This window comes from Triticum aestivum, chromosome 5D (assembly GCF_018294505.1).
Source record: "Triticum aestivum cultivar Chinese Spring chromosome 5D, IWGSC CS RefSeq v2.1, whole genome shotgun sequence".
Lineage (NCBI taxonomy): Eukaryota > Viridiplantae > Streptophyta > Magnoliopsida > Poales > Poaceae > Triticum > Triticum aestivum.
In genome coordinates this window covers 258,458,889-258,530,977 of record NC_057808.1, presented here as the reverse complement: position 1 = coordinate 258,530,977, position 72,089 = coordinate 258,458,889, and the positions used below count along the sequence as shown (strand labels likewise).

The 72,089-nt window shown below is 44.3% G+C and overlaps 3 protein-coding genes across 5 annotated transcripts; 2 read left to right on the top strand and 1 right to left on the bottom strand.

Annotated features, from left to right (window-relative positions):
• Positions 1–26,206: 26,206 nt before the first annotated feature.
• LOC123120612 (triacylglycerol lipase 1) lies at positions 26,207–32,232 on the top strand. Its single transcript, XM_044540618.1, has 9 exons — positions 26,207–26,502; positions 27,676–27,786; positions 27,972–28,112; positions 28,601–28,711; positions 28,794–28,937; positions 29,018–29,058; positions 29,133–29,212; positions 30,502–30,597; positions 31,786–32,232. Exons 1-9 carry the CDS (start codon positions 26,314–26,316, stop codon positions 32,115–32,117), a joined length of 1,245 nt encoding a protein of 414 aa, XP_044396553.1. The 5' UTR covers positions 26,207–26,313; the 3' UTR covers positions 32,118–32,232.
• Positions 32,233–36,657: 4,425 nt separating this feature from the next.
• On the top strand, positions 36,658–44,122 carry LOC123120610 (RNA pseudouridine synthase 4, mitochondrial). Of its 3 annotated transcripts, none has more exons than XM_044540615.1 (11): positions 36,658–36,897; positions 37,031–37,430; positions 38,893–38,964; positions 39,789–39,929; positions 40,015–40,062; positions 40,154–40,231; positions 40,815–40,928; positions 41,031–41,123; positions 42,091–42,202; positions 43,251–43,297; positions 43,385–44,122. In XM_044540615.1, exons 2-11 carry the CDS (start codon positions 37,080–37,082, stop codon positions 43,745–43,747), a joined length of 1,419 nt encoding a protein of 472 aa, XP_044396550.1. In that variant the 5' UTR covers positions 36,658–36,897; positions 37,031–37,079; the 3' UTR covers positions 43,748–44,122. The 3 variants fall into 3 exon arrangements, with proteins under 3 accessions (XP_044396550.1, XP_044396549.1, XP_044396551.1); XM_044540614.1 differs by having other exon boundaries at positions 36,689–36,897; positions 36,983–37,430; XM_044540616.1 differs by lacking the exon at positions 39,789–39,929 and having other exon boundaries at positions 36,689–36,897; positions 36,983–37,430.
• Positions 44,123–44,157: 35 nt separating this feature from the next.
• Positions 44,158–49,154, bottom strand: LOC123120611 (pre-mRNA-splicing factor 38). The gene is made up of 6 exons (XM_044540617.1): positions 48,710–49,154; positions 48,480–48,601; positions 48,258–48,348; positions 47,685–47,814; positions 47,517–47,602; positions 44,158–44,899 (listed from the first exon to the last, which is right to left on the bottom strand). Exons 1-6 carry the CDS (start codon positions 48,997–48,999, stop codon positions 44,440–44,442), a joined length of 1,179 nt encoding a protein of 392 aa, XP_044396552.1. The 5' UTR covers positions 49,000–49,154; the 3' UTR covers positions 44,158–44,439.
• Positions 49,155–72,089: the final 22,935 nt, after the last annotated feature.

The window sequence follows — 72,089 nt, the reverse complement described above, 5'->3', positions numbered from 1 at the left end:
CACGGGATCACCCTTGGGTGGAGGAGGATCCCCTAGGATTTCAACAGGCAAGTTGTGTTTCAGAATAGGTTCCTGTTTAAAGAATACTTCATCTATTTCCCTTCTTTCATTCATAAACATACCATTTTCATGGTCTAGAAAATATTGTTCTAAAGGATCATTAGGAGGCACAGCAATAGAAGCAAGACCAGTAATTTCATCTTTACTAGGCAATTCCTCATCACGGGGTTGTCTATGAAATTTAGAGAAATTAAACTCATGAGACATATCATCCAAACCAATAGTAAAGATATCCTTTTCGCAGTCTATCTTAGCATTAACAGTGTTCAAGAAGGGTCTACCAAATATAATGGGACAAAAGCTATCTTGTGGGGAACCAAGAACAAGAAAATTAGCAGGATATTTAACCTTCCCACACAAGACTTCAACATCTCTAACAATCCCAATTGGTGAAATAGTATCTCTATTGGCAAGCTTAATGGTGACATCAATTTCTTCTAACTCAGCGGGTGCAATATCATGCATAATTTCTTGATATAAAGAAATAGGTATTGCACTAGCACTAGCACCCATATCACATAAGCCATGATAACAATGGTCTCCTATTTTAACAGAAATAATAGGCATGCCCACAATAGGTCTATGTTTATCTTTAGCACTAGGTTTAGCAATTCTAGCAGTCTCATCGCAGAAGTAAATAACTTGCCCATCGATATTATCAACCAAGAGACATATCTCCTAACCCAACAGTAACAATATCCTTTTCGCAATCTATCCTGGCATTAACAGTATTCAAGAAGGGTCTGCCAAATATAATGGGACAAAAGTTATCTTGTGGGGAGGCAAGAACAAGAAAATCAGTAGGATATTTAATTTTCCCACACAAGACTTCTACATCTCTAACAATCCCAACTGGTGAAATAGTATCTCTATTGGCAAGCTTAATTGTAACATCAATTTCTTCTATCTCAGCAGGTGCAATATCATGCATAATTTCTTTATATAGAGTGTAAGGTATTGCACTAACACTAGCACCCATATCACATAAGCCATGATAACAGTGATCTCCTATTTTAACAGAAACAATAGGCATGCCAACAACAGGTCTATGTTTATCTTTAGCATCGGGTTTAGCAATTCTAGCAGCTTCATCACAGAAGTAAATAACATGCCCATCAATATTATCAACCAAGAGATCTTTAACCATAGCAATATTAGGTTCAACTTTAACTTGCTCAGGGGGTTTGTATGTCCTAATATTACTTTTGTTGACCACAGTTGAAGCTTTAGCATGATCCTTTATTCTAACAGGAAAAGGTGGTTTCTCAACATAAGCAGTAGGAACAACAGGATCATTATAAGTGATAGTCTTTTCTTCAACTTTAATAGGTGCAACTATTTTTACTTCAACGAGAGGATTATATTTAAACCACTTCTCCTTAGGGAGATCAAGATGAGTAGGAAAGGATTCACAAAAAGAAGCTACTATCTCAGAGTCAAGTCTATATTTAGTGCAAATTTACGGAAAACATCGGTATCCATAAAAGATTTAACACAATCAAACTTAGGTGTTATACCTGACTCTTTACCTTCGTCGAGATCCCAATCTTCAGAGTTGCGTTTAATTCTTTCCAATAAATCCCTTTTGAATTCAATAGTCTTCATAATAAAGGAACCAGTACAAGAAGTATCGAGCATGGAGCGATTGTTGTCAGAAAGCCGAGCATAAATTTTTTGAATAATCATTTCTCTTGAGAGCTCATGGTTGGGGCATGAATATAACATTGACTTAAGCCTCCCCCAAGCTTGAGCGATGCTTTCTCCTTCGCGAGGCCAAAAATTATATATATAATTACGATCACGATGAACAAGATGCATAGGATAAAACTTCTGATGAAATTCCAATTTCAATCGCTTATAGTCCCATGATCCCATATCATCACATAGCCTATACCATGTCAATGCATCTCCCTTCAAAGATAAAGGGAAGACCTTCTTCTTGATAACATCATTGGGAATACTTGCAAGCTTAAATAATCCACAAACTTCATCCACATAGATTAAGTGTAAATTGGGATGCAATGTTCCATCTCCTGCAAAAGGATTAGCTAGCAGTTTCTCTATCATACTCGAAGGAATTTCAAAGTAGACATTTTCATTTTCAGTAGGTTCGGTAGGTTGAGGAGCAACTATTTGCTCTACTGGTCAGGGTGAAGATACCCCGAACAAGCCCCTCAAAGGATTACTTTCCATAGTAACAAGTGACGGTAAATTTCAGCACGCTATATAAATTTTTCCTTACCAAATTCCACCTACCAAAGGCGCTTCACTCCCCGGCAACGGCGCCAGAAAAGAGTCTTGATGACCCACAAGTATAGGGGATCTATTGTAGTCCTTTCGATAGGTAAGAGTGTCGAACCCAACGAGGAGCAGAAGGAAATGATAAGCGGTTTTCAGCAAGGTATTCTCTGCAAGCACTGAAATTATAGGTAACAAATAGTTTTGTGATAAGATAAATTGTAACGAGTAACAAGTAACAAATGTAAATAAAGTGCAGCAAGGTGGCCCAATCCTTTTTTTAGCAAAGGACAAGCCTGGACAAACTCTTATATAGAGAAAAGCACTCCCGAGGACACATGGGAATTATCGTCAAGCTAGTTTTCATCACGTTCATATGATTCGCGTTCGGTACTTTGATAATTTGATATGTGGGTGGACCGGTGCTTGGGTGCTGTCCTTACTTGGACAAGCATCCCACTTATGATTAACTCCTATTGCAAGCATCCACAACTACAAAAGAAGTATTAAGGTAAACCTAACCATAGCATGAAACATATGGATCCAAATCATCCCCTTACGAAGCAACGCATAAAGTAGGGTTTAAGCTTCTGTCGCTCTAGCAACCCATCATCTACTTATTACTTCCCAATGCCTTCCTCTAGGCCCAAACAATGGTGAAGTGTCATGTAGTCGACGTTCACATAACACCACTAGAGGAGAGACAACATACATCCCATCAAAATATCGAACGAATACCAAATTCACATGACTACTAATAGCAAGACTTCTCCCATGTCCTCAGGAACAAACTTAACTACTCACAAAGCATATTCATGTTCATAATCAGAGGAGTATTAATATGCATAATGGATCTGAACAAATGATCTTGCACCAAATAAACCAACTAGCATCAACTACAAGGAGTAATCAACACAACTAGCAACCTACAGGTACCAATCTCAGACTCAGAGACAAAGATTGGATACAAGAGATGAACTAGGGTTTGAGAGGAGATGGTGCTGGTGAAGATGTTGATGGAGATTGACCCCCTCCCAATGAGAGGAGCGTTGGTGATGACGATGGCAATGATTTCCCCCTCCCAGAGGGAAGTGTCCCCGGCAGAACAGCTCCGCCCAAGGTTCCGCCTCGTGGCGGCGGAGTCTCATCCCGAAAGCTTGCTTCTAATTTTTCCTCGGACGAAAGACTTCATATAGCATAAGATGGGCACCAGAGGGCCACCAGGGGTCCCACGAGGCAGGGGGCGCGCCCAGGGGGGTAGGGCGCGCCCCCCACCCTCATGGCCAGGGTGTGGGCCCCCTCTGGTATTTTCTTCGCTCAGTATTTTTTATTTTTTATGAAAAAAACTTTTGTGGAGTTTCAGGAATTTTGGAGCTGTGCAGAATAGATCTCCAATATTAGCTCCTTTTCCAGCCCAGAATTCCAGCTGCCGGCATTCTCCCTCTTCATGTAAACCTTGTAAAATAAGAGAGAATAGGCATAAGTATTGTGACATAAAGTGTAATAACAGCCCATAATGCAATAAATATCAATATAAAAGCATGATGCAAAATGGACATTTTTTCTTGTGTCAACATAGAACAACAGGAGTCTTGTGTTAATTTTTGTGATTTTTCGGGGTTCGTTTGTACATTTTTATGCATTAACTGAGTTTTCAATGCATTTATGTGCATAATTCAAATTTGAACTACATGCACATGCTCCAGTGCATATAAACTGGTCCAAAAATCAAATATGTGTCCTTGGGTGCATGCTTAGGTCCCATGCAAGAAATGGGAATGAATTTCAAACACCAGGGCACCGTTGATTGCCGGCAAAACATTGAGATGCCTGGTTTTTAAATTCTAGTAAATCCAAAACTCGTCTAAAATTCACGAAACTTGGCACGCTATAATGGAGCGGCATCAACATGTCGTGGTACAAATTTTTTCCCATTTGGGGCAGGTTTGGGTATATGCTTCTCACAAATCGGAGCTTCTCACAACAAGCATGATGCTTTTCGGTAGGGAACGTCCCACCTTTGGGGACGAAACGATATCCATTGCCTCTTATTGCTTTCAAAATTTTTTCTCGTGTCAACATAGAACAACAGGAGCGTTGTGTGAATTTTTATGATTTTTTGGGGTTCGTTTGGATATTTTTATGCATTAACTGAGTTTTCAATGCATTTATGTGCATAATTCAAATTTGAACTACACACACATGCTCCAGTGCATATAAATTGGTCGAAAAATCAAATATGTGTTCTTGGGTGCATGCTTAGGTCCCATGCAAGAAATGGGAATGAATTTCAAACACTAGGGCACCGTTGATTGCCGGCAAAACATCGAGATGCCTGGTTTTTAAATTCTAGTAAATCCAAAACTCATCTAAAATTCATGAAACTTGGCATGCTATCATGCAGCGGCATCAACATGCCGTGGTACAAATTTTGTCCCATTAGGGGCGGGTTTGGGTATATGCTTCTCACAAATTGGAGCTTCTCACAACAAGCATGATAGTTTTCAGCAGGGAACGTCCCACCTTTGGGGACGAAACGATATCCATTGCCTCTTATTGCTTTCAATTTTTTTTCTCATGTCAACATAGAATGACAGGAGCATTGTGTGAATCAAAGTCTAGCTTTAGTATGACCCCCTCTTGTTTAGTCCTCCTAAGCTCATGAAACACCTCATGGATAGTGACCACCCCATTTAAAATATTTCCGTTTTTCATAAATGTCGTCTGACTCTTACTCACCACCTTATCTGCAACTCTCTCAAGCCTATTTGTCAGTACTTTAGTCACAATTATCTAACAAACATAATATAAACATATTGATTTTTATGATTTTTTGGGGTTCGTTTGGACATTTTTATGCATTTACTGAGTTTTCAATGCATTTATGTGCATAATTCAAATTTTAACTACATGCACATGCTCCAGTGCATATAAATTGGTTGCAAAAGAAAATATGTGTCCTTGGGTGCATGGTTAGGTCCCATGCAAGAAATAGGAATGAATTTCAAACACCAGGGCACCGTTGATTGTTGGCAAAACATTGAGATGCCTGGTTTTTAAATTCTAGTAAATCCAAAACTCGTCTAAAATTCATGAAACTTGGCATGCTATCATGGAGCAGCATCAACATGCCGTGGTACAAATTTTGTCCCATTTGGGGCTGGTTTGGGTATATGCTTCTCACAAACCGGAGCTTCTCACAACAAGCATGATGGTTTTCGGTAGGGAACGTCCCAGCTTTGGGGACGAAATGATATCCATTGCCTCTTATTGCTTTCATATTTTTTTGTTATGTCAACATAGAACAACAGGAGTGTTGTGTGAATTTTTGTGATTTTTCGGGGTTCGTTCAGACATTTTTATGCATTAACTGAGTTTTCAATGCATTTATGTGCATAATTCAAATTTTAACTACATGCACATGCTCGAGTGCATATAAATTGGTCGAAAAATCAAATCTGTGTCCTTGGGTGCATGCTTAGGTCCCATGCAAGAAATGGGAATGAATTTCAAACACCAGGGCACCGTTGATTGCCGGCAAAACATTGAGATGCCTGGTTTTTAAATTCTAGTAAATCCAAAACTCGTCAAAAATTCATGAAACATGGCATGCTATCATGGAGCGGCATCAACATGCCGTGGTACAAATTTTGTCCCATTTGGGGCAGGTTTGGGTATATGCTTCTCACAAACCGGAGCTTCTCACAACAAGCATGATGGTTTTCGGTTGGGAACGTCCCACCTTTGGGGACGAAACGATATCCATTGCCTCTTATTGCTTTCATTTTTTTTCTCGTGTCAACATAGAACAACAGGAGGGTTGTGTGAATTTTTGTGATTTTTCGGGGTTTGTTTGGACATTTTTATGCAGTAACTGAGTTTTCAATGCATTTATGTGCATAATTCAAATTTGAACTACATGCACATGCTCCAGTGCATATAAATTGGTCGAAAAATCAAATCTGTGTCCTGGGGTGCATGGTTAGGTCCCATGCAAGAAATGGGAATGAATTTCAAACACCAAGGCACCGTTCATTGCTGGCAAAACATTGAGATGCGTGGTTTTTAAATTGTAGTAAATCCAAAACTCGTCTAAAATTCATGAAACTTGGCATTCTATCATGGAGCGGCATCAACATGTCGTGGTACAAATTTTGTCCCATTTGGGGCAGGTTTGGGTATATGTTTCTCACAAATCAGAGCTTCTCACAACAAGCATGATAGTTTTCGGTAGGGAACGTCCCACCTTTGGGGACGAAACGATATCCATTGCCTCTTATTGCTTTCAATTTTTTTTTCTCGTGTCAACATAGAACAACAGGAGTGTTGTGTGAATTTTTGTGATTTTTTGGGGTTCGTTTGGACATTTTTTTATGCATTAACTGAGTTTTCAATGCATTTGTGTGCATAATTCGAATTTCAACTACATCCACATGCTCAGTGCATATAAATTGGTCAAAAATCAAATCTATGTCCTTGGGTGCATGCTTAGGTCCCATGCAAGAAATGGGAATGAATTTCAAACACCAGGGCACCGTTGATTGCCAGCAAAACATTGAGATGCCTGGTTTTTAAATTCTAGTAAATCCAAAACTCGTCTAAAATTCATGAAACTTGGCATGCTATCATGGAGCGGCATCAACATGTCGTGGTACAAATTTTGTCCCATTTGGGGCTGGTTTGGGTATATGCTTCTCACAAACCAGAGCTTCTCACAACAAGCATGATGGTTTTCGGTAGGGAACGTCGCACCTTTGGGGACGAAACGATATCCATTGCCTCTTATTGCTTTCAATTTTTTTTCTCGTGTCAACATAGAACAACAGGAGTGTTGTGTGAATTTTTCTGATTTTTCAAGGTTTGTTTGGACATTTTTATGCATTAACTGAGTTTTCAATGCATTTATGTGCATAATTCAAATTTGAACTACATGCACATGCTCCAGTGCATACAAATTGGTCGAAAAATCAAATATGTGTCCTTGGGTGCATGCTTAGGTCCCATGCAAGAAATGGGAATGAATTTCAAACACCAGGGCACCGTTGATTGCCGACAAAACATAGAGATGTCTGGTTTTTAAATTCTAGTAAATCCAAAACTCGTCTAAAATTCATGAAACTTGGCATGCTATCATGGAGCGGCATCAACATGCCGTGGTACAAATTTTGTCCAAGTTGGGGCAGGTTTGGGTATATGTTTCTCACAAACCGAAGCTTCTCACAACAAGCATGATGGTTTTCGGTAGGGAACGTCCCACCTTTGGGGACGAAACAATATCCATTGCCTCTTATTGCTTTCAAATTTTTTTCTCGAGTCAACATAGAACAACAGGAGGGTTGTGTGAATTTTTGTGATTTTTCGGGGTTTGTTTCAACATTTTTATGCATTAACTGGGTTTTCAATGCATTTATGTGCATAATTTAAATTTGAACTACATGCACAGGCTCCAGTGCATATAAATTGGTCGAAAAATCAAATCTGTGTCCTGGGGTGCATTCTTAGGTCCCATGCAAGAAATGGGAATGAATTTCAAACACCAAGGCACCGTTGATTGCCGGCAAAACATTGAGATGCGTAGTTTTTAAATTCTAGTAAATCCAAAACTCGTCTAAAATTCATGAAACTTGGCATGCTATCATGGAGCGGCATCAACATGTCGTGGTACAAATTTTGTCCCATTTGGGGCAGGTTTGGGTATATGCTTCGCACAAACCAGAGCTTCTCACAACAAGCATGATGATTTTCGGTAGGGAACGTCGCACCTTTGGGGACGAAACGATATCCATTGCCTCTTATTGCTTTCAAATTTTTTTCTCGTGTCAACATAGAACAACTGGAGTGTTGTGTGAATTTTTGTGATTTTCCAAGGTTCGTTTGGACATTTTTATGCATTAACTGAGTTTTCAATGCATTTATGTGCATAATTCAAATTTGAACTATATGCACATGCTCCAGTGCATATAAATTGGTTGAAAAATCAAATCTGTGTCCTTGGGTCCATGCTTAGGTCCCATGCAAGAAATGAGAATGAATTTCAAACACCAGGGCACCGTTGATTGCCGGTTAAACATTGAGATGCCTGGTTTTTAAATTCTAGTAAATCCAAAATTCTGTTAACCATTCATGTGATGCCACATGTCTTGGTTTTCATGGCTGTAGGAGGTGTCGTGCGGACAACTGCTTGTCCTTGACTGAACTGGAGGCGTGTGAGCACCGTCCGGTGCGTAGGTTGACCGAGAGGCGTGCAAGCTATCCTCGAGTGCGCAGGCTCACCGGGAAGCGTGTGAGCTGTACGCTGTGCAGGCTCACTGGGAAGCGAGCTCTTTGACTTCCATTGTCGCCCGTCTTGCTCGCATCCTCTCCATCAATGGTGAGCCGCAGTTTATTTTGCTTTTTAAATATAAAACACTCATCGCAAACGTTTTAGTTAGAACACCCGTATGCAAACCGACAGCTTCCCAAGGAAGCCAAGAGAAAATGTGCCGAGCAGGATTTCTATAGCTGTTGATCGCAAACATTTTAGATAGAACACCCGTATGCAAAGTGAGAGCAGCGCAGGATTTGTGCATCCCTTCAATGCAAACGATTGTTTTGGATGACCTGTGTGCAACCACGTACAAAATTTTTGGTAAGATTTGTCAATCCTTGTAACACTGCGATTTGTCAAAATATGAAGATAAAAATCACTAGCAATATCTAATTTTTGCAACTAAAATTCAGTAATTAAGCATAGATTTCATTCATAGATTAAGCAGTCGTTCTTAATTTATACAAACAGTTCAACTCGACAGCTGAACCGACCAAACTTTTCCCCAATTGTTGCCAACCACGTACTGAAATAGCTAGTTCAACTATATATACTAGCTAATTTTAAGTACGTTGTATAGTTCCACCACATCTATAGTCACATGAACTGAACAAAATAGCCCCTAAATACTACTACTACTGCGGAGGGGCCTTGTACTACTTCCGGCTGCCGAGCGCGCTCAATAATAGGCGGAGGAGGAGGAGCCTACCGACGATCTGGGCAACCGCAATGTGGTGTCTGCCGCTAATGCAGCTTCAGCGACGCTCACCTCAAACGCCCTCTGCCGCTCTAGATGACCCCTCTCGAAGCGGTGGTTCTCCTCGTAGATCTCCTGATTCCTCGCCTCTGAGGCGGCATGTGCCGTGGCCACGGCGGCAGTAAGGCTCTTTGCATGATTTAACTAATAAAATACGATTCATTGGCGCCACCATTTGGCAAAAAGAACGCCCCCGCGCGCTGCGCAAGCTTGCGATGTAAGCCGTCTGCGGCAGCGGGGTGACAAGACGTGCGAGAGGAGGACGAAAGGCCACGTACACATACGATTAATAAAAAAAGTTTGTGATTTAATTACCTACTGTACCACCATCCTGGTTTATAAGTATGATTTAACTAATAAAATACGAATGCATGTCGCCAAAGATTATATAGTTGGATTTGTATTTGAACATAGTTTCCAATTATATAATTTTTAAAACATGCATTAACATTTTGTTGGTTAAATTTGAGGGAAAAGTATGGCACGGAATATAAAGGAGACTATAGACTAGACGGAGGTGGTACCACACGGCCGCTCTCTACGCAGCGACGCAACTGTCGGCCGACTTGTAGGCGACCATTTCCGGTGTGTTCAACTGCTGTATGCGTGTGGTTGCTTGCGGTTCAAGCGGCCGCGGCGCGCTCTGCTCACGTCCCGTCGCGCGCGCTCTGCTCTCACGTCCCTCCGGGTGCTCTGCCCTCGTCCCTCCACGCGCGCTGTCAGTGTTTGGGGCCAGCGCACGATCACGCACGTTCGTGTGCAAGCGGTTGCACCGGGCATGGCGCAACGATGCAATTACCCGCTGCAAAAACTGCCATGCGGACGCGCCGAGAAGCCACGCCGCCCGGCCCCCTTTTATTCCTGCGGCCATTTACCTTCATCTCTCGTCTCACACGACACAATAAGCACACCCACGAGGACACATACAGAGAGGACATCCAGCATTTCCAATGGCGCTCCCCGTGGCTCCAATGGCGCTCCCAGCGGCCGACGACAACAACGGCGGGTAGTTCACCACACATCACGTAGTGGACACCCACGTGAGGGGGAAGGCCCTCTCGGTGGTGTACACGAATGATCCGATCTCGGTGGAGAGCTCCATCCAAACTATGGAGCAGTTCCTTGCCGAGGACAAGTACCGAGTGGTCGGCTTCGACCTTGAGTACACCATCGGTCGTGCTGGGCACGATCAGAAGGTTGTCGTCGCCCAGTTGTGCGTGCGACATGACGTCCTCGTCTACCACTTCCACCTTGCCACAAGGCCTTGCGAGCGTTTCTCTAGGTTTATCAACAGCTCCGACTACAGTTTCGCTACGGTAGACACCACCAACGATCTAAAAGCGCTCAAGGTTTCGGACTTGAAATGCCCGAATCTTGTCAACATCCAGCACCACTACAAGGTCTGGGGCAGCGACAAAACAAACTGAACTCCCTGGTTGACCTCGCCTCGGCCATCATCGACCCCTACTACGCGAGGATGAAAGAAGAGAGCAATAAGGACAAGAACGTCTGGCACAGTGTGTGGCATAAGAGACTGGATGAATAACATGTCAAGTACGCGGCCATGGACGCGTACACAAGCTACGAGATGTACAGGTGGATCGTTGACAAGAGGAACTGTCTTCTTCCTGACAAAGACAAGGGATCGAGCCACATAGCAGTGGCAGGAGCGTCACAAGAAGTAGATGACTAGACCATCGTTTCTCCTACTTTAGAATGCATGCAATTGTTTATTGAGGTGTGTGCGAATGATCTGTATAGTCACTTATGTAATTGGATGTTTATTGTAGTTATATATACACATGTTATTCTATTGTAGACAGAGCAATTCACACGGCTTATTAGCAGCAATCGTCTGTGTTATTATTGGTCTTCGCACATATTTCAGATTATGGGCATGTGTGCCGCGTATCACACACATCTTGTTCAGTTGAACCGTTTCCATTGTGTTGCCTAATCACACACAGTTCATCCTAGTGAACCGTATGCTGTATATCGCACACGCCTTCATCTGGCTGCCCGTTTCTTTTGTGCCTCCTCATCCCAAAAAGTTAATTGAACTGAACCGTATGCCCTATCGCACACGCAACTAAATTCTGAACCGTGTTTGATGCATCTGTCATCGCAAACGTTTTGCACCTTTTTTGACGGTTTTTTACACCACCGTTTGCGATTATGGCATCGCACACAGTTTCTTCGAAGGGTCTCTGATCGTAGTGTCGCGTTTGGACCATCCTGCAGTAGTGCTTGCTTATCTGATTCAAGCAACCTTGAGGATTGAGAAGGGCTTGGCCACCCTAACTCAGAACCAAGAGAGCCTGGAGAGGATCATTGAGACAAAGTTCTATGATCTTGATCTGAAAGTGATTGAGATGCAGACAGCTGTTGAGCAGCTCCAGGAAGAAGCTGAGGAGAGGAAAGTGAAGGAAATATGCCCTAGAGGCAATAATAAAGTTATTATTTATTTCCTTATTTCATGATAAATGTTTATTATTCATGCAAGAATTGTATTAACCAGAAACATAATACATGTGTGAATACATAGACAAACAGAGTGTCACTAGTATGCCTCTACTTGACTAGCTCGTTGATCAAAGATGGTTAAGTTTCCTAACCATAGACATGAGTTGTCATTTGATAAACGGGATCACATCATTAGGAGAATGATGTGATTGACTTGACCCATTCCGTTAGCTTAGCACACGATCGTTTAGTATGTTGCTAATGATTTCTTCATGACTTATACATGTTCCTATGACTATGAGATTATGCAACTCCCGTTTACCGGAGGAACACTTTGTGTGCTACCAAACGTCACAACGTAACTGGGTGATTATAAAGGTGCTCTACAGGTGTCTCCGATGGTGTTTGTTGGGTTGGCATAGATCGAGATTAGGATTTGTCACTCCGATTGTCGGAGAGGTATCTCTGGGCCCTCTCGGTAATGCGCATCACTATAAGCCTTGCAAGCAATGTGACTAATGAGTTAATTGCGGGATGATGCATTACGGAACGAGTAAAGAGACTTGCCGGTAATGAGATTGAACTAGGTATGGTGATACCGACGATCGAATCTCGGGCAAGTAACATACCGATGGCAAAGGGAACAACGTATGTTGTTATGCGGTTTGACCGATAAAGATCTTCGTAGAATATGTAGGAGCCAATATTAGCATCCAGGTTCCGCTATTGGTTATTGACCGGAGACATGTCTCGGTCATGTCTACATAGTTCTCGAACCCGTAGGGTCCACACGCTTAACATTCGGTGACGACCGGTAATATGAGTTTATGTGTTTTGATGTACCGAAGGTAGTTCGGAGTCCCGGATGAGATCCGGGACATGACGAGGAGTCTCTAAATGGTCGAGACATAAAGATTGATATATTGGACAACTATATTCGGACATCGGAAAGGTTCCGAGTGATTCGGGTATTTTTCGGAGTACCGGAGAGTTACAGGAATTCGCCGGGGAGTATATGGGCCTTATTGGGCTTTAAGGGAAAGAGAGAGAGGAGGCTGCGCGCCCCCCAAGGCTTAGTCCGAATTGGACTAGGGGGAGGGGCGGCGCCCCCTCCTTCCTTCTCTTCTCTTTTCCCTTTCCTTCTCTCCTACTCCTACTACTTGGAAGGGCTCCTAGTTCTACTAGGAAAAAGGGAATCCTACTCCCGGTGGGAGTAGGACTCCCCTAGGGCGCGCCATAGAGAGGGCCGGCCCTCCCCCTCCTCCACTCCTTTATATACGGGGGAGGGGGGCACCCCATAGACACACACGTTGATCATTGATCTCTCTTAGCAGTGTGCGGTGCCCCCTCCACCATAATCCACCTCGGTCATATCGTAGCGGTACTTAGGCAAAGCCCTACGTCGGTAGCATTATCATCACCGTCATCACACCGTCGTGCTGACGGAACTCTCCCTCGAAGCTCTGCTGGATCGGAGTTCGTGGGATGTCATCGAGCTGAACGTGTGCTGAACTCGGAGGTGTCGTGCGTTCGGTACTTGGATCGGCCGGATTGTGAAGATGTACGACTACATCAACCACGTTGTCATAACGCTTCTGCTTTCGGTCTACAAGGGTACGTGGACACACTCTCCCCTCTCGTTGCTATGCATCACCATGATCTTGCGTGTGCGTAGCAATTTTTTTGAAATTACTACGTTCCCAAACAGTGGCATCCGAGCCAGGTTTATGTGTAGATGTTATATGCACGAGTAGAACACAAGTGAGTTGTGGGCGATACAAGTCATATTGCTTACCAGCATGTCACACTTTGATTCGGCGGTATTGTTGGATGAAGCGGCCCGGACCGACATTACGCGTACGCTTATGCGAGACTGGTTTTACCGCCGTGCTTTGCACACAGGTGACTAGCGGGTGTCAATTTCTCCAACTTTAGTTGAATCGAGTGTGGCTACGCCCAGTCCTTGTGAAGGTTAAAACAGCACTAACTTGACGAACTATCGTTGTGGTTTTGATGCGTAGGTAAGAACGGTTCTTTCTCAGCCCGTAGCAGCCACGTAAAACTTGCAACACCAAAGTAGAGGATGTCTAACTTGTTTTTGCAGGGCATGTTGTGATGTGATATGGTCAAGACATGATGCTAAATTTTAATTGTATGAGATGATCATGTTTTGTAACCGAGTTATCGGTAACTGGCAGGAGCCATATGGTTGTCGCTTTATTGTATGCAATGCAATCGCCCTGTAATTGCTTTACTTTATCACTAAGCGGTAGCGATAGTCGTAGAAGTAATAGTTGGCGAGACGACAACGATGCAACGATGGAGATCAAGGTGTCGCACCGGTGACGATGGTGATCATGACGGTGCTTTCGAGATGGAGATCACAGGCACAAGATGATGATGGCCATATCATATCACTTATATTGATTGCATGTGATGTTTATCCTTTATGCATCTTATTTTGCTTAGATCGACGGTAGCATTATAAGATGATCTCTCACTAAATTTCAAGGTACAAGTGTTCTCCCTGAGTATGCACCGTTGCGAAAGTTCGTCGTGCCGAGACACCACGTGATGATCAGGTGTGATAAGCTCTACGTTCACATACAACGGGTGCAAGCCAGTTTTGCACATGCAGAATACTCGGGTTAAACTTGATGAGCCTAGCATATGCAGATATGGCCTCGGAACACTGAGACCGAAAGGTCGAGCATGAATCATATAGTAGATATGATCAACATAGTGATGTTCACCATTGAAAACTACTCCATCTCACGTGATCACTTAGATGATTAGAGGGATGTCTATCTAAGTGGGAGTTCTTAAGTAATATGATTAATTGAACTTTAATTTATCATGAACTTAGTCCTGGTAGTATTAGCATATCTATGTTGTAGATCAATAGCTCGCCTTTAGCTCCCCTATTTTATTTTTGATATGTTCCTAGAGAAAACTAAGTTGAAAGATGTTAGTAGCAATGATGCGGATTGGATCCGTGATCTGAGGATTATCCTCATTGCTGCACAGAAGAATTATGTCCTTGATGCATCGCTAGGTGACAGACCGATTGCAGGAGCAGATGCAGACGTTATGAACGTTTGGCAAGCTCGATATGATGACTACTTGACAGTTTAAGTGCACCATGCTTTACGGCTTAGAATCGGGACTTCAAAAATTATTTTGAACGCCACGGAGCATATAAAATGTTCCAAGAGTTGAAATTGGTATTTCATACTCATGCCCATGTCGAGAGGTATGAGACCTCTAACAGTACTTTGCCTATAAGATGGAGGAGAATAGCTCAACCAGTGAGCATGTGCTCAGATTGTCTGAGTACTACAATTACTTGAATCAAGTGGGAGTTAATCTTCCAGATAAGATAGTAATTGACAAAGTTCTCTAGTCACTATCACCAAGTTAATAGAACTTCGTGATGAACTATAATATGCAAGGGATGACGAAAGTAATTCCCGAGCTCTTCGCGATGCTGAAATCGGCGAAGGTAGAAATCAAGAAAGAGCATCAAGTGTTGATGGTTAACAAGACCACTAGTTTCAAGGAAAAGGGCAAAGGAAAGAAGGGGAACTTCAAGAACAACGGCAAGCAAGTTGCTGCTCAAGTGAAGAAGCCCAAGTTTGGACCTAAGCCTGAGACTAAGTGCTTATACTTCAAAAGGACTAGTCACTGGAAGCGGAACTACCCTAGATACTTGACGGATAAGAAGGATGGCAAAGTGAACAAAGGTATATTGGCTATACATGTTATTGATGTGTACTTTACTAGTGTTTATAGAAACCCCTCGGTATTTGATACTAGTTCAGTTGCTAAGATAACTAACTCGAAACGTGAGTTGCAGAATGAACATAGACTAGTTAAGGGTGAAGTGACGATGTGAGTTGGAAGTGGTTCCAAGATTGATATGATCATCATCGCTTACTCCCTATACTTTCGGGATTAGTGTGGAACCTAAATAAGTGTTATTTGGTGTTTGCGTTGAGCATGAATATGATTTGATCATGTTTATAGCAATACGGTTGTTCATTTAAGTTAGAGAATAATTGTTGTTCTGTTTACATGAATAAAACCTTATATGGTTACACACCCAATGAAAATGGTTTGTTGGATCTCGATCGTAGTGATACACATATTCATAATATTAAAGCCAAAAGATGCAAAGTTAATAATGATAGTGCAACTTATTTGTGGCACTGCCGTTTAGGTCATATTGGTGTAAAGCGCATGAAGAAACTCCATGCTGATGGACTTTTGGAATCACTTGATGCTTGCGAACCATGCCTCTTGGGCAAGATGACTAAAACGCCGTTCTCCGGAACAATGGAGCGAGCAACAGATTTGTTGGAAATCATACATACTTATGTATGTGGTCCGATGAATATTGATGCTCGCGGCGGGTATCGTTATTTTATGACCTTCACAGATGAGTTGAGCAGATATGGGTATATCTACTTGATGAAACATAAGTCTGAAACATTTGAAAAGTTCATATAATTTCAGAGTGAAGTGGAAAATCATCATAACAAGAAAATAAAGTTTCTACGATCTGATCATGGAGGAGAATATTTGAGTTACGAGTTTGGTCTTCATTTGAAACAATGCGAAATAGTTTCGCAACTCACGCCACCTGGAACACCACGGTGTAATGGTGTGTCCGAACATCGTAACCGTACTTTATTAGATATGGTGCAATCTATGATGTCTCTTACCGATTTACCACTATCGTTTTGGGGTTATGCATTAGAGACAGCTGCATTCACATTAAATAGGGCGCCATCTAAATCCGTTGAAACGACACCATCTGAACTGTGGTTTGGCAAGAAACCAAAGTTGTCATTTCTTAAAGTTTGGGGTTGTGATGCTTATATGAAAAGGTTTCATCCTGATAAGCTCAAACCCAAATCAGAGAACTGTGTCTTCATAGGATACCTAGAGGAGACTGTTGGGTACACCTTCTATCACATATCCGAAGGCAAGATCTTTGTTGCTAAGAATGGATCCTTTCTGGAGAAGGAGTTTCTCTCGAAAGAAGTGATTGGGAGGAAAGTAGAACTTGATGAGGTAACTATACCTGCTCCCTTATTGGAAAGTAGTTCATCACAGAAATCAGTTTTTGTGACTCCTACACCAATTAGTGAGGAAGCTAATGATGATGATCATGTAACTTCAGATCAAGTTACTACCGAACCTCGTAGGTCAGCCAGAGTAAGGTCCGCACCAGAGTGGGTCGGTAATCCTGTTCTGGAGGTCATGTTACTTGACCATGATGAACCTACGAACTATGAGGAAGCGATGATGAGCCCAGATTCCGCAAAATGGCTTGAGGCCATGAAATCTGAGATGCGATCCATGTATGGGAACAAAGTATGGACTTTGATTGACTTGCCTGATGATCGGCGAGCCATTGAGATTAAATAGATCTTCAAGAGGAAGACGGACGCTGATAGTAGTGTTACTATCTAGAAAGCTAGAATTATCGTAAAAGGTTTTCGACAAATTCAAGGTGTTGACTACGATGAGAGTTTCTCACTCGTATCTATGCTTAAGTCTGTCCGAATCATGTTAGCAATTGCCGCATTTTATGAAATCTGGAAAATGGATAAACAAAACTGCATTCCTTAATGGATTTATTAAAGAAGAGTTGTATATGATGCAACCAGAAGGTTTTGTCAATCCTAAAGGTGCTAACAAAATATGCAAGCTCCAGCGATCCATCTATGGACTGGTGCAAGCATCTCGGAGTTGGAATATACGCTTTGATAAGTTGATCAAAGCATATAGTTTTTTACAGACTTGCGGTGAAGCCTGTATTTACAAGAAAGTGAGTGGGAGCACTACAACATTTCTGATAAGTATATGTGAATGACATATTGTTGATCGGAAATAATGTAGAATTATTCTGCAAAGCATAAAGGAGTGTTTGAAAGGAGTTTTTCAAAGAAAGACCTCGGTGAAGCTGCTTTCATATTGAGCATCAAGATCTATAGAGATAGATCAAGACGCTTGATAAGTTTTTTTTTTCAATGAGTACATACCTTGACAAGATTTTGAAGTATTTCAAAATGGAACAGTCAAAGAAAGAGTTCTTGCTTGTGTTACAAGGTGTGAAATTGAGTAAGACTCAAAGCCCGACCACAACAGAAGATAGAAAGAGAATGAAAGTCATTCCCTATGCCTCAGCCATAGGTTCTATGAAGTATGCCATGCTGTGTACCAGATCTATTGTATACCCTACACTGAGTTTGGCAAGGGAGTATAATAGTGATCTAGGAGTAGATCACTGGACAGCAGTCAAACTTATCCTTAGCGGAATAAGGATATGTTTCTTGATTATGGAGGTGACAAAAGGTTCATCATAAAGAGTTACGTCGATGCAAGCTTTGACACCGATCTGGATGACTCTAAGTCTCGATCTAGATACATATTGAAAGTGGGAGCAATTAGCTAGAGTAGCTCCGTGCAGAGCATTGTTGACATAGAAATTTGCAAAATACATACGGATCTGAATATGGCAGACCCGTTGACTAAACTTCTCTCACAAGCAAAACATGGTCACACCTTAGTACTCTTTGGGTTTTAATCACATAGCAATGTGAACTAGATTATTGACTCTAGTAAACCCTTTGGGTGTTGGTCACATGACGATGTGAACTATGGGTGTTAATCACATGGTGATGTGAACTATTGGTGTTCAATCACATGGCGATGTGATCTAGATTATTGACTCTAGTGCAAGTGGGAGACTGAAGGAAATATGCCCTAGAGGCAATAATAAAGTTATTATTTATTTCCTTATTTCATGATAAATGTTTATTATTCATGCTAGAATTGTATTAACCGGAAACATAATACATGTGTGAATACATAGGCAAACAGAGTGTCACTAGTATGCCTCTACTTGACTAGCTCGTTCATCAAAGATGGTTAAGTTTCCTAACCATAGACATGAGTTGTCATTTGATAAATGGGATCACATCATTAGGGGAATGATGTGATTGACTTGACCCATACCGTTAGCTTAGCACTTGATCGTTTAGTATGTTGCTATTGCTTTCTTCATGACTTATACATGTTCCTATGACTATGAGATTATGCAACTCCCGAATACCGGAGGAACACTTTGTGTGCTACCAAACGTCACAACGTAACTGGGTGATTATAAAGGTGCTCTATAGGTGTCTCCGATGGTGTTTGTTGGGTTGGCATAGATCGAGATTAGGATTTGTCACTCCGATTGTCGGAGAGGTATCTCTGGGCCCTCTCGATAATGCGCATCACTATAAGCCTTGCAAGCAATGTGACTAATGAGTTAGTTGCGGGATGATGCATTACGGAACGAGTAAAGAGACTTGCCGGTAACGAGATTGAACTAGGTATGGTGATATCGACAATCGAATCTCGGGCAAGTAACATACCGATGACAAAGGGAACAACGTATGTTGTTATGCGGTTTGACCGATAAAGATCTTCGTAGAATATGTAGGAGCCAATATGAGCATCCAGGTTCCGCTATTGGTTATTGACCGAAGACGTGTCTCGGTCATGTCTACATAGTTCTCGAACCCGTAGGGTCCACACGCTTAACGTTCGGTGACGATCGGTAATATGAGTTTATGTGTTTTGATGTACCGAAGGTAGTTTGGAGTCCCGGATGAGGACGAGCAGGAATTAAGCTTGGGGATGCTTGATACATCTCCAACGTATCTATAATTTTTTATTGTTCCATGCTATATTATATTCGGTTTTGGATGTTTATTGGGCTTTATTATACACTTTTATATTATTTTTGGGACTAACCTATTAACCGGAGGCCCAGCCCAAATTGTTGTTTTTTGCCCATTTCAGTGTTTCGAATGAAAAGGATATCAAACGGAGTCCAAACGGAATGAAACCTTCGGGAACGTGATTTTCGGAACAAACGTGATCCAGAGGACTTGGAGTCCACGTAAAGCAATCAACGAGGAAGGCACGAGGTAGGGGGCGCGCCTACCCCCCTAGGCGCGCCCTCCACCCTTTGGGCCCCTCGTTGCTCCACCGACGTACTTCTTCCTCCTATATATACCCATATACCCTGGAAACATCATATACGGAACCAAAACCCTATTTCCACCGCCGCAACTCTCTGTACCCGTGAGATCCCATCTTGGGGCCTTTTCCGGCGCTCCGCCGGAGGGGGCATTGATCACGGAGGGCTTCTACATCAACACCATAGCCTCTCCGATGATGTGTGAGTGGTTTACCTCAGACCTTCGGGTCCATAGTTATTAGCTAGATGTCTTCTTCTCTCTCTTTGGATCTCAATACAAAGTTCTCCTCGATCTTCTTGGAGATCTATTCGATGTAATCTTCTTTTGCGGTGTGTTTGTCGAGATCCGATGAATTGTGGGTTTATGATCAAGTTTATCTATTAACAATATTTGAATCTCCTCTGGATTCTTTTATGTATGATTGGTTATCTTTGCAAGTCTCTTCGAATTATCAGTTTGGTTTGGCCTACTAGATTGATCTTTCTTGCAATGGGAGAAGTGCTTAGCTTTGGGTTCAATCTTGCGGTGCTCGATCCCAGTGACAGTAGGGGAAACGACACGTATTGTATTGTTGCCATCGAGGATAAAAAGATGGGGTTTATATCATATTGCATGAGTTTATCCCTCTACATCATGTCATCTTGCTTAAAGCGTTACTCTGTTCTTATGAACTTAATACTCTAGATGCATGCTGGATAGCGGTCGATGTGTGGAGTAATAGTAGTAGATGCAGAATCGTTTCGGTCTACTTGTCGCGGACGTGATGCCTATATACATGATCATACCTAGATATTCTCATAACTATGCTCAATTCTATCAATTGCTCGACAGTAATTTGTTTACCCACTGTAATACTTATGCTTCTGAGAGAAGCCACTAGTGAAACCTATGGCCCCCGGGTCTATTTTCCATCATATTAATCTTCCAACACTTAGCTATTTCTATTGCCGTTTATTTTACTTTGCATCTTTATTTCTCTTTATCATAAAAATACCAAAAATATTATCTTATCATATCTATCAGATCTCACTCTCGTAAGTGACCGTGCAGGGATTGACAACCCCTTTATCGCGTTGGTTGTGAGGTTCTTATTTGTTTGTGTAGGTGCGTGGGACTCGAGCGTGGTCTCCTACGTGATTGATACCTTGGTTCTCAAAAACTGAGGGAAATACTTACGCTACTTTACTGCATCACCCTTTCCTCTTCAAGGGAAAACCAACGCAGTGCTCAAGAGGTAGCAAATGCTTGCCTAGATGATATTATCTTTTATATCTCTTGTATGATCATTCACTTTACTTGGTGATGAGTGCAGGTTTTTACTGTCTATCATTTTGAGCGCTCCACCAAGATGTATGTGACATGGGAGAGTAACCCATGATCCTAATTGATTGTGCATTTGCATTCAAAAGCAAATTTTAAATAATGCACAAATTTAGGGGGAGCTCTTACTTATCACATACTTCTCAACATGACGATGTGTTTAATTCTTATTATCATTTGTCGAAGCTTTGATCTATATGTTGTCATCAATTACCAAAAAGGGGGAGATTGAAAGTGCAACTATCCCTGGGTGGTTTTGGTAATTCCTAACAACATATAGCTCATTGAACAAATGCTCTTTCAAGGTAATCATTTCAGAAAGTTCAATGATTGGCAAGGCATGGATTAGGAATGTGGACCCCTCAAATGCTAAGGACACAAATTGGCTCAAGCTCAAGACTCTACATTTTCATTTTAGTGATCCAAGATCATATTGAGTCCATAGGAAAAGCCAATACTATTAAAAGGGGATGAGGTGTTGCTTAATGGCTTGCTTTCTCAAAATGCTTAATGATATGCTCCAAAAGCCCTCAACCACTTTCTCATACCCACATATGTCCCAAACCAAAAGTTAAACTCGGCCCCACCGATTTGATCTATCCGGCGCCACCGAGTTCATTTGAGATAGCCACTGCCAGAAACCCTAGTCAGTTCGGTCTCACCAATAGGGATCTCGGTCTCACCGAGATGGGATTGCAAACTCTCTGTTTCCCTTTGTAATGTTTTGGTCTAACCGAGATGAGCGACCGGTCCCACCGAGTTCGCAATGCAAACTCTCTGTTTCCCTTTCGTAACGTTTCGGTCTCACCGAAATGAGCGATTCGGTCCCACCGAGTTTGCCTGACCAACTCTCTGTTTGCCTATTACAGAAATCGGTCCTGCCGAGTTTATGTGATCGGTCTCACCGAGATTACATTATGCCTTAACCCTAATGAAATCGGTCCCACCGAGTTGACATGTCGGTCCCACCGAAAAGCCTAACGTTCACATTTTGAACTAAATTGGTCTGACCGAGTTTCATGATTCGGTCTCACCGAGTTTGGTAAATTGTGTGTAATGGTTAGATTTTGTGTGGAGGCTATATATACCCCTCCACCCACTCTTCATTCGTGAGGAGAGCCATCAGAACGTGCCTATACTTTCAACATACATTTTTTGAGAGAGAACCACCTACTCATGTGTTGAGACCAAGATATTCCATTCCAACCACAAGAATCTTGATCTCTAGCCTTCCCCAAGTTGCTTTCCACTCAAATCATCTTTTCCACCAAATCCAAATCCATGAGAGAGAGTTGAGTGCTGGGGAGACTATCATTTGAAACACAAGAGCAAGGAGTTCATCATCAACACACCATCTATTACCTTTTGGAGAGTGGTGTCTCCTAGATTGGTTAGGTGTCACTTGGGAGCCTCCATCAAGATTGTGGAGTTGAACCAAGGAGTTTGTACGGGCAAGGAGATCGCCTACTTTGTGAAGATCTACCCTAGTGAGGCAAGTCCTTCGTGGGCGATGGCCATGGTGGGATAGACAAGGTTGCTTCTCCGTGGACCCTTCGTGGGTGGAGCCCTCCGTGGACTCGCGCAGCCATTCCCCTTCATGGGTTGAAGTCTCCATCAACGTGGATGTACGATAGCACCACCTATCGGAACCACGCCAAAAATCTCCGTGTCTACATTGCGTTTGCTCCCTCCAAACTCCTCCCTGTACCTTCATATGCAAATGTTTTACATTCTGCTGCTATACTCTTAGACTTGCATGTGTAGGTTGTTTGCTTGACTTGTGCTAAGTTACTAAAATCTACCAAGACTTAAAATTGGGAAAATGATAGATTTTTATTTGGTCAAGTAGTCTAATCCCCCCCTCTAGACATACCTTCGATCCTACACTCCGCCGGAGGGAAAAAGTGCTCCTGCCCAAGTTCCGCCTCGAGATGGCGGCGCTCCGTCCCAAAAGTCCTCTCCTTATTTTTCTAGGTCAAAATGACCTATATACCAGAAGATGGGCATCGGAGGTGGGCATGGGTGAGCACAACCCACCAGGGCGCGCCTGGGCTCCCTGGCACGCCCAGGTGGGTTGTGCCCACCTGGTGGCCCCCCTCTGGTAGTTATTTGCTCCAATATTCTTCATATATTCCATAAAAATTCTTCGTGAAGTTTCAGCTTGTTTGGAGTTGTGCAGAATAGGTAGCCTGACGTAGCTTTTTCAGGTCCAGATTTCCAGCTGCTGGAATTCTCCCTCTTTGTGTGTACCTTGCATATTATGAGAAAAAAGGCATTAGAATTACTCCAAAAAGCATTATTATGGATAAAAACATCTTAAATAACAGTAGGAAAACATGATGCAAAATGGACGTATCAGGCGACATCCCGTGCTATCCTGTCACCGTTGGCAAGATTAGGGATGCAACAGCGGCTCTTGATGTTTGCTGACGACGTGATGCTCTTTATCAAACCAAATGACACTGATCTACGGGCCAGTGCCTGGATCCTCCAAAGCTTCGGCGAGGCATCGGGTCTTGTGGTAAACCTCTCTAAGAGCATGGCAATGCCAGTTCGCTGCACTACAGTTGAAATGGAAAGGGTGGAGGAAATACTGGGATGTCCGATGGGATCATATCCTTGCAAATACCTCGGCCTCCCGCTAACGATAAGAAAGCAAACGTCGGCTCAGCTCATGGGTCTTGTGGATTGCCTTGCGCGAAAGCTGCCAACTTGGAGGGCATCCTCCATGCCAAAGAGTGGCCACTTGCTGCTGATCAAATCGGTCCTTTGTGCCACCCCGATACATGCTATGAAGGCGCTTGACATTCCTCAGAAAGTACTCACGGCCATGGTGAAAATCTGTAGAGGCTTTCTTTGGTGTGCGCGTGACAGCGCGAATGGTGGACAATGCAGAGTGGCCTGGGAGGCCGTGTGCACGCCCAAGTGGGCGGGAGGCCTAGGTCTTCCCAATCTCCGGTGGCTGAACATCGCCATTCAAGCCCGATGGCTATGGCTCCAACGTACTGATCAATCCCGACCTTGGGCTGAATTCCAAATTCAAGTCCCAGAGGAATCAAGGCAGCTCTTCAGGGCTGCGGCAAAAACTGTGCTGGGCAATGGCATTACCACTAGCTTCTGGAAAGACCGGTTGCTTGTAGGCTTTACGATCCAGGATGTGGCCCCGTCAATATACGCCATTGTTGCACCCAGCGCGCGGGCATCTCGGACGGTCTACCAGGGAGTCTCAACGGGTGAATGGGCCTTGGACATTGGGCCCGACCTCACTGGCCAGCAGTTAAATGAGTACATGCTCCTATGGGACCAGGTCACCAGTACGATGCTCATGCTGGAGGAGACGGATCGCATCACGTGGAGCTGGGAGGCCAATGGGGACTACTCCACGAAATCAGCATACGAGGCCAAATTCGTAGGACGGGAGGTCGAGCCGACAGCAGAATTTACATGGAAATCCAAGGCCCCACTATGTTGCAGGTTCTTTCTTTGGGTTGCGATGCATAATAGGTGTTGGACCTCGGACAGACTTGCTAGGCGCCGATTAGATCACCAAGACGCATGCCCCTTCTACGATCAACACGAGGAGACCATCGATCATCTTCTTCTGGGCTGCGTCTTCGCAAGAGAAGTTTGGTCTGTCATATGCAGAGCACTTGATAGGCCACAGTGGACGCCGAGCCAGGACTCGAGGTTGCGAGACTGGTGCGCTGTCACAGCTACTCATGGCCAAGGGGCGAAGGACACGCGTGCAATCTTACTACTCGTGCTATGGGAGATTTGGAAGCACCGAAACGCGATTGTCTTCGATGGCGCTAGCAAACAAAATTGACACCGAGGGACGCGCATGGAAGCAAGCTGGCATCTTAAAAGGGAATGTAGAGCCTCTCCTCAGAGGGCTAGTCAGGCGGGCTGAGGGGAGAAGTTAGGCTAGAGTAGTTTCCGGCTATGCCGGCGGAGTTGGTCCACATGTATCATTGTAACATGTAACCGCCAACATTTTTTTGCATGATAATACGTGTCTCATTCATATCATAAAGAACAAAGTACAAATCACGTAAAAACCGACATGACAAATCTGAAAAGATAGCAGAACATCTCTGAGCTTGACACCAACGCTCGTCAACTGCCTCCGGCACCACCACAGCAGCCACCGAAGAAAAGAATGACGAATCACCACCTCACCCGAGCTCGACGCGGCTCCATCGCTGATATGCAGCTTGCGGACCTCCAAGGTGGCTCACCAAAAGTGAAGCCCTTACCGTTGAACGAATCAGACCGGGGCAACACCCCGGACACGCCATCGAACTCCAGATCTATCACCCCACCACGACTAAGACGCCGAAGGAGGAAACCATGCCTGCCATGCACGAACCACGAGCCCAGCAGATATTCCGTCTTCCAGATGTCGTCGATGCAGACCACAATCTGCATCCGCTCCTGGACTACCTCCCAAGCACCACGTCGACGCTAGAGCAAACATCGTCGCAACGGCGGAGCCCGAGGACATAGGTCCACCACGAGGATGCCGCCGCCGCCACACCATCCTTGCTTGAACAGGCTGGTTTCCAAATCCATCCCCAACCATAGAACCGATGGCCTCGTCAGGGAAGGATCCGAAGATTCTTTATTCAGCGCCGCCATCGTCCCACCGAAGCAAAGACGATGAACAACCTAAAAACCTAAACTATGAGGGAGTAAAATTGATCCACACGCGTGGATCCGGCGGCCCCTCTCACCACCGACGACCGAGGTCGCCGGCAGAGGGGAGCCGCCGAAGAACGGCGTTGGAAGATCGGTCCTGGCGGCGGCTAGGGTTACAACCGCTAGGGAGGAGAGGAAAACTGGCCACATGTAACCGCCAACGTGGAGGGATTTTTGTCCCCATTCTTTTTCTTTAATATATAATACGCACACTTATGCGTGTTCGAGATCATTATGGAACGGAGGGAGTATGTACTTAATGATGAAACAAAAACCTTGCGGCTGCCGATCCTTTACGTATCCGTCGTCGGTCGCGCGCCCAAATAAAACATTTTGCAGCACTAGTATAACCTCGCTCGTGTGGCGTGTGTAACTGCCAACTGCCCTCGACCCGCCGCTTCCGCCCTCCCAACTCCCGACCGGCGAAGATGGCGGTCCCAGGAGGAGGTGCCGCCGCCGCGCTCGCCCTGACCCTCCTCCTCCTCCTCCGCTCCTGCGTTTCCGGCGCGACCCACGCCTCCTCCGCCCTCCGCCACGCCGTGCCGCGCGGCGACGCCGGCGGCGGACTCTGCGGGCAGCTGCTCCTGCCGCTGGGCTACCCGTGCACCGAGCACACCGTACGTACGTTCCCTGCTGCTAGTATATGTAGTACACATCTTCCTCTTCCCCCCATCCCTCGCCTCTCGGTCCTCCACTGGTGATTAGTCTTGTGCTTCTAGTGCCGATTTCGACCATTCCCCCCCCCCCCCCCCCCCCCCCCCCCCCAGCGAATGGAAGGGGGAGGTTTGTTTACTCGTTGACTTATCCGTATGGAGTTGAGCCACGATTGAGTCTCTCCGGATGGTAATCGAACAGCTAGCCTAGCAACCAGGGTAGATCGGTGAGAGCCGGATTGTTCTGTGTCCGTACGTAGGCTTGCGTGCATTCACACGGCAGTGTCCTTCTGTTTTTCTTGCCGGGTGAAAGTGAAATGGCTGAGATACTATTTTGGTCCCAGTTGGGCTTGTGTAGAGCCTCCAAATTGTGTTTCTCACGTCCCGCTCCAAGAGAAGAAAATGCAATCGTCGTAGGAAAAAAACGCAACAAATGTAAGAGTGTGTCTCAAGTGAACTGGAGCAGCAATTACTTGTGTCATGGAGCTCCTTTACTCTCAGGCAAAGTAGTAGCCCATATCCTTTGTTTCAACTCCAAGCAAAAGACAAACGTACTGGTTGACCGTGCTTACACTCCTCTTCTTCGATTCCTAGTTTCAGGGCACAACTCTACAATAGGCATTGTCACATCCATCTTGAATAAACATTCTTCCATTAGAGCTGGCTTGTGATAAATGAGTCCGACTTGTTGACGCCATTCTATGGTGCAAATACCAGCTTGCAGGTTCATTTCTTTAGCACAGATGTCTTGCGATAATGTAACCAACTATTGACAAGTCATTGACTGCAGAATCATCCTGGTATCACATGGTACATGGTGGTGGCGCTTCTGCCCACGGTGATGCCAGAGTGAAGGAAGAGGGATCTTGATTTTTGATTTAAAACACTATTAATATCCTACAGTGAGACCAAAACTAATGTGTCCTTACGTGTATTTGTATCAATTAATCTTGAAGGTATTTTACCAAACGCCATGAAACTTTTCTAAAAACTTAGTGTCCTTCTTTTCGTTTCATTCCTGCTTTTAAAGTTCACCAAGTATGAACTGTAACAGAAAGCCCCCCCTGTTACTGACATGTAGAGTGACTGCCACTCTTTTTTCTATAGATCTTATTTATTATTTTTTTGGCCTTGCAGGTTGAAACAGATGATGGCTTTCTTTTGTCTCTTCAGCATATTCCACATGGCAAAAATGGAGTTCCAGATAATACTGGACCTCCAGTTTTTCTTCAACATGGTCTTTTTCAGGTTTTTTCTCATTACAGCCATCCTTATATAGCTTTTTGATCTTATCATGTTACAATTGCAGTTTATTCCATATCTGGATGTTCCATTAGATAATGCAGTTCTTATCTTCAGTTGCCACAATCACTGTCCAATCGCATCAGCCTCTATTTTTAAAATGTTTTTTGCTTTATCTAAATCCTTGACAGGGAGGAGATACATGGTTCATAAATTCTGCTGAACAGTCGCTTGGATATATCCTTGCTGATAATGGGTTCGATGTTTGGATTGGAAATGTTCGTGGAACACGTTGGAGTAAAGGCCATTCAACTTTCACTGTGCATGATAAGGTGAGTGTACTCTATAGAAAGTTACATTATGAAACACCACTTTCTGCAAACAAGGAATGAATTGGGTATGTACAGTAAGTCTTCTGATTTGACCATTCACCCAATTGCATAGTAGTAAAAATAAAGTGGAGTTGACCTTTATAGAACCTGAAAGTCACTCGAAATGAAGATTTTCATTATTAAAATTGTGGATGAAATTGAATAACATGCCTGCTTTTGATGCTTTAAGTCACAAATACAGATCATAATGTGCTCCCTGACCTGTCCATGGTCCCTATGGTTTAGGCTCGCTTGACAGTGGTGAGCTTTTCCGAAGCTTTTTCTAGTTTTGGATATACAGTTGTAAGCACATTCTAGCCATAATAAATGCAATTAGTAAAATTCCTGTATGTAACTAGATTCCATTGTGCGGACAACACAGCACAGCACAGTAACTACAAACTGGTTCTAGTCTTTGATTCTGACCAAATCCTGTGGGAGCTTTGCAGCTTTTCTGGGATTGGAGCTGGCAAGAGCTTGCTGAATATGATCTTCTGGCAATGTTAAGCTACGTGTATACAGTTAGGCAGTCCAAAATTTTGTATGTGGGGCATTCACAGGTAAGCTGTTTGGGGTTCGATTGAGAAATGTTTGTTGTGAATCCAAAAATTTGTGGTAATAAATATTTTCCTTTTCTTGTAGGGAACTATTATGGGTTTGGCTGCTTTTACATTGCCTGAAATCACAAAGATGATTAGCGCTGCTGCACTTCTTTGTCCAATTTCTTACCTTGATCATGTTAGTGCTAGTTTTGTTCTCAGAGCAGTTGGCATGCATCTTGACCAGGTGCTTTACTATCCTTTGAATAAATCCACCAAATAAATGCCAGTAACTTCCAAACTGACTTATGGTGAGCTTTGACATAGATGCTTCTTACCATGGGCTTCCATCAGCTGAACTTCCGGAGGTATGGCACTTCTTTCCCTAGCCTTCCTTTTTTTCTCTTTGGGTGTGATTGTAATTGTCCAACTCGATGAATAGCGATATGGGAGTTCAAATAGTAGATTCTATATGCGATGATGGACATGTGGACTGCAACGATTTGCTGTCTTCAATAACAGGTATTGTATTGTTTCTGTCGGATTTGTTATAGATTTTTACTTGCTATAAAGAAAAGATGAGATTGTTCTAAATTTGATATTGCTTGAGTTCTGCTGTTCTGTTGTCCAAACACACATTTTATATGCACTAGAACATAACCATTCCCAAATAATCCAGATACTGAAACTGTGTATATAATAAGCTACTGAGCTTGTAAGGCAGTTGTGCTCACAATTTTTATCTTGAGAAAACGTAATAGTCTTGTGTCTGATAACTCGATAGATAGAAAAAGTAATATGTTCAACGGGCCTTTGAATAGACCGAAACACCGACAACACGAACCACGCCTTAAGCGGTAAGCTCCGCCGGTGATGACACCTGTAGGCCAGTCACACCTGCCTTACCCTACAAACTTGCCTTTGTCTAGCAGCATAACGATGCCGGGTTTGTCACTGTTGAAGGCAGCAGCGTTCGCTGCTTCCAGATGATGATGGTGGATTATCACAGACAGATTTGGTGTCGTAATAATGCACGATACATTATCACACAGACAGATTTGATGGCAATGGTGATGGATTGCAAGATTAGGTGTTTAAAAGGCATGTCAACAATGTTATGTTAATTTGTGGAGCCTAGACCAGTTCCTGTGCATGCCAGGTTATGCTTGAACTTTTATCGGGGGTCTGCTCTCATCCAATTAGAGCACTAGCATTCTCAGTTTCGAGTTTAATTTCAAGATTGCAGTTAACTTTCTGTTTTGAGTTTCAGTAATTGTAGAATTCACATTCCATGATACTTCTGAAGTTCTGATGGTGGCACACAAGTTTTACATCTCAAAGCAAAGTCAAACTGTTTGTTCTAAGCTAGTATATCTTTCTTTATTAGAACTGAGATATAATTACCTATTTAATTATCTAGCTGGATCACATCATCATGGATGTAGATGAATGAACTAACACAATTTAGCTGTGCTGGCTGCTTATGCTGTGGCATATTTGAGCCACCGCCAAGTTAACTTTCTGTATCGAGTTTCAGTAATTGTAGAATTCACATGCCATGGTACTTCTGATAGTGGCACACAAGTTTACATCCTGAAACAAAGTTGAACTGTCTGTTCTAAGTTAGTGTCTCTCCTTATTGGAAATGCACACGAATAAATTACCTATTTAAGATCTAAATCGATCACATCATAAGGGATGTTGATGAATGAACTAACACATTTTAGCTGTGCTGACTGCTTATGCTGTGGTATATTTGAACTGCATTCTTAATTTCTTGTTGTTTTGATTTAATTCATTTACTTTTTCAGGGGAAAATTGTTGCTTCAATGGATCACGGATTGACCATTACTTGGAGTACGAACCTCATCCATCTTCAACTAAAAACTTGCATCATCTTTTTCAGAGTATGTTTTCTCATGTCTAATTCTTAAGTTGTTAGACAATATGTCTTGGAACATTATTTTCCCTTACTTTGTATAGTTTATAACTGAGAGTTGCAAACAGTACCTACATTGGCCTCCATTTCTTCAATCCTTTTGAATGTGTTATGCACTTGCGCTTGCATGCAAGCACTTCTGATCTTTCTGATGGGCATTCATCTCCATAATCTTAAAAGTGTAGAATGCAGGCAAGTTAATTGATTTATAGCTGTAGGAATTTGAAAGAGTGGTTTCTAGAGTGGCATCACATAGGATTCCCTCCACGGACCATTATTGTCCCAGCAGGTATCAGTAACTCAGGACTCGTCCCATCTGCCATCTCATAGCTGTGATGGTGGATGTATAACCTCCAAGACCATTGGATGATGTAGATTTGCACAACCAATGGTGAGGATTTCAATCGCTTCCCCAACTGTTCTGACATGGTCGAGTAGTTAGTAAACTTAACACTTGATTAGGATATGAGTTCGTACCAGTTTGAGGAACGACGTTGATTGGGTACTGTTAGGAGAATAGTTTATAGAGATCAGCTCAACTCAGCTGAGAAGTTGATGGATTTAAAACTTTGATAACAAAAATATGGCATACTTCTACCATTCACTTCAGTCCATGGTAGAGAAAGGTTTTTATTTATTTATCTGAAAAAAAAACCCACAAGAGTACCTTTTGCTATGACCTCAAGCACAATTCCAAATTGAGAAATTGGTTATGCACCAGTAAAAGGTTCCCAGTTATGGTACATAGCATCAAATAGCAACAAGCAAAATTCCAGATTGAGAAATTGGTTATGCACTACTAAAAGATTCCCAGTTATGGTACGTAGTAGCATCAAAAGCTTTCAGTTCACTTGAATACCATCCAAGTTCGTTAGTATCAACCCAACTGCTATTTACTTTGTGCTTGGACCACCATCAAAGTATCAAATAGTATGAACTAACTAAGGCAACTCTACAGAGTTTTATTCGTTGCAGTTGCTTTGCTGCTAAAATTAGGACTGTTTCGTGAGTTGAGCATACAACTTCCTCTGTTGTTATTGATATTGCATTTAGCTCATTTCTCAAAGCATGAGTATTGCTTGCAGAAATAATTACTGGCTAATTGAAACAATCTTTCTAGTCATCTTAAAGCAGGGATTTTATTTCGTCTATGCAGTGATCAGGAAAGGCACTTTCGCAAGGTACGACTACGGATTGTGGGGAAACCTAAGGCGCTACGGTAAGCTGTCGCCCCCTCCGTTTGACCTAAGCAGCATACCGGAATCACTGCCGATGTGGATGGGGTACGGTGGTCTTGATGCATTGGCTGATGTTACTGATGTCGCGCGTACCGTCAAAGAGCTGAGATCTACGCCAGAACTGCTATACATTAGTGGCTATGGCCACATTGATTTCGTCATGAGCGTGAAGGCCAAAGATGATGTTTATGTCGACTTGATGCAGTTCCTTCGCCTTAGGGCAAATGGATCATTGCACAGTAGCTACTAGGACATGTCCTGCACGCTGGTGTGTGTAATACATATGTACAGTTCTTCTCTTTTCTGGATTTACGATTGACGGTACCACTATTTATGTATATTATGAGATTGTATGAAACTGTATATAAGCTTGGGAGAATTTCATACAGAAACCAAAATTTAATGAAAACTTAGTGGAAACCATATTTTAAAGTTCCAAAAAAATCTGAAAAAAATACGGGAGGTTAAGAGGGTGATGTTTTATCGCCGCGCAAATTTTTAAGTTGAAACACATTATGAGATATGAGCTATAAAAAGACAAATTTAGCCTTTAAATCTTGCGTGGCAATAAAACATCGTCCTCTTAATGTCATCTTGTAATGTGCTCGGTTGTGCAATCACATTGTGTGGCCATTAGTTCCTCCTGTATATACTAGAGCTAATATAGTACTCTCTCTATTTCAAAATAAGTGTCTCAACTTTGTACTAACTTTACTCCCTCTGTTTCAAAATAAATGTCTCAACTTTGTATTAACTTTACTCCCTCCGTCATAAAATAAGTGTCTTAACTTTGTACTAACTTTGTAAAAAATAAATATCTCAACTTTATACTAACTTGTCATTTATTTTGAGATGGAGGGAGTACGAAGAGCGTTACGGAGGGAGTACTCCAGAGAAGAAAAGAACTGTACATGTTTTTTTAAGGTAGGTAATTGCACTAGAAGTACTCCAGGGAAGAAAAGAATTGTACATTATTTTAGAGGTAGGTAATTGCACTAGTCCATTAACTTGTCTGATCGCGTTCGAGAAGGTTGATAGTGCTCGCATGTTCACGTGACATTTTGTGCGCCTCGGCTAAGACAGGAAATTCTGCAAAAAATCCTCCCTGAAGTTAGTAGAATCGCATAATTCCATCATAAAATCGTTGAAATAGTGTTATGATGTGTCCTTATAGAGTTATAGTGTGGTTGTCAACTACTCCCTCCGTTTTTAAATATAAATCTGTTTAGAGATTTTAATATGAACTATATACAGAGCAAAATGAGTGAATATACACTCTAAAATATGTCTATATACATCAGTATGTAGTCCTATTAAAATCTCTATAAAGACATATATTTAAAAACAGAGGGAGTACAATATATTTGTGGTGACTTCGTTAATCTCAAGATCGGTTGGCTCAGTTTTTCACGTTCATATGGATGAATATGCACACATGTATATGAGTGTCTACATTGTATTGTGTTTGTAGTAAAAAAATAAGTTAGTACACTAGTCATTTAGCAATTCTACTCCCTCCATAAATTAATATAAGAGCGTTTAGAATACTAAAGTAATGATCTAAACGCTCTTATATTAGTTTACAGAGGGAGTACAACTTAAGTAGCCTAAATCGTTACTGAAAGGCACGTGTGAACCAGTGCAATTGCTTTTTTCATAGAGAGGATACAGCTCGAGAGTAAAAATGCATCATAAGTCCTAAAATTATTAGATGTGTGTCAATTCAGTCTTATAACTTCAAAACTGTAGTTTTAGCCTCTAAAACTATTGGAGATGTGTCAGTTCAGCTCTATAACTTTGAAACTGCAGTTTTGAGTCCCACATGTGGTCATGCTCGTGCCCAAACAACAACCTGCACGACCAGCTCTACAGCAAGGGTGTCGAGGCAACAACGATGTTATGAGAGAGAGGGGGGGGGGGGGGGGGTCCTCCATCTGGCTCGGGGTCACCCGACGGGCAGGCCGAGGGAGAGGGATGTCGTCCTCCATTCCGACTAGCTCAGGGTCTCCCCTGCGGCCGTGCCAAACCTCTCAATGAGGCTGCCCTACAGCTCATGGCCACACAGGTGGTGGGCGTGCAGGTTGCAGCACACACTGCAACGTATGGATAACTTTCGAGGAAGTAAACACATATAAATGGCTCATTTGAAAAAAAAATGCATCATCGATGTTGAACATGCAAGTTTAGGACCTGAGTGAACAAACTTACATAGTTTGAGGACCCAAAACTGCAGATTTGAAGATATATGACTAAACTGACACCTTCGATATATTTTTTCGATAAAGGGCGCTTTTATTATTTCAAAATGTAGCATCAAGCGGATACAAAACATTATGAGTAACACCCGGCCTCTGCATAACTAGGATGCACACAGCCAAATAACAAAAGTCTGGCAAAAGGAAAAGTAACAAAAATGACAAGTCGGCAACAGTAGAGTCCTATAGACCGACACTATGCCTATGTAAAAAATAGAGATAGATCGATTCGGAGGTTATGATCCCGCCCATATTGAGAAAAAACCTCCATAGCCGCCTGCTCCAACCGCGTACACACCGCCCTGAACAGCGGTTGGTGCTCCAGTCGTTGTAGCGTAGACCACATACGAAGCAAGTCCGGTTGACCACATATGAAGAGTAAAATGCATCATAAGTCCTAAACTGAGGAGAAGCATTTTTGACCAAAAACTGCAGTTTCGAAGTTATAAGACTAGACTGGCACACCTCAGTTTAGGACTTATGATGCATTTTACTCTTCATTGTCTAAAAAATTAGGGAGCAAATTTTTTTTTCAAGAGTATGCCAAAGGTGTACTATATCTTTATAGAAGGCAGAAGACAATTATAAGAAACTACTTCTCGCTGCGAACAGCAAGTGTAGCACGAACTCCACACCCGAGCTTATCCGAAGACAAGCAACCGCAAACGCTACAACCACAACACAAAGGAACTTGCCCTAAACAGAACAACTAAGCCGCGTCTCGACCAACACCGGTCACCTCAAAGAGCAACAGCTTCAACCGGACTTCCCTTGCCAACGCACCAACCACCCTTGAATGCCTAAAAGAAGATGGCGAGTGGGTGGCAGGACTCAGTCGATCCTGAAAAAAGCCACCGTCTTGGACTCACCGGCACTGGCGTACATTGCGCCGAAGTAGCTCCACTCGGACCAGCAGTAGGCACCGAAGAACCACAACACAGAACCTCAAGGCCAAGTCTCCACACAAGATGGTCCCATCAGAGGAATGACGCTAAGACGCCGCCATCGTCGGTCCGAGAACGAACTAGGCTTTCACCCGAAGACAGCAACCCAAGCTAGGAGGAAGAGATGCCGGCACACCTTAGCGACGCCTCCAAGGAGGGGACCGACACCCGCAGGCGCCGTCGCCGCCAACACCGTCCAAAGACGGGCAAGATTTTCATCCGCGTCGCACATCTCCAACTAGGGCTGGGCGTTCGGTTAATATGATTTATACGGTTCGGTTTATTCGGTTTTTTATAATTTCGGTTTTGAAGAAATGGCAACCGAAATAATCACACATAAATTAGCCACCGAACCTTATTAACCAAAATATATCGGTTCGGTTTATTCGGTTAACCGAAAAACCAAAGTACATGTACCCAACTGTCTAAGAGACCTGACTCATGAGCAGCGATTTACATTCTACAGAATGTATAAAATAATCAGAAGAGCTAGCTTTATGGATACACTAGCTCATGATGGTCGTTTCATACAAAACAATAGTAAAATATTCCTAGTAGATCAAACCAATTACTTGCATGGGGTACGTTACGTGCTATTGTACTTACCTGTACTAAGATTTGACAGATTAGAACTTGGAGAAGGCAGCGAATTAGTACTTGTGAGCGGATGGCATGAAGTACTTGTTGCTGACTATGGAGCGCCGACTCACCAAGCTGGCTCCATGAGCAGTTGATCGCGCGCCTAGGGTTGGAGAGAGGGCGCCGCCTGACGAAGTGATTGAGAGATGGGCAGGGCGCCACCTGACCAAGTGATTGAGAGATGGGCGATGTCTAGTCTAGGTTTTACATACGTACGCATGAACGTGGATGTTTGGGAATTAGTAGTAATCGGGGGATGTTGGGCCCGTGGACAAATGGGCTGTCCTCGCAATCACGCACGGCCTCACGGAAAACAGGAATCGTAAATAAGATCGGCTTCTTCGGTGATTACGGTTTTTGATGTCCGGAAACTGAACGTACACCGAACACCGAATAGCGATGGAAGTTCCCACCGAACCAAACAACCGTACACCGAATAAACAGACAAATCGGTTAATCCGGTTCGGTTCGGTTCGGTTTTTCGGTTTTCGGTGTGACAGTGCCCACCCCGACCCTGCACGACCGAGGGCAAGCAACCCGACCTCCATCTCCCGCCCGGCCAAGAAAAGACCGCAGCTTTGGTCCATCTCCATGGCAGCACGCCAAGGGCAGCCTGCACAACACGCAGCCACCAGCCACACCAATCCAGGCAGGCGGGCACGCAGCAGATGGCCCAAGGACCCGGAACGGCCAGATCCGGATCGCACGCCGTCGCCGCCATCTCCCAACTCCGGAGCCAATCGAGGGCGCTCGACGCCGCTGCTACACCCGACCGCTGCCGAAGCAGCATCTCCTGGCCGGGCTCGCAGCGCCGTGACCACCTCGAGTACCCTCGCCGGCGTCACCTTGACCCAGCCGCGCACCCGCCTCCAGGACCCTTCCCGGCTCCACTCGGAGCCCGAACCCGTGCGCCAAGGCCTCCGCTGCTACTCCCTTGCCAAGCTCCGCCACTCCGCTGCGCTCCCCGCCATGCGCCGCCACACCAGAAGAAACCTCCCGCGCTGCCCGCTTGGCGTCCCACCCCCGCGGGAGGGGAGCCCACCGGGGCACGCCGACCCCGCCCGTCGCCTTCGACGGCTGGGGTAGCACAAGGAGGAGGCTTGCGGGGCTAGGGATTTGGCCTCCAGAGCCGCCCGCGCGAGCGGCCCGGGAGGAAGGGGAAAGTGTTCGGGCTCCTGATTGCGTGTGGAAGGTATCAGGGAGCAATTCAATCACTATGTCTTGCGTGCTGTAAAATATAAACATTTCACGCAAATATTGTTTTTTTGGGCGGGAAGTAACATTTGGAGGCTGGTTTGATGCGTACAAATGGATCCGACGGCCAGGGATACCCGCAGACAAGGAGAAAAGGCACCAAGTCTTCCTCGGCTCTGAATGACAACGAGAATGGCGGCGCTCCTCTTACTCCGAAGGCTGGCGGCCGGCGGCGCGGTTACAAGGCTGCAGCAACCGTACGCCGGCCTAGCCACCGCAGCAGCGAGGCAGGACGCTCTAGACGCTACCGGCGAGGAGAGCGGACGGCCGGACAAGGGGAACAAGAACCGCTGGATGGAGCTCCCGCCGTTCGCGCCGGTCGATGCCGCCGCCGCTGCGAGAGCCATTTTTCGAGGGCAGGGAGGAGATGAGATAGAAGGGAACTCCAACTCCACCGCCATCAGATGGGTCCGGCGATGCTGCCCCCACCTGCCGGCCTCGCTGGTGCAGAAGCTCTTCCGCCTACGCAAGGTGCGCACCACATGCTCGACCAAATGCGCCAGTGAACTGCTTCCTCTTATGAAAAAAGGATTTGGTTGACGCCTAATATTTGCACGATTATCTAATTGCTCGCTCCTATTGTGTGGTCGCTGAGTTGAATTTCTGCACTTGCATGCACAAAAGACCTTATTTATCCAGAACCTCAGGCTACTGAAGGAAACACAATCATTGGAGTTATTGTCAATAGAATACCCTACTTACTGTACCTCAAAATTCAGTTCTCTAATCGGAGCTGAGATGGCTCGTTTTAGGCAACAGTGCAGGCTTAGTTTCTCTAGCCTGTTGGCTGGAAGGATGGCTCCTGCTGTCCAGCAATTATGTGGTGTGCTATGTCTTCTTTGCATATTTTTTTAATTGTTCTATATATTGTTGCACTTCCAAACAAAGCAAGCGGTGGAGGTTTCACTTGGTAGTTCATGAAAAGATTGGTATCTGATCAACAGATATTTTTAGTTTTTCCTACTGAGTGTAGGTTTGGCCCTTGTGTGCATGCACTTGCACTCATAAACTACCAGATGATAATAAATGATATAGTTATCATCTTGGCATTCTTGAAATAATACACTGCACACTGTATGATTCACATATTTGCTTGGAAGTATGTTTCCTCTTTTAATTTAAAATGGCATGCTTCTTTTTATTAAACTGAGAGATTTGTTAAGCTCCATACACTAGCCAACAGAACCAAAAAGTCCGAGCTGGGAAAGGGCTAGGCAATCCACACCATCAAGGTATAGCTCAAGAGGCCTATACATGGACACAGAGGGGGCAACAGCAATTTTTTTGATAAATTGCGAAAGCCAGGACTTGAATTCAAGACCTTTGGCCCTGACACCATGTTAAGCGTCATGCACTAGCCAACACAACCAAAAGTCCGAACTTATGGAAAGGGCTAGGGCATCCACATATACACTTCAACAAGATTCATATACCAACATTTAGAAAAACGTCATCAGGCCATCAACATTTGAAGGCTGGTTAGAATTGTTACTAGAATTATTTGAATATAATTGCAGCAAGAATTACTTAAAAATATAAACAATTGCTCATGCACAAATTTGCCAAAGGGCAAAGCGTTCCCGTTTTGTTACCATCAATATATACTTGAGGTGGTGGAAAACTGTGCAGACAGAGTTTTTTTGTGAACTGAATATTCATGCAAGAACATGAGGCGTTCTTGCTGGATACTGTTTGTAGGTCTGAGGTACTCAAGTTTTTTTTTTAATCTTGGTTAAGAACAATCTAGAGCAGGCTTCTGTTTGAAAATGCATGTTAAAACTGCAGTAGATTAGCAATCTACTATGTTTTTAATTTTAAATACCGTAAACTGTATGCTTTTTTAACCACTACTGTGATATTAGTTATTTTTCTCCATGAGCGATAAAATAAAAAGAATATTAAGAAGATCTTAATTGTGTTTGGTGACTGACAGGTTAAGAAGAATGCTGTGACTGCGGAGACATCTTCCACAGATGCTAGTGCTGAGCAATTCCGGTTGAGAAGGGTAACGAATACAATGCGTGAATTAGATATACCTAGCAGTCTAAATTAGAAATATTTGTGTTGTATCATTTGTAGCTCATTATACTTGGTACTTTTCTGGTTTGCAGACACATACACACTCATCAGCCAAATACATGAATAATGGTATTAACTGAATTTGTCGAGTGAGATAATAAATTTGAACATCACCTACTTTTTATGTAATACTTAACTGAGAAACCTGGTAACTTGTTACCATTGTTTCTAAAATGCAATATAACCACTCCAGTCGACATGACCAGATAATGACACATATAACAGCAATACCAGCCCAAGGGATAGTGTAAAACACTAAAACCCAATGTATCAGTCATTCGCATTCATACTTCTGTCATTACTGGAACCAGACATATAATGGTTCATACTCTTTGCTGTATGGTCGCTCGGGTAAATATGAAAGAATTCGTTGAGCCTCGGTTTTCTCTTTTTCGCCTGCCTTCTCCATATGATGGTGTATTTCCAGTATTTCTTCATCCATCATATCACATTGTCCCATACTACATGGCCTGATTCTTCCTTGACATATGCTCTGTGTTTGGTTTTGTTACTGCATAAAAAACACTCCGTCTGTACTATAATGCTTGTCGCTGGGGGAAACCAGTACAAGTTCCCCCAGTGACAAGTATTGTGGTACAGAGGGAGTATGTGGTACCACTGTAGAATGTGGGATGAGATTATATAGCACTGTAAATCTTAGTTGGTACCATGCCTGATGAGATAAGAGAGCACGTATTTTTACTGGTCCTGAGTGCTCTGGCAGTATGTGACTTTGTTTCATTGTTGAAGGTTTCGGCAAAAGATCACCTAGTACCTGGTGATACCCTCTTTCTACCTGTTAATATTCAAGAATCTCCTGTTGCTGAGAAGGCCAGGAAATTTGATAACAGGAATGAGATTGATTTTTTACGTAGCCTTGAGATTTACAAGGTCTTGATTTATTCTTGTATTTAAAAGATTATTTTAATTGATTTGGGTGGTAGATAATATTCGTTGGTGTTTGGAATTCTTTCAGGATAAAGCCATCATTGTGGTCAACAAACCCCCTGGAATGCCGGTTCAAGTAGGTGAATTTATGCAGGCTTAGTTTTTGCCTGATTTCTCATAAGATTTTACAGTGCATAATAAAGGTTTTCTTGCTTCTCTATTTGGAGGGTGGTGTTGGCATAAAAAACAGTATAGATGTGCTTGCCCCGATGTTCGAAGAAAATTCTTCTGACGCACCTCGCCTGGTGAGTTCGGTACAGTTCAGTTGTTTCTCACTTGTAGCGAAGGCTGTAAGCATGGAAGTTTTGCCTGTTGTATCTCCTTCGTTTGGGAAAAAAAGTACTTTCTGAGGGAGTATAGAATCACCTGTCATTGCTGTGAGTGTAATAATTAGGATAAAGGCATACCCTAAGCATTCTGAGAAGATAATGATTAGGGTAGTGTTGTGCTACTAAACTTTTTTTTTTTTGAGACGAGCACAAGATTGAATTTGTATTTGTCAAGGTAGACCTATCTCAATTCAGTGAACATTGTATTCTGATTCAAACTAATAAACTTGTAGGTCTCTGTTGGTAATTCATGTTTACGTTCATGTAAATTAAGACTGTACTATATACTTTCGATAAGTAATATATTCTGTATAATTATTCAAGATCTTTACGTTCATGTAAATTAAGACTGTACTATATACTTTCGATAAGTAATATATTCTGTATAATTATTCAAGATCTCTTTCCATTTGTAGTATTGCTACATTTGGATAAACAACTTGTTTGTGTTGATATACGTAGAGTTGCATGTTTGCTGATGCCCTCATTTGCTTTTCAGGTCCACAGACTTGATAGGGATTGTAGCGGCGTCCTTGTTCTGGGTAGAACTCAACTTAGTGCTTCCATTTTGCATGCTATCTTTCGTGAGAAAACTGCTGATGCTTTAGCTGATGTAAGTAGTTCAGTGTAACTTCTACTGTGCTTGTCAATGCTCGTATTGAATTCCGCACCATATTATATACTTATCTTGATACTCATATATTTTATGTTGAAGGGTACTCAACAAGTATTGCAACGAAAATATGTTGCACTTGTTATGGGAACACCTAGACATCCCAAGGGTTTACTCTCGGCTCCACTTGCGAAGGTTTGTAGAATATGCGTTGTTGTTCCCTTGCTGTTTCTATTTAGCAAAAATCTTCTTTATAGTTTTGACAAGCAACTTCACTGACAAGAGATGTAGCCAGAAATAAACAATGAGTTCAAGTCAGATACAATAGATATTTACTTAACAAGAAGACACATTCTCTTTTTCCTCCATAAGTTAAGATATAAATTTGTTTTACTTTAAAATAATAGAAAACTAATTGAGTGTAGACAGGTGATTCAATTATAGAACTTCACATTGGGTATTTACTGAATTGCGTACTGTAGGTGGGAGATTGCGACCTTAGTAAAGGACAGGAGTATAGGGCAATTTCCTCTATCCGCAAGTTGGATATTCCTGTCACATGTCATTTTATCCATCTCATGCTCAGAACTCTTTGTTCTTTCTCATGTCGATTGTTCATCCAATACCTTGATCATTATTGTGATTTGTATCCCTTCGTTTATTTGTATGTAGTGTGGTTTAGCTTCGCATGGCTGTAATGACCATTAGTTTCGTGTATGATATATTTTTGGATTGTTTAATAACTGCAAAATCGTGACTACATGAGAAGTACTTCGAGAGAACGTGCGTCTAACATGGTGGTAAGACCTCCAGGTGTGGGGCTGCCAACCAGGCCGGTTCTCACAAAAAAGGCCCCTCGCTTAGTTTGTTCCCCATGCGTGGCAGATCACCAATGGCGCCACCATAGCGGGTGGAGCCAGTGTTCAGGACCTTTCCTCAACCTAAAAAGCAATGCCTTCAGGTTTCATTCCCAGAGCGTCGAGTGTTTTTTTAGAAGTATTTTGAAATACAAATCTGATGGTACAAGTTTTGTACCATGAAATCTATACATTGCTGGGGACATTGTTGGTCAAAATTAAAAGGTTATAATCTTAAAAGGCATGGGTGCCACGATAGAAATCAGCGGATGGAGTACTATTTTATGGAGGTCTGCTTTTTGCAGGTTTTATTACAAGATGGCAAGTCTGAGCGTCTGACTGTTAGAGCTGGTCCAAATACTACATCTGTTCAGGATGCTTTGACAGAATACAGAGTGATTGAATCTTGCCCCCGAGGTAGGTGAACAATAATCTTGTCTGTTGAAAAACAAACATTACTTTCTTTACAAAGTAATTACTGGTAGCAGTTTTATGTCAAGATCTCAAGTTCTTCTGAACATATGATATGATAATTCAGTACCATAACGCAATCAGTATGACCAGTAGTGTAAGAATGCCAAACAGTACAAGTCACATGCAGACTTATGATACTGATGAGAAACAGACTTTCCCAGATTGAGTTTCAACATGACACATTTTTATATGAGGACGTTACCTTCTACCAGTAGATAATGATAAAATTACATTAGAACTTATGCAGTTATGCATGACATCAATTTGCAGTTCCCCTGCGTCACAATATACTGTATAGAATGGTAACAGCGTTATGTTACTCCAGTTAAAAGGCACTCCCCCTTCCCAAAATGTAAGGTGCGGTTAGCTTTTGATGGTCTTAAGTCTATGATTTTGACTCGATTTTTTTACAGTATTATTGTTTATGAAATTAGTATGAAGACATGGGGCATAAAATTATTTGCAGGATAAATACAACAACACCATTCATATATGTCCAATCTGTATACTTTGTTATATAGTCGTTCACAAGTATATGTTGTTTTGGATATTTCAATATGCACTACATACGGACTGAAATGAGTGAACAAGCACACTAAAACGTGTCTATATACATCCGATTCACAAAAAGAGTTAGAACATCTTATATTTGTGAAGGGGGGGGGGGGGGGGTATTGGTCAAACTTGAGACCATGAAAAGTAAGTGCGCCTTACATTTTGGGAAGGAGGTGCATCAAACAAGTGTGAAACGTTATGTGGAGAAAGAATTCAGTTAGTGAAAACCAGAGCATAGACAGCAAGGTAAAATGGGTTAAAAGTAAAATATTCATATGGCAACATCGCTCTCTATGTTTTCTAGCATTACAGTGTGATCTTTAGGTTGCCCTGAGTGATGAGTATGCAAACCAAGAAAAAGAATGCCAATATGACATGGAGTGTTAAGTATTAACCATCACCATTCTATATCATTGGGGTTTGCTAATGATTGCAGGGTTCACTTGGTTGGAACTATTTCCTCTCACCGGAAGAAAGCATCAGGTAATTTCAATCCCTGAACAAAGATCTTACAAAGTATCAGAATCACTCACCACTAGAAAACCTGATTTCTCCTGAAAACCCACCCAGCTCCGAGTCCACTGTGCAGAGGTTCTCGGAACGCCGATCGTAGGGGACTACAAGTACGGGCGTCAAGCGCACCAGGACTGGACGCCTCTCCCCGTGCCGCAAACCGTCGACGAGGAACTGCTCAGGAAGCAAAGGCTTCCCTTTGGTCTTGTCCTGGGCGGCGGGAGCGTCGCGGAGGAGCAGCCTCAGCTGCATCTGCACTGCAAGCAGATGATGCTCCCTGATATCTCAGCTGCCGTCCAAGGGTTGCAGTCTGAAGACGCCGAGCGTGACTTCTCGGGTCTCGAGAAGCTCAGCTTCGTTGCTCCATTGCCGCTGCACATGCGGCTGAGCTGGGAGGTTTTGAAGTCCGTTGACAAGTAATCGAAGAGTGGCGTCCTTAGTGTCTGTTCTCTACGCCGACCGACTGTGATACGGATGATGTGTTGCTCAAGTCTACAGCCACAGAAGCTTCACCAAAAGATCTCATTTTAGTACTATAGCACAGTGACAGCGGTTCCTTTTTTCCTTTTGTTAGGGAATTCACTATCCACCACATTTTCATTTTTTGCTTGGAGCCTTAACGCTCAAGGGATGTACTTCTAATGGTTACATTGTTTTCAATCGGCATCATAGAATACACTAGCTCAGCTAAGTATGAAGCAATCATTGAATATCTCCACATCTCATCAGCCAAGTATGAAATTGTATGACACAGTTGACCAATAACATGGTCAAAATGCAGCTTATTATTCCACATCTCATCTTGGCACGATTATTGCACATGATGCAGCTTATTCACTAAAATATAACAAATTATTGAACAGAAATATCTAGTCAATTTTGTCAACACAATACAGTTGAAATCAAATGCTTTCTCCTTCATCAGCCTTCACCATGTCTCTCAAGAAAAATGCAAAAAAGACCCAGCAAGGTAGAGCCAGAAAAGCAGACCAAACCGCCAAAGTTACATTACAGTGTATTTTGAAAAGCTTGCAGTGTTAAAAGAAAAATGCTAACTACTCCTTTGTTGGTTTTAAGCTTGGAGCTTCAAAATACATTACAGCAATGTACCATTACTTCAGTGGTCCCAACCCTATCGATGCGCGCAGCTTGTTCATCTCTATAATCTCTGGATCATTAGGATCTGGACCCTTCCCGCTGCCCTTCTTCTCTTTCTTTTCCTTTCTCTTCTTAGGCTCCTCCCTCGGACCATCATCGGCACGCCCTCGAGGAGGACTGGCACTACCACGGCCACGTCTCTTACGGAGCTCTCCCACTTCACGGTCTCTTTCACGCCGATCCCGGCTTCTGCTCCTTGAGCGGCTCCTGTGCCTGCCACGGTCTCTGTCCCGGCGTTCCCTTTCCCTGCCATCCCGGTCACGATCTCGGTTGTAGTCATCATCTCTGATGCGGTGACGGTCTCGTTCCCTATCCCTCTCTCTATCTCTTTCACGGCCTCTATCTCTGTCTCGATCTCTTTCCCGGCCTCTTCCATAGTCCCCGTGATCCCGATCTCTGTCATGATCTCGGTCCCTGGAAAAACAAAGATCAAAAGGGTATCTAGAGACCAAATCAACACACTGATAGCTAGTGCATGTATCACAGAGAAACACCACACCAAGTTTTTATAAGTATGTCAGTAACCTCAAACCACAGAATGAACATGCTGAGAAACTACAGATCATTTAGTCACACGTCAGCACCTCAAAACCATAGACAGAACATGCCGAGAAACAAGGGATCAATAGTTATTCAGCAATTGCCCCCATTCCCCATACCTATGAAAAACCTCTAGCCAAATAATCAAATCCATTTACATGACAATCAAATGGACCTGGTGCCTTCAGAAAGATATGTCTACAAAGCAGGTACTTTTTTAAGATCTTATCACGTTTGAACATCTATCAGGCTTCCATTCCTAAAACAAATCTGTCCAACCCTGATAAAATATTTGGACCCACATAATTACTTTTACGCAAGCAGCTACAGTAGTCTCCACCATATGAGTTTATTTTTTCAAACAATAAGTCTACAAAATTACAGGCTATAAAATGGGCAAAAGTTCACACAGATGCTTAAGGGGAAACCATAACAATAACTGTAGTTCACTGAACTTAGAAAGTAGCTCAATGTTAAGAACATCGTACACTGGTGCACAGCTAATGAACATGACCAGCTGTCAAAAAAATTATTACACTTCTTTATGACATAATCCGAAGTTAAACCCTTAGGCAGTATCTCAATACATCCTTAAAAAATGAGTTTCCAAAAATAACCGATTCCTTTTATTCATTTGGTTATGAACAAACAAATCTCTAGAACAGAGAAACTGATCTTATCTAGGCAGAGCATGAAGCTTAGCTATGCAATTATATCCGGTTCTATACATTTATACATGAAAGGAAGGCTTCTTAACATGGACTAAACAAGAGCAACAAAACCGATAAGCAAAATGTCAAATTTGAACCACTGTGGATAAGAACTATCTGTTTGGTCCATCATACTTCTCACTGCACACTATCAGTGCAGAGAAACCTGGCAGGGTCATGATTATTCACTATAGGAAGCAGCTTGCCTACCAAAGGCTCTTGACATTAACATGCCATGGCAGTAACTCTAGTATGCAAAATTGCAAATATGCAATGCAACTGCAATGCTACAGCATCAGCTTCCAGTATGATCTCCAGGATTAAACAACTATAATAAAAGCTCCTGCGCTGCTCTTTGGCCTTCTTAGCATTTTTACATTGCATACTTTCCAATGATTTGCAATTTCTGCTCTCAGATTATTTGCATTTTGGATATAATCTAGTTGCCAAAACCAAGATAGCAAAATGCTTATGGCTTCTAATTTAGTATATATTTTCCAAATTGATGTGGCTTAGCATGACATCACTAATATGTATGATGTATCAACATGAAATAAAAATGAGATTACTTCTATGCCCTTAACCAGTAAGAAGAAGAAATAGAACATCGGTGACTTGAACTCTCAAAGAGCATGTAAATCAACATCATACTCAAAACTTGCCGGAAATGAATATAAGCTCCTTCGGCTCTTATCTGATTTCTACTTTCATGCAAGAGCAATATGCATGCAGGCACATTAAGCTTTGGGGGAAATACTTACAATAACTCGTTGGCAAACCCATCTGGCACCGCTACAAAATTCTATCGGGCTCTATACATTTTAGACACGATTAAAACAGGCTTCTTACATGTTTTTATAAAAGCAGACACAAAAACAAGCAAGAGCTCTTCATTTCAAAAACTCAAAAGGTTGCAAGCGGCAGAAAAATGGAGGATGTGATGAAACTGATATGATAAAGTTTAACATAAATCCGAATAAGATAGCAAATTTCAATAAGCGAAAAGTTCAAATTTGGACCAGTTTGTGATTTTAAATCTGTTTGGCACATCATACTTCTCAACTGCACACTATCAGTGCAGAGAAACCTGGCAGGGCCACAAAACACTGTAGGAAGCAGCTCATCAACCAATGGCTCTTGACATGAACATGCCATGGCAGTAAGTACTAAGTGCGCAAATATGCAATGCAACGCTGCAATGATACAGCAACAGCTTCCAGTACAATCTCTATAACTAAAAGTCATACAATATCAAAAGAAGCTAAAGAGAAAGTCACTGTTTCAGTCTTGTGCTGTGATACAAGACAAGTGAACCTGCTCGTGCATGGGTGCCCCAGAAGCTCTTGCTCTGCTTGTTGGTCTTGTGTTATTGAGTCACGTCCATGTATGAAAAGGATAGCTTACACAGATGTGGTAATTTTCCTATATATATTCTACAGTTACCAAAACCAAGATAGCAAAATGCTTAGGGCTTCTAAGTATATATTTTCTAAGTTAATATGTCTTAAGCATGACGTCACTAACATTTATCAATGTAAAATCAGTGAAACATAGGTTACTTCTGGGCCCTTAACCAATAAGAAAACAGAAGATCCTTGGCCTGAACTCCCAAAACACACAGTAAACAGAGTACTAAAAACTTGGCATCCGATGAATATTAACCAATCAGCTCACACCTGATTCTTCCTTAAGCACGAGAGCAGTACAGATGCATTTCAAGAAACAATAGATAAGTCGTTGACAACCATCTACGTAACAAGCAATTCATATATAGCAGATACCTGTGATGCCTTTCGTGTTTCCTGTCTCTGTCCCTCTCCCTTTCCCTGTCGCGTTCTTTGGTGGGGCTTCTTCCACGAAGATGGTCCTGTTAACACGTTAAAACAAGTCAACACCTCTGGTCAACAAATTAGGTGAATTGATTTAGATCATTTAGCAAGTATGCTCACCTTTTCATGAGTGTTAGGCTCATCTACGTCCATAGGCTGTCCATCCTCCTTATCTTCCTCCTCTTCCTCAAAATCGTCTTCAAGTGCACTTCTTCTAGGTTCTAGAGTTCCAGAAGCTTCAAGGATCCATCTGTTGAAAATATTCATAAAAATGAATTTGTGAAGCATCTGGAGCACATCAAGAGGCAAACCCGTATTTAAGATTACTGACTAGTGGTCAAAAGAAAATATCTCTAAACCAAAAACTATTACTGAAACATACTCCCTCCGTCCCAAAATAAGTGACTCAACTTTGTACTAAAGCTAGTATAAAGTTGAGCCACTTATTTTGGGACAGAGGGAGTACATGACAACTATGTGTTTAACAGAGAGGGAACAATCAACAACTCCAATCTTTAACACAGAGAGAACAGTGAACACAATCTCAAAAGGGGTAACTATCTTTTTAAGATGTCGCTAGTCTCGGAACATCAGCGAGAAATTGAGCAGTAGCAGATGGCAGGGTAGATGCAGATGTCGCAAACAAGATAAATTTCAACTGCATGGCAGAGTTTGGGACAGATAAAATCAAACCTTTTCTGAATGCGGGGGAGGGCAGTGTCGCAGCTATAGTCCTTGGTCAGGAGCTCGTCAATGAATTCGTCAACGTGTGTCAGCGTGAATTCTGAAACGAATACAGATGAGAAAATGAGTAAAATAACCGCATACCCCCAAATCTGAAATCTCATACACCTAGCTAGCTACCAGCATAAGTAACAATATGAGATCAAAAGAAACAAAATTTGGAGTGCATACTTCCATCGCTGAGCTTTTGCCTAATCTTGCGGTAGTCGTTGTAGAGCGGCTCGAGGTACTGGTAAACGTCGGCGACGGTGCCAGTGAGGCGCAGGTAGAAGGCCCCAAGAACCCGGACATACCTAGAGCAGAAACAACAAGATAAGGGCATCGATTTTTCAATTCAATGCCTACCAGAAGCAGCTAGAGGTAGAGGACGGAATCGACGAATACGTTAAAGAGGAAATTACTTGTAGTCCTCGTTCTTGATGAACTCGACGACGATTTCCTTGTCGGGCTGGATCTGGAGCATCTTGAGGGCGAGGCAGAGGAAGGGGGTCGGCCTGCGGTTGCCGCCGTGGGTGCCGCCGGTGTGGTCGAGCTCCATGGCCTTGTCGACGAGGGTCTCCGCCGTGAGGCCGAAGCACTGCTCCTTCCAGTAGTTGCTCTGGTAGATCTTAGCCCGCACGATCTTCTCCACCAGGTTCTGTGGGTTGGTGCCGTGGATGCTCCGGGCCAGGGGGTCCGTGCGGTTCGCCATCGTCGCCGGCTCTCCGGCGCGGGCGCCGAGGGCGGCCGAGGCGGCGGCTACGCCGCTCCGCTGGTGGGGGCGGGATTAGGATTGGGACTGGGACGGGGACTGGAATTGGGGTTTGCGGGCAAAACCCTAGACTATAGTAGACGAGGCAGCCCCGCGGGAGCTTTTGAACCGACCTTGGCACCGGCACCAAATAAAATTTCCGGTCATAAGGCCAACTCCACCGCGCGACCCCAAACGGACGTTTTTGTCCGGATTCTGTCCATTTGATAGGGATTTGGGATCGTGTCCGGGCGTGTCTTTGGATGCGGTGGCCGTGCGCCTAGCATGCGGGCGCATCTGTTTGCCCCATCCTGTCCGCGTCTATTTAAAAAAAAAGCAACGTTTCAAATGCCGAGCCCTAGTTCACGGCCCCAGTTCATCACGCCGGCAACAAAGCCAGCGGCCTACACGTCCATCGCCGGCATCGGCCAGCGGCCGGCAACACAGCCAGCCTCCAAAATGAATAGTTGTCCTCGCCGGCAACACAGCCGGCCTCCAAAATGAATGTTTTCTCGCCGGCACACTGCCAGCGGCCCAGCGGGCGGGCGGCACCCATGCCAGCCTCCAAAAAGAACGGCCACGCCGATCGGACGACCTAGTTCAAGCCTTCGGCGTCGAGCATCTCCTTCTGCCTGGCCTCGAACCAGGCCCTCGTCTTGTCGCTCATCTTCGACAAGTCCACGCTCATGATCGCAAGGACCACCTCCTTCGCTTTGGTGGCGGCATTGGTGGCCTCGATGTCGAGCTGCCTCTGCCTGGCCTTGACGTTGTCGGCCTCTATGTCGAGCTGCCTTTGCCGGGCCGCCTCCTCCATGTCGATCTTCCTCTTCTTGGCCGCCTCCTCCATCTCAAGCTTCTTTCTTTGAAGGTCTAGGTATTGCTTCATTTGCTCGTCCTTACTTTGCCGCTTCTTCTCGTCCCTCACATCCTTTTGAGACATCATGCCATGCAAAGTGTCATGCAATGCCATGGATGAGGCATCACGTATGTCATCAACCTTGGAGTTGGTCTTGCCCCTCGGCCTCTTCAACGCCTCGCCATCTTCACCTCCGGCGAACTTGGCCGTCTTCAGTCCTCTCTTCCTTTGTAGTTCACGGTATTGGTCCTTGAACTTAGGGCAATTGTTGATGAGCGTCCAACAATGCGTAAGAGTGAATGGCTTGTCATTGTGCCGGCCTTGAATGCCTCCAAAGATTGAAATGCCTACAACACATGATCAACAAGAAGTGAACATGCAAACATATACAAGGCCGAAGTCTCATGGCCGTAGCAAGGAAAGGGCTAGGAAGAGGAGAGCATACCGTGTCCCCAACACCGAGACCACTCACGGGCCGTGCTTCAACGCTCTCAAATGCGGCTTGATACTTTTTGCACTCTTGTTGGATGAACAACCATCTCTTTTGAATCGAGCCAATGCCATAGTTGCTTGTAATTTGGTAGGGCTCGAACATCTTCCTTTCATGGAATGTTTTGTGGACTCTCGTCCAAAAAACAATGCCCTTTTGTAGCGCGCCGGTCCTCGGATCTTGGCTAATCTCCATCCAAGCTTGGCAAATCAACTTGTCCTCATCTTGTGTGTATGAACCCGTGCGAATGCTCTTCCTCTTCTTTTGTGCTTCCGCTCTTTGGGTCAGCTCGTCGATGAACAATGGCGCGTCACTAATATCAACGTCATTGCCTTCTTCTTCTTCTTCACCATCACCTTCGACATAGATGTCATCGTCTTCATGCCACGAGTCACCATGGTCGTAGTCTGCACGGTCGTCAGCCTCTTCATCGGGGACGTACTGGGCGCGGCCATCCTGACTTTGGGTCTCCTCGGGGTCATAGGCACGTCCGTGCCCAGCCTCAAAGATCACGTTCTCCATGTACTGGTTGTAGAGGGGGTCGTCGACCGATGCCGTTGCTGTTGGCATTCCGTCAAACAACACGCACGGGGCGGCATGGTGCCCGTGAACGGTACCCGTGCTTGCTTGCTTTGCATCTCGACGGACGGCCGGCCGCCGCTGCTGGACCCAGGCGTGACATTGAGGTCGATGACGGCCGCGGGGCGTGGTGTGGACGGTGCGAACAAGCCAACGTCCGGCGACCCCGAGAAACGAGTGTGACCGTCGTGCCTTGGCGGAAGAAAGCCGGGCGACATGGGCGTGGTCCGCGACGTTGGCGACTGGCAGTGCGCAGGCCGGGCGACCGACGAGCCTGTGCTCACCGGGCCGACGGCCGCTGTAGTGAAACCGGCCGGACGGCCCATGCTAAGCATGAGGAGGGCGTGCGCTTTGTTGACGATGTCCTCCTTCTCGTCGGCCGCGGCCTTGCGCCGCGCGGCCTCAATCGCATCGCGCTCGGCGGCGAACTTGGCCGCGGCGGCATTGCCCTTGACGGCCGCTCTCCGGCTCCTCTTCGTCGCCACTTCTGCGTCCAACCTGGCGATCTCCTCTGGCGTGCACTCCGACCGTGGTTTCCTTGGTGCCTTGGCCGCCTTCTTCTTCACCTTTCCGGGCGGGTCGACGGCCAGGCCGCCGGAATTCGGCTGGGCGTCGGCCATGGATGGGGGAGGAAGGGGGGTGGCGGGAGGGACGTGGGAGGGTTTGCTGGAAATGGCGCCAAATGGGCGGGCGGGGGTTTTTGCTTTGTGCCACTGTTGGAAATATGCCCTAGAGGCAATAATAAAATGGTTATTATTATATTTCCTTGTTCATGATAATTGTCTATTGTTCATACTATAATTGTGTTATCCGGAAATCGTAATACATGTCTGAACACATAGACCATAACATGTCCCTAATGAGCCTCTAGTTGACTGGCTCGTTGATCAATAGATGGTTACGGTTTCCTGACCATGGACATTGGATGTCATTGATAACGGGATCACATCATTAGGAGAATGATGTGATGGACAAGACCCAATCCTAAGCATAGCACTAGATCGTGTAGTTCGTTTGTTAAAGCTTTTCTAATGTCAAGTATCGTTTCCTTAGACCATGAGATCATGCAACTCCCGGATACCGTAGGAATGCTTTGGGTGTACCAAACGTCACAACGTAACTGGGTGGCTATAAAGGTGCACTACAGGTATCTCCGAAAGTGTCTGTTGGGTTGGCACGGATCGAGACTGGGATTTATCACTCCGTATGACGGAGAGGTATCTCTGGGCCCACTCGGTAATGCATCATCATAATGAACTCAATGTGACTAAGTAGTTAGTCACGGGATCATGCATTAAGGAACGAGTAAAGTGACTTGCCGGTAACGAGATTGAACGAGGTATTGGGATACCGACGATCGAATCTCGGGCAAGTAACGTACCGATTGACAAAGGGAATTGTATACGAGATTGCTTGAATCCTCGACATCGTGGTCCATCCGATGAGATCATCATGGAACATGTGGGAGCCAACATGGGTATCCAGATCCCGCTGTTGTTTATTGGCTAGAGAGCTGTCTCGGTCATGTCTGCATGATTCCCGAACCCGTAGGGTCTACACACTTAAGGTTTGATGACGCTAGGGTTATAAGGAAGATTTGTATGTGGTTACCGAATGTTGTTCGGAGTCCCGGATGAGATCCCGGACGTCACGAGGAGTTCCGGAATGGTCCGGAGGTGAAGATTTATATATGGGAAGTCATCATACGGTCACCGGAAGTGTTCGGGGGTATGCCGGTATTGTACCGGGGCCACCGAAGGGGTTCCGGGGGTCCACCGGGAGGGTCCACCTGCCCCGGAGGGACCTATGGGCTGTATGTGGAAGGAAACCAGCCCCTAAGTGGGCTGGGCGCCATCCCCCCTAGGGCCCATGCGCCTAGGGTTGGGGGGGAACCCTAAAGGGGGAGCCCCCCTTGCTTGGGGGGCAAGCCCCCTCCCCTTGGCCGGCCCCCTTCCCACTTCTCCCTATAAATAGAGGGGTGGAGGGAGGGCTGCAGCACCACATCCAAGGCGCAGCCCCTCCCCTCCCCAACACCTCTCCTCCTCCGCGTGAGCTTGGCGAAGCCCTGCCGGAGAACTGCCACTCCATCACCACCACGCCGTCGTGCTGCTGTTGGAGCCCTCTTCCTCAACCTCTCCCTCCTCCTTGCTGGATCAAGGTGCGGGAGGCGTCACCGGGCTGCACGTGTGTTGAACGCGGAGGTGCCGTTGTTCGGCGCTAGGATCGGAATCCACCGCGATCTGAATCGCTACGAGTATGACTCCCTCATCCTCGTTCTTGCAACGCTTCCGACTCACGATCTTCAAAGGTATGAAGATGCACTCCCCTCTCGTTGCTAGTAAACTCCATAGATTGATCTTGGTGATGCATAAAAAAAATTTAATTTCTGCAACGATCCCCAACAGTGGTATCAGAGCTAGGTCTATGCGTAGTTTCTATGCACGAGTAGAACACAAGTTGTTGTGGGCGCCGATTTTGTCAATTTACTTGCCGTTACTAGTCTTATCTTGATTCGGCGGCATCGTGGGATGAAGCGGCCCGAACCGACCTTACACGTACGCTTACGCGAGATAGGTTCCACCGACTGACATGCACTAGTTGCATAAGATGGCTAGCGGGTGTCTGTCTCTCCCACTTTAGTCGAACCGGATTCGATGAAAAGGGTCCTTATGAAGGTAAATAGAAATTGGCATATCACGTTGTGGTTTTGGCGTAGGTAAGAAACGTTCTTGCTAGAAACCTATAGCAGCCACGTAAAAAATTTGCAACAACAATTAGAGGACGTCTAACTTGTTTTTGCAGCATGTGTCATGTGATGTGATATGGTCAGAAGAATGTGATGAATGATATATGTGATGTATGAGATTGATCATGTTCTTGTAATAGGAATCACGACTTGCATGTCGATGAGTATGACAACCGGCAGGAGCCATAGGAGTTGTCTTAATTTATTTATGACCTGCGTGTCAACTGAAACGTCATGTAATTACTTTGCTTTATTGCTAACCGTTAGCCATAGTAGTAGAAGTAATAGTTGGCGAGGCAACTTCATGAAGATACGATGATGGAGATCATGATGATGGAGATCATGGTGTCATGCCGGTGACGATGATGATCATGGCGCCCCGAAGATGGAGATCAAAAGGAGCAAAATGATATTGGCCATGTCATGTCACTATTTGATTGCATGTGATGTTTATCATGTTTTACATCTTATTTGCTTAGAACGACGGTAGCATAAATAAGATGATCTCTCACTAAAATTTCAAGAATTGTGTTCCCCCTAACTGTGCACCGTTGCTAAAGTCCATTGTTCCGAAGCACCACGTGATGATCGGGTGTGATAGGTCCTAACGTTCGCATACAACGGGTGTAAGTCAGATTTACACACGCAACACACTTAAGTTGACTTGACGAGCCTAGCATGTACAGACATGGCCTCGGAACACGGAAGACCGAAAGGTTGAACATGAGTCATATAGAAGATACGATCAACATGAAGATGTGCACCGATGATGACTAGTCCGTCTCACGTGATGATCGGACACAACCTAGTTGACTCGGATCATGTATCACTTAGATGACTAGAGGGATGTCTGTCTGAGTGGGAGTTCATTAATAATTTGATTAGATGAACTTAATTATCATGAACTTAGTCTAAAATCTTTACAATATGTCTTGTAGATCAAATGGCCCATGCTAATGTCAACCTCAACTTCAACGCGTTCCTAGAGAAAACCAAGCTGAAAGATGATGGTAGCAACTATACGGACTGGGTCCCGAACTTGAGGATCATCCTCATAGCTGCCAAGAAAGCATATGTCATTGAAGCACCGCTAGGTGAAGCACCCGTCCCAGCAAACCAAGACGTTATGAACGCCTGGCAAACACGTGTTGATGATTACTCCCTGGTTCAGTGCGGCATGCTTTACAGCTTAGAACCGGGGCTCCAAAAATGTTTCGAGCAGCACGGAGCATATGAGATGTTCCAAGAGCTGAAAATGGTTTTCCAAGCTCATGCCCGGGTCGAGAGATATGAAGTCTCCGACAAGTTCTACAGTTGTAAGATGGAGGAGAATAGTTCTGTCAGCGAGCATATACTCAAAATGTCTGGGTTGCACAACCGCTTATCTCAGCTGGGAGTTAATCTCCCGGATGATGCGGTCGTTGACAGAATCCTTCAGTCGCTCCCACCTAGCTACAAGAGCTTTGTGATGAACTTCAATATGCAGGGGATGGAAAAGACCATTCCTGAGGTATATTCAATGTTGAAATCAGCGGAAGTGGAGATTAAAAAGGAACATCAAGTGTTGATGGTGAATAAAACCACTAAGTTCAAGAAAGGCAAGGGTAAGAAGAACTTCAAGAAAGACGGCAAGGGAGTTGCCGCGCCCGGTAAGCAAGCTGCCGGGAAGAAGACAAAGAATGGACCCAAGCCTGAAACTGAGTGCTTTTATTGCAAGGGAAACAGTCACTGAAAGCGGAACTGCCCCAAGTACTTAGCGGATAAGAAGGCCGGCAATACCGAAGGTATATGTGATATACATGTTATTGATGTGTACCTAACCAGCGCTCGTAGTAGCTCCTGGGTATTTGATACCGGTGCGGTTGCTCATATTTGTAACTCAAAGCAGGAGCTGCGGAATAAGCGGAGACTGGCGAAGGACGAGGTGACGATGCGCGTCGGGAATGGTTCCAAGGTCGATGTGATCGCCGTCGGCACGCTACCTCTACATTTACCTACGGGATTAGTTTTAAACCTCAATAATTGTTATTTGGTGCCAGCTTTGAGCATGAACATTGTATCTGGATCTCGTTTGATGCGAGATGGCTACTCATTTAAATCCGAGAATAATGGTTGTTCTATTTATATGAGAGATATGTTTTATGGTCATGCCCCGCTGGTCAATGGTTTATTCTTAATGAATCTTGAACATGATGTTACACATATTGATAGTGTGAATGCCAAGAAATGTAAGGTTGATAATGATAGTCCCACATACTTGTGGCACTGCCGCCTTGGTCACATTGGTGTCAAACGCATGAAGAAACTCCACGCGGATGGACTTTTGGAGTCTCTTGATTATGAATCATTTGATACGTGCGAACCATGCCTCATGGGAAAAATGACCAAGACTCCATTCTCCGGAACAATGGAGCGAGCAACCAACCTATTGGAAATCGTACATACTAATGTGTGCGGTCCAATGAGCGTTGAGGCTCACGGTGGCTATCGTTATGTTCTCACCCTCACTGACGACTTGAGTAGATATGGGTATGTCTACTTAATGAAACACAAGTTTGAGACCTTTGAAAAGTTCAAGGAATTTTAGAGTGAGGTTGAGAATCAACGTGACAGGAAAATAAAGTTCTTACGATCAGATCGTGGAGGGGAATATTTGAGTCACGAATTTGGCACACACTTAAGGAAATGTGGAATTGTTTCACAACTCACGCCGCCCGGAACACCTTAGCGTAATGGTGTGTCCGAACGTTGTAATCGCACTCTATTGGATATGGTGCGATCTATGATGTCTCTTACCGATCTACCGCTATCATTTTTGGGTTATGCTTTAGAGACTGCCGCATTCACTTTAAATAGGGCTCCGTCGAAATCCATTGAGACGACACCGTATGAATTATGGTTTGGAAAGAAACCTAAGCTGTCGTTTCTTAAAGTTTGGGGATGCGATGCTTATGTCAAGAAACTTCAACCTGAAAAGCTCGAACCCAAGTCGGAAAAATGCGTCTTCATAGGGTACCCTAAGGAAACCATTGGGTATACCTTCTACCTCACATACGAAGGCAAGATCTTCGTTGCCAAGAACGGGTCCTTTCTGGAGAAAGAGTTTCTCTCGAAAGAAGTAAGTGGGAGGAAAGTGGAACTTGATGAGATGACCCCTCTTGAACCAGAAAGTAGCGCAGCACAAGAAAATGTTTCTGTGGTGCCTGCACCGACTAGAGAGGAAGTTAATGATGACGATCATGATCAAGTTACCACTGAACTTCGTAGGTCCACAAGGACACGTTCCGTACCAGAGTGGTACGGCAACCCTGTCATGGAAATCATGTTGTTGGACAACGGTGAACCTTCGAACTATGAAGAAGCAATGGCGGGCCCAGATTCCAACAAATGGCTTGAAGCCATGCAATCCGAGATAGGATCCATGTATGAAAACAAAGTATGGACTTTGACAGACTTGCCCGATGATCGGCGAGCGATAGAAAATAAATGGATCTTTAAGAAGAAGACGGACGCTGATGGAAATGTTACCATCTACAAAGCTCGACTTGTCGCTACGGGTTATCGACAAGTTCAAGGAGTTGACTACGATGAGACTTTCTCACCCGTAGCGAAGCTGAAGTCCGTCCGAATCATGTTAGCAATTACCGCATTCTACGATTATGAAATATGGCAAATGGACGTCAAAACGGCATTCCTTAACGGCTTCCTTAAGGAAGAATTGTATATGATGCAGCCGGAAGGTTTTGTCGATCCTAAGAATGCTGACAAGGTATGCAAGCTCCAGCGCTCAATCTATTGGCTGGTGCAGGCATCTCGGAGTTGGAACATTCGCTTTGATGAGATGATCAAAGCGTTTGGGTTTACACAGACTTATGGAGAAGCCTGTGTTTGCAAGAAAGTGAGTGGGAGCTCCGTAGCATTTCTCATATTATATGTTGATGACATACTATTGATGGGAAAAGATATAGAATTCTTGGAAATCATAAAGGCCTACTTGAATAAGTGTTTTTAAATGAAGGACCTTGGAGAAGCTGCTTACATATTAGGCATCAAGATCTATAGAGATAGATTGAGACGCCTCATAGGTCTTTCACAAAGCACATACCTTGACAAGATATTGAAGAAGTTCAATATGGATCAGTCCAAGAAGGGGTTCTTGCCTGTATTGCAAGGTGTGAGATTGAGCACGGCTCAATGCCTGACCACGGAAGAAGATAGAGAAAAGATGAGTGTCATCCCCTATGCCTCGGCCATAGGGTCTATTATGTATGCCATGCTGTGTACCAGACCTGATGTAAACCTTGCCGTAAGTTTGGTAGGAAGGTACCAAAGTAATCCCGGCATGGAACACTGGACAACGGTCAAGAACATCCTGAAGTACCTGAACAGGACTAAGGATATGTTTCTCGTTTATGGAGGTGACGAAGAGCTCGTTGTAAAGGGTTACGTTGATGCTAGCTTCGACACAGATCTAGATGACTCTAAGTCACAAACCGGATACGTGTATATTTTGAATGGTGGGGCAGTCAGCTGGTGCAGTTGCAAGCAAAGCGTCGTGGTGGGATCTATATGTGAAGCGGAGTACATGGCAGCCTTGGAGGCAGCACATGAAGCAATCTGGATGAAGGAGTTCATTGCCGACCTAGGAGTTATTCCCAATGCATCGGGGCCGATGACTCTCTTCTGTGACAACACTGGAGCTATTGCCCTTGCCAAGGAGCCCAGGTTTCACAAGAAGACCAGGCATATCAAGCGTCGCTTCAACTCCATTCGTGAAAATGTTCAAAATGGAGACATAGATATTTGTAAAGTGCATACGGATTTGAATGTCGCAGATCCGTTGACTAAACCTCTTCCACGGGCGAAACATGATCAACACCAGAACTCTATGGGTGTACGATTCATCACAATGTAACTAGATTATTGACTCTAGTGCAAGTGGGAGACTGTTGGAAATATGCCCTAGAGGCAATAATAAAATGGTTATTATTATATTTCCTTGTTCATGATAATTGTCTATTGTTCATGCTATAATTGTTGGGGAACGTAGTAATTTCAAAAAAATTCCTACGCACACGCAAGATCATGGTGATGCATAGCAACGAGAGGGGAGAGTGTTGTCCACGTACCCTCGTAGACCGAAAGCGGAAGCGTTAACGCAACGCGGTTGATGTAGTCGTACGTCTTCACGATCCGACCGATCAAGTACCGAACGCACGGCACCTCCGAGTTCAGCACACGTTCAGCTCGATGACGTCCCTCGAACTCCGATCCAGCCAAGTGTTGAGGGAGAGTTTCGTCAGCACGACGGCGTGGTGACGATGATGATGTTCTACCGACGCAGGGCTTCGCCTAAGCACCGCTACGATATTATCGAGGTGTAATATGGTGGAAGGGGGCACCGCACACGGCTAAAAGATCGTTGATCAATTGTGTGTCTAGAGGTGCCCCCTGCCCCCGTATATAAAGGAGCAAGGGGGGGGGGGGTTCGGCCGGCCTAGAGGAGAGGCGCGCCAGGAGGAGTCCTACTCCTACCGGGAGTAGGACTCCCCCCCTTTTCCATGTTGGACTAGGAGAGAAAGGGGGAAGAGGTGGAGGGGAGGAAGGAAGGGGGGACGCCGCCCCCCTCTCCTTGTCCTATTCGGACTAGGGGGAAGGGGCGCGCGGCCCTGCCCTGGCCTCCTCTCCTCTCTTCCACCTAGGCCCACTAAGGCCCATTAAGTTACCGGGGGGTTCCGGTAACCTCCCGGTACTCCGGAAAAATCCCGATTTCACCCGGTCCAAACATAGTCTTCCAATATATCAATCTTTATGTCTCGACCATTTCGAGACTCCTCGTCATGTCCGTGATCACATCCGGGACTCCGACAACCTTCGTTACATCAAAACATATAAACTCATAATATAACTGTCATCGTAACGTTAAGCGTGCGGACCCTACGGGTTCGAGAACTATGTAGACATGACCGAGACACCTCTCCAGTCAATAACCAATAGCGGAACCTGGATGCTCATATTGGTTCCCACATATTCTACGAAGATCTTTATTGGTCAGACCGCATAACAACATACGTTGTTCCCTTTGTCATCGGTATGTTACTTGCCCGAGATTCGATCGTCGGTATCTCGATACCTAGTTCAATCTCGTTACCGGCAAGACTCTTTACTCGTTCCGTAATACATCATCCCGCAACTAACTCATTAGTCACAATGCTTGCAAGGCTTATAGTGATGTGTATTACTGAGTGGGACCAGAGATACCTCTCCGACAATTGGAGTGATAAATCCTAATCTCGAAATACGCCAACCCAACAAGTACCTTTGGAGACACCTGTAGAGCACCTTTATAATCACCCAGTTACGTTGTGACGTTTGGTATCACACAAAGTGTTCCTCCGGTAAACGGGAGTTGCATAATCTCATAGTCATAGGAACATGTATAAGTCATGAAGAAAGCAATAGCAACATACTAAACGATCGAGTGCTAAGCTAACGGAATGGGTCAAGTCAATCACATCATTCTCCTAATGATGTGATCCCATTAATCAAATGACAACTCATGTCTATGGCCAGGAAACACAACCATCTTTGATCAACGAGCTAGTCAAGTAGAGGCATACTAGTGACACTCTGTTTGTCTATGTATTCACACATGTATTATGTTTCCGGTTAATACAATTCTAGCATGAATAATAAACATTTATCATGATATAAGGAAATAAATAATAACTTTATTATTGCCTCTAGGGCATATTTCCTTCAGTCTCCCACTTGCACTAGAGTCAATAATCTAGATTACACAGTAATGATTCTTACACCCATGGAGTCTTGGTGCTGATCATGTTTTGCTCGTGGAAGAGGCTTAGTCAACGGGTCTGCAACATTCAGATCCCTATGTATCTTGCAAATTTCTATGTCTCCCACCTGGACTAAATCCCGGATGGAATTGAAGCGTCTTTTGATGTGCTTGGTTCTCTTGTGAAATCTGGATTCCTTTGCTAAGGCAATTGCACCAGTATTGTCACAAAAGATTTTCATTGGTCCCGATGCACTAGGTATGACACCTAGATCGGATATGAACTCCTTCATCCAGACTCCTTCATTTGTTGCTTCCGAAGCAGCTATGTACTCCGCTTCACACGTAGATCCCGCCACGACACTTTGCTTAGAACTGCACCAACTGACAGCTCCACCGTTCAATGTAAACACGTATCCGGTTTGCGATTTAGAATCGTCCGGATCAGTGTCAAAGCTTGCATCAACGTAACCATTTACGATGAGCTCTTTGTCACCTCCATAAACGAGAAACATATCCTTAGTCCTTTTCAGGTATTTCAGGATGTTCTTGACCGTTGTCCAGTGATCCACTCCTGGATTACTTTGGTACCTCCCTGCTAAACTTATAGCAAGGCACACATCAGGTCAGGTACACAGCATTGCATACATGATAGAGCCTATGGCTGAAGCATAGGGAACATCTTTCCTCTTCTCTCTATCTTCTGCAGTGGTCGGGCATTGAGTCTTACTCAATCTCACACCTTGTAATACAGGCAAGAACCCTTTCTTTGCTTGATCCATTTTGAACTTCTTCAAAACTTTGTCAAGGTATGTGCTGAAGGAAATATGCCCTACAGGCAATAATAAAGTATTATTTATTTCCTTGTATCATGATAAATGTTTATTATTCATGCTAGAATTGTATTAACCGGAAACATAATACATGTGTGAATATATAGACAAACAGAGTGTCACTAGTATGCCTCTACTTGACTAGCTCGTTAATCAAAGATGGTTATGTTTCCTAGCCATAGACATAAGTTGTCATTTGATTAATGAGATCACCTCATTACGAGAATGACGTGATTGACTTGACCCATTTCGTTAGCTTAGCACTCGATCGTTTAGTATGTTGCTATTGCTTTCTTCATGACTTATACATGTTCCTATGACTATGAGATTATGCAACTCCCGTTTACCGGAGGAACACTTTGTGTGCTACCAAACGTCACAACGTAAATGGGTGATTATAAATGTGCTCTACAGGTGTCTCCAAAGGTACTTGTTGGGTTGGCGTATTTCGAGATTAGGATTTGTCACTCCAATTGTCGGAGAGGTATCTCTGGGCCCACTCGGTAATGCACATCACTATAAGCCTTGCAAGCATTATGACTAATGAGTTACTTGCGGGATGATGTATTACGGAACGAGTAAAGAGACTTGCCGGTAACGAGATTGAACTAGGTATCGAGATACCGACGATCGAATCTCGGGCAAGTAACATACCGATGACAAAGGGAACAACGTATGTTGTTATGCGGTCTGACCGATAAAGATCTTCGTAGAATATGTGGGAACCAATATGGGCATCCAGGTCCCGCTATTGGTTATTGACCGGAGACGTGTCTCGGTCATGTCTACATAGTTCTCGAACCCGTAGGGTGCGCACGCTTAACGTTACGATGACAGTTTTATTGAGTTTTGATGTACCGAAGGAGTTTGGAGTCCCGGATGAGATCGGGGATATGACGAGGAGTCTCGAAATGGTCGAGACGTAAAGATCGATATATTGGACGACTATATTCGGACTTCGGAAAGGTTCCGAGTGATTCGGGTATTTTCCGGAGTACCGGAGAGTTACGGGAATACGTATTGGGCCTTATTGGGCCATACGGGAAAGAAGGAAAAGGGCCTCAAGGGTGGCCGCACCCCTCCCCTTGGTCTGGTCCGAATTGGACTAGGGAAGGGGGGCGCCCCCTTCCTTCCTTCTCTTTTTCCCTTCCTCTTTTCCTATTCCATATGGGAGGTGGAATCCTACTAGGACTAGGGAGTCCTAGTAGGACTCCACACTTGGTGCGCCCCCCTCCTAGGGCCGGCCTCCTCCTCCCTTGCTCCTTTATATACGGGGGCAGGGGGCACCCCATGGACACAACAATTGATCCTTGAGATCTCTTAGCCGTGTGCGGTGCCCCCCTCCACCAAATTACACCTCGATAATACCGTTGCGGAGCTTAGGCGAAGCCCTGCGTCGGTGGAACATCATCATCGTCACCACGCTGTCGTGCTGACGAAACTCTCCCTCAACACTCGGCTGGATCGGAGTTCGAGGGACGTCATCGAGCTGAACGTGTGTAGAACTCGGAGGTGCCGTGCGTTCGGTACTTGATCGGTCGGATCGTGAAGACGTTCGACTACATCAATCGTGTTGTGATAACGCTTCCGCTGTCGGTCTACGAGGGTACGTGGACAACACTCTCCCCCCTCGTTGCTATGCATCACCATGATCTTGCGTGTGCGTAGGATTTTTTTTGAAATTACTACGTTCCCCAACATGTGCTTTGTGAAAGTCCAATTAAGCGTCTTGATCTATCTCTATAGATCTTGATGCCCAATATATATGCAGCTTCACCGAGGTCTTTCATTGAAAAACTCTTATTCAAGTATCCCTTTATGCTATCCAGAAATTCTATATCATTTCCAATTAGCAATATGTCATCCACATATAATATCAGAAATGCTACTGAGCTCCCACTCACTTTCTTGTAAATACAGGCTTCTCCAAAAGTCTGTATAAAACCAAATGCTTTGGTCACACTATCAAAGCGTTTATTCCAACTCCGAGAGGCTTGCACCAGTCCATAAATGGATCGCTGGAGCTTGCACACTTTGTTAGCTCCCTTTGGATCGACAAAACCTTCTGCTTGCATCATATACAACTCTTCTTCCAGAAATCCATTCAGGAATGCAGTTTTGACATCCATTTGTCAAATTTCATAACCATAAAATGCGGCAATTGCTAACATGATTCGGATAGACTTAAGCATCGCTACGGGTGAGAAAGTCTCATCATAGTCAATCCCTTGAACTTGTCGAAAACCTTATGCAACAAGTCGAGCTTTACAGATAGTAACATTACCGTCAGCGTCAGTCTTCTTCTTGAAGATCCATTTATTCTCAATGGCTTGTCGATCATTGGGCAAGTCAACCAAATTCCACACTTTGTTCTCATACATGGATCCCATCTCAAATTTCATGGCCTCAAGCCATTTTGCGGAATCTGGGCTCACCATTACTTCTTCATAGTTTGTAGGTTCGTCAAGGTCTATTAACATAACCTCCAGAACAGGATTACCATACCACTCTGGTGCGGATCTTACTCTGGTTGACCTATGAGGTTCAGAAACAACTTGATCTGAAGTTCCATGATCATCATCATTAACTTCCTCACTAATTGGTGTAGGCGTCACAGGAACCGGTTTCTGTGATGAACTACTTTCCAATAAGGGAGCAGGTACAATTACCTCATGAAGTTATACTTTCCTCGCACTCACTTCTTTCGAGAGAAACTCCTTCTCTAGAAAGGATCCATTCTTAGCAACGAATGTCTTGCCTTCGGATCTGTGATAGAAGGTGTACCCAACAGTCTCCTTTGGGTATCCTATGAAGACACATTTCTCCGATTTGGGTTTGAGCTTAACAGGTTGAAGCTTTTTCACATAAGCATCGCAGCCCCAAACTTTAAGAAACGACAACTTTGGTTTCTTGCCAAACCACAGTTCATAAGGCGTCGTCTCAACGGATTTCGATGGTGCCCTATTTAATGTGAATGCAGCCGTCTCTAAATCATAAACCCAAAACGATAGCGGTAAATTAGTAAGAGACATCATAGATCGCACCATATCTAGTAAAGTACGATTACGACGTTCGGACACACCATTACGTTGTGGTGTTCCGGGTGGCGTGAGTTGCGAAACTATTCCGCATTGTTTCAAATGTAGGCCAAACTCGTAACTCAAATATTCTCCTCCACAATCTGATCGTAGAAACTTTATTTTCTTGTTACGATGATTTTCAACTTCGCTCTGAAATTCTTTGAACTTTTCAAATGTTTCAGACTTATGTTTCATTAAGTAGATATACCCATATCTGCTCAAATCATCTGTGAAGGTGAGAAAATAACGATATCCGCCACGAGCCTCAATATTCATCGGACCACATACATCTGTATGTATGATTTCCAACAAATTAGTTGCTCTCTCCATAGTACCAGAGAACGGTGTTTTAGTCATCTTGCCCATAAGACACGGTTCGCAAGTACCAAGTGATTCATAATCAAGTGGTTCCAAAAGTCCATCAGTATGGAGTTTCTTCATGCGCTTTACACCGATATGACCTAAACGGCAGTGCCACAAATAAGTTGCACTATCATTATCAACTCTGCATCTTTTGGCTTCAATATTATGAATATGTGTATCACTACTATCGAGATTCAACAAAAATAGACCACTCTTCAAGGGTGCATGACCATAAAAGATATTATTCATATAAATAGAACAACCATTATTCTCTGATTTAAATGAATAACCGTCTCGCATCAAACAAGATCCAGATATAATGTTCATGCTTAACGCTGGCACCAAATAACAATTATTTAGGTCTAAAACTAATCCCGAAGGTAGATGTAGAGGTAGCGTGCCGACCGCGATCACATCGACTTTGGAACCATTTCCCACGCGCATCGTCACCTCGTCCTTAACCAATCTTCGCTTAATCCGTAGCCCCTGTTTCGAGTTGCAAGTATTAGCAACAGAACCAGTATCAAATACCCAGGTGCTACTGCGAGCATTAGTAAGGTACACATCAATAACATGTATATCACATATACCTCTGTTCACCTTGCCATCCTTCTTATCCGCCAAATACTTGGGGCAGTTCCGCTTCCAGTGACCAGTCTGCTTGCAGTAGAAGCACTCAGTCTCAGGCTTAGGTCCAGACTTGGGTTTCTTCTCCTGAACAGCAACTTGCTTGCTGTTCTTCTTGAAGTTCCCCTTCTTCTTCCCTTTGCCCTTTTTTTGAAACTAGTGGTCTTATTGACCATCAACACTTGATGCTCCTTTTTGATTTCTACCTCCGCTGCCTTTAGCATTGCGAAGAGCTCGGGAATTGTCTTATTCATCCCTTGCATGTTATAGTTCATCACGAAGCTCTTGTAGCTTGGTGGCAGTGATTGAAGAATTCTGTCAATGACGCTATCATCCAGTTGAATCAAGTGATTATTATACCCAGACATTTTGAGTATATGCTCACTGACAGAACTATTCTCTTCCATCTTGCAGCTGTAGAACTTATTGGAGACTTCATATCTCTTAATCCGGGCATTTGCTTGAAATATTAACTTCAACTCCTGGAACATCTCATATGCTCCATGACGTTCAAAACGTCGTTGAAGACCCGGTTCTAAGCCGTAAAGCATGGCACACTGAACTATCGAGTAGTCATCAGCTTTGCTCTGCCAGACGTTCATAATTTCTGGTGTTGCTCTTGCAGCAGGCCCGGCACCCAGCGGTGCTTCCAGGACGTAATTCTTCTGTGCAGCAATGAGGATAATCCTCAAGTTACGGACCCAGTCCGTGTAATTGCTACCATCATCTTTCAACTTTGCTTTCTCAAGGAACGCATTAAAATTCAACGGAACAACAACACGGGCCATCTATCTACAATTAACATAGACAAGCAAGATACTATCAGGTACTAAGTTCATGATAAATTTAAGTTCTATTAATCATATTACTTAAGAACTCCCACTTAGATAGACATCTCTCTAATCATCTAAGTGATTACGTGATCCAAATCAACTAAACCATAACCGATCATCACGTGAAATGGAGTAGTTTTCAATGGTGAACATCACTATGTTGATCATATCTACTATATGATTCACGCTCGACCTTTCGGTCTAAGTGTTCCAAGGCCATATCTGCATATGCTAGGCTCGCCAAGTTTAACCTGAGTATTCCGCGTGTGCAACTGTTTTGCACCCGTTGTATTTGAACGTAGAGCCTATCACACCCGATCATCATGTGGTGTCTCAGCACGAAGAACTTTCGCAACGGTGCATACTCAGGGAGAACACTTTTATCTTGAAATTTTAGTGAGAGATCATCTTCAAATGCTACCGTCAATCAAAGCAAGATAAGATGCATAAAAGATAAACATCACATGCAATCAATATAAGTGATATGATATGGCCATCATCATCTTGTGCTTGTGATCTCCATCTCCGAAGCACCGTCATGATCACCATCGTCACCGGCGCGACACCTTGATCTCCATCGTAGCATCGTTGTCGTCTTGCCAACTATTGCTTTTACGACTATCGCTACCGCTTAGTGATAAAGTAAAACAATTACATGGCGATTGCATTGCATACAATAAAGCGACAACCATATGGCTCCTGCCAGTTGCCGATAACTCGGTTACAAAACATAATCATCTCATACAATAAAATATAGCATCATGTCTTGACCATATCACATCACAACATGCCCTGCAAAAACAAGTTAGACGTCCTCTACTTTGTTGTTGCAAGTTTTACGTGGCTGCTACGGGCTTAGCAAGAACCGTTCTTACCTACGCATCAAAACCACAACGATAGTTTGTCAAGTTGGTGTTGTTTTAACCTTCGCAAGGACCGGGCGTAGCCACACTTGGTTCAACTAAAGTGAGAGAGACAGACACCCGCCAGTCACCTTTAAGCAACGAGTGCTCGCAACGGTGAAACCAGTCTCGGGTAAGCGTACGCGTAATGTCGGTCCGGGCCGCTTCATCTCACAATACCACCGAACCAAAATATGACATGCTGGTAAGCAGTATGACTTATATCGCCCACAACTCACTTGTGTTCTACTCGTGCATATAACATAACGCATAAAACCAGGCTCGGATGCCACTGTTGGGGAACGTAGTAATTTCAAAAAAATTCCTACGCACACGCAAGATCATGGTGATGCGTAGCAACGAGAGGGGAGAGTGTTGTCCACGTACCCTCGTAGACCGAAAGCGGAAGCGTTAACACAACGCGGTTGATGTAGTCGTACGTCTTCACGATCCGACCGATCAAGTACCGAACGCACGACGCCTCCGAGTTCAGCACACGTTCAGCTCGATGACGTCCCTCGAACTCCGATCCAGCCGAGTGTTGAGGGAGAGTTTCGTCAGCACGACGGCGTGGTGACGATGATGATGTTCTACCGACGCAGGGCTTCGCCTAAGCACCGCTACGATATTATCGAGGTGTAATATGGTGGAAGGGGGCACCGCACACGGCTAAAAGATCGTTGATCAATTGTGTGTCTAGAGGTGCCCCCGCCCCCGTATATAAAGGAGCAAGGGGGGGTTCGGCCGGCCTAGAGGAGAGGCGCGCCAGGAGGAGTCCCACTCCTACCGGGAGTAGGACTCCCCCCCTTTTCCATGTTGGACTAGGAGAGAAAGGGGGAGGAGGTGGAGGGCAAGAAGGAAGGGGGGCGCCACCCCCCTCTCCTTGTCCTATTCGGACTGGGGGGGGGGGGAGGGGTGCGCGGCCCTGCCCTGGCCTCCTCTCCTCTCTTCCACCTAGGCCCACTAAGGCCCATTAAGTTACCGGGGGGTTCCGGTAACCTCCCGGTACCCCGGAAAAATCCCGATTTCACCCGGAACACTTCCGATGTCCAAACATAGTCTTCCAATATATCAATCTTTATGTCTCGACCATTTCGAGACTCCTCGTCATGTACGTGATCACATCCGGGACTCCGAACAACCTTCGGTACATCAAAACATATAAACTCATAATATAACTGTCATCGTAACGTTAAGCGTGCGGACCCTACGGGTTCGAGAACTATGTAGACATGACCGAGACACCTCTCCGGTCAATAACCAATAGCGGAACCTGGATGCTCATATTGGTTCCCACATATTCTACGAAGATCTTTATCGGTCAGACCGCATAACAACATACGTTGTTCCCTTTGTCATCGGTATGTTACTTGCCCGAGATTCGATCGTCGGTATCTCGATACCTAGTTCAATCTCATTACCGGCAAGTCTCTTTACTTGTTCCGTAATACATCATCCCGCAACTAACTCATTAGTCACAATGCTTGCAAGGCTTATAGTGATGTGTATTACTGAGTGGGCCCAGAGATACCTCTCCGACAATCGGAGTGACAAATCCTAATCTCGAAATACGCCAACCCAACAAGTACCTTTGGAGACACCTGTAGAGCACCTTTATAATCACCCAGTTACGTTGTGACGTTTGGTAGCACACAAAGTCTTCCTCCGGTAAACGGGAGTTGCATAATCTCATAGTCATAGGAACATGTATAAGTCATGAAGAAAGCAATAGCAACATACTAAACGATCGAGTGCTAAGCTAACGGAATGGGTCAAGTCAATCACATCATTCTCCTAATGATGTGATCCCGTTAATCAAATGACAACTCATGTCTATGGCCAGGAAACACAACCATCTTTGATCAACGAGCTAGTCAAGTAGAGGCATACTAGTGACACTCTGTTTGTCTATGTATTCACACATGTATTATGTTTCCGGTTAATACAATTCTAGCATGAATAATAAACATTTATCATGATATAAGGAAATAAATAATAACTTTATTATTGCCTCTAGGGCATATTTCCTTCAATAATTGTGTTATCCGGAAATCGTAATACATGTGTGAACACATAGACCATAACATGTCCCTAGTGAGCCTCTAGTTGACTGGCTCGTTGATCAATAGATGGTTACGGTTTCCTGACCATGGACATTGGATGTCATTGATAACGGGATCACATCATTAGGAGAATGATGTGATGGACAAGACCCAATCCTAAGCATAGCACTAGATCGTGTAGTTCGTTTGCTAAAGCTTTTCTAATGTCAAGTATCGTTTCCTTAGACCATGAGATCGTGCAACTCCCGGATACCGTAGGAATGCTTTGGGTGTACCAAACGTCACAATGTAGCTGGGTGGATATAAAGGTGCACTACAGGTATCTCCGAAAGTGTCTGTTGGGTTGACACGGATCGAGACTGGGATTTGTCACTCCGTATGACGGAGAGGTATCTCTGGGCCCACTCGGTAATGCATCATCATAATGAACTCAATGTGACTAAGTAGTTAGTCACGGGATCTGATCATGCATTACGGAACGAGTAAAGTGACTTGCCGGTAACGAGATTGAACGAGGTATTGGGATACCGACGATCGAATCTCGGGCAAGTAACGTACCGATTGACAAAGGGAATTGTATACGGGATTGCTTGAATCCTCGACATCGTGGTTCATCCGATGAGATCATCATGGAACATGTGGGAGCCAACATGGGTATCCAGATCCCGTTAATGTTTATTGGCTAGAGAGCTGTCTCGGTCATGTCTGCATGATTCCCGAACCCGTAGGGTCTACACACTTAAGGTTCGATGACGCTAGGGTTATAAGGAAGATTTGTATGTGGTTACCAAATGTTGTTCGGAGTCCCGGATGAGATCCCGGACATCACGAGGAGTTCTGGAATGGTCCGGAGGTGAAGATTTATATATGGGAAGTCATCATACGGTCACCGGAAGTGTTCGGGGGTATGCCGGTATTGTACCGGGGCCACCGAAGGGGTTCCGGGGGTCCACCGGGAGGGTCCACCTGCCCCGGAGGGACCTATGGGCTGTATGTGGAAGGGAACCAGCCCCTAAGTGGGTCGGGCGCCATCCCCCCTAGGGCCCATGCGCCTAGGGTTGGGGGGGGACCCTAAAGGGGGCGCCCCCCTTGCTTGGGGGGCAAGCCCCCTCCCCTTGGCCACCGCCCCCCTCTAGATCTCATCTAGAGGGGCTGGGACCCTTCCCCCTTCTCCCTATAAATAGAGGGGTGGAGGGAGGGCTGCAGCACCACATCCAAGGCGCAGCCCCTCCCCTCCCCAACACCTCTCCTCCTCCGCGTGAGCTTGGCGAAGCCCTGCCGGAGAACTGCCACTCCATCACCACCACGCCGTCGTGCTGCTGTTGGAGCCCTCTTCCTCAACCTCTCCCTCCTCCTTGCTGGATCAAGGTGCGGGAGACGTCACCGGGCTGCACGTGTGTTGAACGCGGAGGTGCCGTTGTTCGGCGCTAGGATCAGAATCCACCGCGATCTGAATCGCTACGAGTACGACTCCCTCATCCGCGTTCTTGCAACGCTTCCGACTCGCGATCTTCAAAGGTATGAAGATGCACTCCCCTCTCATTGCTAGTAAACTCCATAGATTGATCTTGGTGATGCGTAGAATTTTTTTAATTTCTGCAACGATCCCCAACAGCCACCGACAGGTGGGCCAGGGGAGGACAAGTGCGCGCGTCCCGCCCGTCCGCGTGCTATCCGTTTCACCCCAAAACCGGCGTAAACTTGGGCCGGGGATGGGTCGAAAGCGGACAAGAAATGGACAAAAGTCCGGTTGCTCCCACGCGCTGGGCCGTCCGGTTTGTCCCTTTTACCCCAAACGGACGGGGAGGAACAGGATAGGGTCGCGCGGTGGAGTTGGCTTAAGTAAATCAGATACAATGTAGTTTATTTTCCTTTTCCTTCTATTTAACTTTCAAATAGCATGATTTTACACTCTTTTCTCTTCTTCCTTGTTAAAGAGACGAATCTCTGCATTAATGAAACATCAGCATTATAAGAAAATTATACTTCCTCCGTTTCTTTTTGCTGTGCGTATAAGATTTGGTCAAAGTCAAACTACATAAACTTTGACCAAATTTATATGAAAATATATGAACAACTACAATACTAAAACTATATTGTATGAAAATACATTTCATGATGCATCTGATGATATTGATTTCATATTGTGAATGTTAATATTTCTTAATATAAAGTTAGTCAAACTTTACAAAGCTTAACTTTGACCAAACTTTATATGCAGACTAAAAAGAAACGGGGGGAGTACTAAAGAAATAATAAGATACAATCTTCCTGGGGGAATCATCCGGCCACTCCATCCCACACATGCAATGGCGCAGCGATGTTGTCGCGCCGGAGTTCCGCGTTGTCAACGGAACAAGAAAGTAGTATCCACACACACAACCAGGAAGTGTCGGTGACATTGATCCCAAAGGATCCACGGACTGAATGAGTAGAAGATGATGGCTCGGTCACATATGTCCGCTCGAGTCGAGGAGATAACCAAATCTACGTCATTGATACCGAAGTACCATCGACTAGACTAAGACACACAAACTCTCTCTGCTTCCAAAACATGTCCACCTGATCTCGTCTTTGTAACGGGCAGCGCACGGACCATCAAAGCAGAAGAAAACGTTATTTAGCACCACCACTACTAACGGAAGTGAAGTGACGAGCGGAGAAGACCTACCTCTTTGCATGATCTCATCGTTGGATCTGATAAGCACGCATCCGCAAGCCAAAGAAAATGTCGAGGGAACCATTTGTTTGTCGGTGATGAGTTAAAGTACTTATCGGCATGCCTCCCTTTGACGCCCAAGTGGGCCCACGAAGCTCAAGAAACCCAACCTACCCTAGGGGGATTGCCACCGCCTCATGAGGAGACTTACCAGCATACAATGC

What these genes read in the sequence shown, in the direction of transcription:
- LOC123120612 (XM_044540618.1), top strand. Translation starts at nt 26,314, where the DNA reads ATGGCGGTCCCAGGAGGAGGTGCCGCCGCCGCGCTCGCCCTGACCCTC. An exon ending in TGTATGTGGGGCATTCACAG is followed by an intron (nt 28,712 to 28,793) that starts GTAAGCTGTTTG and finishes CTTTTCTTGTAG; the next exon opens with GGAACTATTATGGGTTTGGC. An exon ending in CATCAGCTGAACTTCCGGAG is followed by an intron (nt 29,059 to 29,132) that starts GTATGGCACTTC and finishes CTCGATGAATAG; the next exon opens with CGATATGGGAGTTCAAATAG.
- LOC123120610 (XM_044540615.1), top strand. Translation starts at nt 37,080, where the DNA reads ATGACAACGAGAATGGCGGCGCTCCTCTTACTCCGAAGGCTGGCGGCC. An exon ending in CTGCTGATGCTTTAGCTGAT is followed by an intron (nt 40,929 to 41,030) that starts GTAAGTAGTTCA and finishes TTTATGTTGAAG; the next exon opens with GGTACTCAACAAGTATTGCA. An exon ending in TCTCGGCTCCACTTGCGAAG is followed by an intron (nt 41,124 to 42,090) that starts GTTTGTAGAATA and finishes TGCTTTTTGCAG; the next exon opens with GTTTTATTACAAGATGGCAA.
- LOC123120611 (XM_044540617.1), bottom strand. Translation starts at nt 48,999, where the DNA reads ATGGCGAACCGCACGGACCCCCTGGCCCGGAGCATCCACGGCACCAAC. An exon ending in ATCAAGAACGAGGACTACAA is followed by an intron (nt 48,602 to 48,709) that starts GTAATTTCCTCT and finishes TTTCTGCTCTAG; the next exon opens with GTATGTCCGGGTTCTTGGGG. An exon ending in AGCCTAACACTCATGAAAAG is followed by an intron (nt 47,603 to 47,684) that starts GTGAGCATACTT and finishes ACGTGTTAACAG; the next exon opens with GACCATCTTCGTGGAAGAAG.